Source organism: Cryptomeria japonica, chromosome 10 (assembly GCF_030272615.1).
Source record: "Cryptomeria japonica chromosome 10, Sugi_1.0, whole genome shotgun sequence".
Taxonomy (NCBI): domain Eukaryota; kingdom Viridiplantae; phylum Streptophyta; class Pinopsida; order Cupressales; family Cupressaceae; genus Cryptomeria; species Cryptomeria japonica.
The window spans coordinates 75,652,705-75,724,793 of record NC_081414.1 but is presented as its reverse complement, the minus strand read 5'-3'; the positions used below and the strand labels follow the sequence as shown (position 1 = coordinate 75,724,793).

General features: G+C 36.9%; 1 protein-coding gene across 1 annotated transcript; it reads right to left on the bottom strand.

Moving 5' to 3' along the window:
* Window positions 1-39,893: 39,893 nt before the first annotated feature.
* Window positions 39,894-43,496, bottom strand: LOC131033302 (protein NUCLEAR FUSION DEFECTIVE 4). The gene is made up of 2 exons (XM_057964488.2): window positions 42,086-43,496; window positions 39,894-40,897 (listed from the first exon to the last, which is right to left on the bottom strand). The coding sequence occupies exons 1-2, from the start codon at window positions 42,999-43,001 to the stop codon at window positions 40,101-40,103; spliced, it is 1,713 nt and encodes a 570-aa protein (XP_057820471.1). The 5' UTR covers window positions 43,002-43,496; the 3' UTR covers window positions 39,894-40,100.
* Window positions 43,497-72,089: the final 28,593 nt, after the last annotated feature.

Below are 72,089 nucleotides of genomic sequence, written 5' to 3'. Positions count from 1 at the left end.
TAAGAACTAAGACTGAAGGTAATATTTTTCATTTGAATGCTGGTGAGAAAATTTGTTTGATTGATTAGATTGGTGAGAGTTGGTTGTGGCATAGGAGGATGTGTCATGTTAATTTTGATTCAATGATTAAGGTCAGTTCTATACAAGTTGTTAGAGATTTTCTTAAAACTATTAAGCATGTTAATCCAATATGTAAGGAATGTCAAATAGGTAAGAAAACAAGAATTTATTTCAAGAGAAAGTTGTATACCTCTGATGGATTGCTAGATCTTGTGCTTAATGACCTATGTGGGCCTGCAAATGTTAAAAGTGTGTAGGGTGATAGATACTTTATGTTAGTTATTAATGATTATTTCAAAATGATGTGGGTTGTGTTTTTGAAGGAGAAATAAAAAAGCATTAGATAAATTCAAGATATTCAAAGCAAAGGTTGAGACTGAGACGGGATTGAAGGTGAAATGTCTGAGATCTAATAGAAGAGGAGAATTTTTTTTCGGTGAGTTATATCCATTATGTGAAAAGCATGGGATTAGAAGACAATTATTTGCTCCTAGAACCCCAAAGTAGAATGGAGTTGTTGAAAGGAAGAACACGTCTGTCTTGGATGCTGCAAGGACTATGTTGACTGAAGGGAATGTTTTGAAGATCTATTGGAGATAAGTTGCTAGCACTATTGTTTACACATTCAACTGAGTGCATATAATGTTAGGTCCCAGAGACAACTGAGAGGGGGGGGGGGGTTGAATCAGTTGTCTAATAAATTCAAACCAAAAATAACTTAACCAAACTTAATGCTTAATAACGGTAAACCAAACTTTATGTCGGTAGATAGTTTATCAGTTGATTGCAGTATCAGTAAATATTAATGCATGAAACAGAAAGACAAGAATATCCACAACACATAACACCAATATTTGTACGTGGAAACCCTATAAGGGGAAAAACCACGGTGGGAAACCTTACCCACAATCAGATGATACTACTGCAGATAGTATGTGTATAAAAATGGGGTCTGCACATGCAGAAAGGCCAAGCGCCTAGAGCTCACTGCTCAATCACAAATAGGAGTCACATTGACTACAATTGGATGGTTAAATCCAATAATAATGTACTGCTCAAAATAGCATCTTCTGTTAGGGTTTCAAGCAGATCTGAAGCAAATATGAACTAACAATTATATGCAGATTTAAATATAAAAGATAAAGAAATAAAACAGGACACAGATAACACAGAGATTTAACGTGGTTCACCCAGAATGGGTTACGTCCACCATACACAGCCGTCCAATCTTTCTTATTATCCAGCAAAAAATAGTACATCAACCTTCCAATGCCTTAAGCATCCCAGCCGCTTATAACATGAGTTTTTAGGGCAACAAACAAAGTCGGCCTTTTTTAGGGTTTTATTACAATGTCGGTTTTCATCAACAAAAAATGGCAAATTTTTTTTTCTTGGGGGCTGCCGCCCCCGAACCCCTGCCCGGGGCCCGGCCCAGCCTCGGACCCCGACGAGGATACGTGCTGAGTGTACTGTACTTTGCTAATCAGTCGCCACATTTCAACAATCTCCCACTTGGAGACTGATCAAGCTCCACACCGAACAATCTCCCACTTGGAGACTGATACTACACGACACCACTGTACATGCAACATCCGCTAGATAAAACACTAGGACTTGACTGGTATAAATTCCACAATTATCAATCAAGAAGACCAACAGAAACTGATGAAGAAATCAGCTTCTCCTGTGGAACTGCCTTTGTGAACATATCGGCAGGATTCTCACTTGTGTGAATCTTCTCAAGCCGTAACTGACCCTCCTCCAAAATAGTCCGAATGAAGTGGTACCTGAGTTGAATGTGCTTTGTCCTTGAATGAAAAGTAGAGTTCTTCGCAAGATGAATGGCACTCTAGCTATCAGTATACAATGGGCTATCCTCTTGTGTCTGACCCAATTCCTTCAGAAAACATTGCAACCAAATCATCTCTTTGCTGGCTTCTGTAGCAGCAACATACTCAGCTTCAGTGGTTGAAAGCGCAACAACCTTTTGCAGCCTAGAAATCCAACTGACTGCAGTTCCCCCTATAGTAAAAACATACCCTGTAGTACTCCTCCGTGAATCAATATCACCCGCCAGATCAGAGTCAACAAATCCAATTAGAGCAGCATTAGATCCTTTGAAACATAATGCCTTCGTAGTAGTTCCTTTCAAATATCGAAGAATCCATTTCACAGCATTCCAATGTTCCATACCCGGATTACTCATAAACCTGCTCACAACTCCCACTGCATGTGCAATATCTGGCCTTGTGCATACCATTGCATACATCAGACTGCCAACAGCTGATGAATACGGGATGTTAGACATTTTATTAACCTCTTCCTGTGCCTTTGGGCACATCTCCTTAGTCAATTTGAAATGACTAGCCAAAGGTGTACTAACTGCTTTTGCATCCTGCATGTTAAATCTTTTCAACACCTTCTTTATATACTCACTTTGGGACAAATTCGAGGTTCTATTTTTCCTGTCTCGTGTAATCCTCATATCGAGAATTTGCTTAGCTGCACCCAAATCCTTCATAGCAAATGACCTGGCTAATTTCTGTTTAAGATCATTTATATGTTGCATGTTAGACCCAACAACAAGCATGTCATCAACATAAAGCAACAGGATAATATAACTGCCATTATCAAATCTCTTACAATATACACAATGATCAGAATAACATCTATGATAACCATGTTCAGCCATGAAACTATCAAATTTTAAATACCATTGTCAAGGTGCTTGCTTTAGGCCATACAGACTTTTCTTCAACCTGCACACCAAGTTCTCCTTACCTTTGACCTCATATCCCTGTGGTTGCAACATGTAAATTTCCTCCTCCAAATTTCCATGGAGAAAAGCTGTTTTGACATCTAATTGTTCAAGATGTAAATCATCTGTAGCCACAAGACTAAGTACAGTTCTAATTGAAGTCATTTTTACAACTGGAAAAAATATTTCATCATAATCTATACCCTTTTTCTGTGCAAAACCTTTTACCACAAGTCTGGCCTTATATCTTTTCTGACCTCCTTCCTCCTCCTTCAGTCGATAAACCCATTTGTTAGGCAAGGCTCTTTTTTCTGCAGGTAAAGGAACTAAGTCCCAAGTCTTATTTTTCATCAGGGAGTCCATCTCCTCTTTCACGCCTAGCTGCCACTGTTGTTTGGCATCCACCTGCATTGCTTCTTCATATTCTTCTGGTTCACCAGAATCTGTTAATAAAATAGAATACAAAGAAGGAGAAAATCTTTCAGGGGGTCTACTTGTCCTCGTAGAACGTCTAACACTTGCAGGAGTTTGTGGGACAATCTGTTGTTGCTGAGCATTAGGTACCTTTTTACCAGTCCATGCCTCCTCTGGAATACCACCATCCAAAGGGGTTGAAGGTCCTCTATTTATCAAATAGATAGCAGTATGTACAACATCTGCCCAAAAATGTAAGGGCAATCCAGCATGCAATCTCATGCTCCTCGCACGTTCCATGATGGTCCTATTCATTCTCTCTGACACACCATTTTCCTGTGGAGTTCCTGGAACTGTCTTCTACTTTCGAATCCCATTTAAGGAACAGTAATCTTCAAATGCTTTGCTGCAATACTCACCTCTATTATCCGATCTGAGACACTTCAACTTTTTTCCTGTCTCATTCTCAACCAAAGCTTTCCATTTCTTAAAAGTTTCAAAAACATCTGATTTTTGTTTTAGGAAATATACCCATGTTTTTCTGGTTGAGTCATCAATAAAAATAACATAATAACAAGAGCCACCAAGAGATGATACCTGAGCCGGTCCCCATACATCTGAATGTACAAGCTCTAACTTCTCAGTCTTCTTCTCTTTCCCAACCTTGAGAAATCTGACTCTTTTTTGTTTACCATAAACACAGTTTTCACAGAACTCTAAATCAATCTTCTTTAGTCCTAGCAATAGATTTTTGGAATGAAGGATTTTCATCCCTTTCTCACTCATGTGCCCAAGCCTATGGTGCCACATTATCGAATCTGTTCTTGCAACATTTATTGTTGTTGTCCCTGCAGTAACTTTATCTGTAGCAGCTAAGGTAGAGTAAGTGTTACCAGTACACAGATATAATGTGCCTACCTTTGCACCTTTAGCTACTACTAATGATCCTTTAGTGACCTTCCACATACTGTCTGAGAAGGTAACTATGCAACCTTCACTACCTAGTTGCTCTGTAGAAATTAAATTTCTTCTTAAATTAGGAACATGTCTTACCTCCTGCAGAAACCAGTCATTACCATTCTGCAACTTGATCTTTATCTTTCCTTTTCCAACAATTTGACAGGGCTCATCATCACCCAAATATACCTGTCCAAAATCACCTTGAACATAATCTAGAAAATATTTTCTATGGGGTGTAGCATGAAATGAAGCCCCAGAATCTATTACCCAGGAATCATTAACATTATCCAAACATAAGATTAAAACATCTTGTAAAGTATTACTTGCAATATTAGCTTCCTTACTGTCATTTTCATTTTTGTCTCCTTCTTTGTTTTTCCGAGACCAACAGTCTTTCTTTAGATGACCAGGCTTTCCGCAGTACCAACAATCTTTCTTTCCTCTAGATTGAGAGCATCCTTTCTTTGACTTCCCTCGTGACTTCTCATTCCCAGGGCCTTTTCCTCTTTCCTTTGATCTTCCTCTATTCTCCACATTCAAAACACTACCCGATGATGTTGGAGTCTCACCTGTGTTTTTCCTTCGCATTTCCTCGCCTAGGATAACACCAACAATATCATCGAATACCAAAGTATTTTTACTAGAGACAGAGTTACTTACAGCCATAACCAAGCTATTCCAACTTTCTGGCAAAGAACATAAAATCAAGAGAGCCCTAACCTCTTCTGCAAAGGTAATTTTTACCGAAGACAATTGACTGGTAATTGTATTAAATTCATTTAAGTGCTCCTCTACAGATCCTCCTTCACTCATTTTCAAATTAAACAAACGCTTCATAAGAAATACCTTATTCGAAACCGAAGGTTTCTCATATAGCTTAGCCAATGTTGCCATCAAATCTACAGTCGTTTTTGCTTCTGTTATATTGAATGCTACAGATGACGCAAGACACAATCAAATGGATCCCAGTGCCTTTCTATCTAAAATGTCCCACTCTTCATCTGATATTGTGGTCGGTTTCTTTGCCTTTCCTTCGAATGGCCGCCACAAATCCTTTTGATACAGGTAATCCTCCATCTGCATTTTCCATAACTGATAATTCTGGCCATTAAACTTTTCGACCTTGAATTTGGAATCCTCCATTACTCCCACTCAAAACTGAAAGTCCTGCCAATTTACAGAAAACCTCGCTCTGATACCAATTGTTAGGGTTTCAAGCAGATCCAAAGCAAATATGGACTAACAATTATATGCAGATTTAAATACAAAAGATAAAGAAATAAAACAGGACACAGATAACACAGAGATTTAACGTGGTTCACCCAGAATGGGTTACGTCCACCATACACAGCCGTCCAATCTTTCTTATTATCCAGCAAAAAATAGTACATCAACCTTCCAATGCCTTAAGCATCCCAGCTGCTTATAACATGCGTTTTTAGGGCAACAAACAAAGTCGGCCTTTTTTAGGGTTTTATTACAATGTCGGTTTTCATCAACAAAAAAGGGCAATTTTTTTTTTCTCGAGGGCTACCGCCCTCGAACCCCCACTTTCTCTGGGGCTGCCGCCCTCGAACCCCTGCTCGGGGCCCGGCCTGGCCCCGGACCCCGACGATGATACGTGCTGAGTGTACAGTACTTTGCTGATCAGTCGCCACATTTCAACATCTTCATATGCTAGATTCAGTACCGGTGTAGTTCTGATATGCCTTCACAAAAACCTTCCTTCAATCTGAATGATGTTTGCGTGTATAGCTCTGCTTATTTTCACATATACCTTCTTACAATCCTTTCCACATTTTTCTATATGATCTTACAAATAAGATCTTATATTTATACCATAACCTAAGACCAATTTTCGTAGGTCGGCTCTAAAAGATATTACAATAAAATATTTACAAATAAAATAATATCTGATGCATGATGTCAGCTCAATGCATTTACAATAATAATAAATCATCTCTAAAGCGTGTCGTGCTGATTTGGAATAGATAAGCCTACCGGTGCTTATTCTGGACCTATTTGCTGGTAATAACAAATATGCAAACACGAATATACCAATGAACAAATCTCCAAGACAAAGTGTTTGAATGATGTCTTCAACATAACCAAGTGTTTTCCATGTCATTCCAAGTGCCGGTGAACATTATATCCTATTGGTAAACCAGATACTAGTGACTGTGCACAAAGTCACTTGCTTGCCAGTGAACATTGCCAATTCTCCAAAGTGCCAGAGTTGATAAGTGTTAATAGGTGTTGAAATCAATGACAAAACCATATCAACATATCCAAAATACTAACAATCTCCCCCTTTGGCATTGATGGCAACACAAGATGGAAAAACCATCAAAGTGCCAAAACAGAAATGCCAAATACCAAAAACCAACAATCTCCCCAAAGAGATCATAACCAGAAATCAAAATTTAGATACAGAGAGTAATCAATCTCTCCCCAAAGTAACAGTCTCTCCCCAAGGTCTCTCCTTCTAGGGGTAACATGTGTTATCCTTGTGTTTTTCCATATCAATCTCTCCCCCTTTGACATCAAATGTCAAAGCTAATACAAAACCAAGTTTAAATACAAAATACCAATCAATTCAGTATACCAACTACTCCCCCTGAGAAGTAGCTCTTTGCATCAAAGCTGGAATAAAAGATTTCTCTATTAATTCTGTCGGTTGATGACAAACATCAATTGTCTAAGTCTCTACCGATGAGGGTATGACCCCAATTTGATCTTTGAGATATTCAAAGGTCTCCTTAAGCAAGGGTTTAGTGAAAATATCTGCAATATGCTCTTTAGTATTCACATAAACTAGTTTTACTTCTTTTGCTTCAACATTCTCCTTCAGAAAATTTAGTTTGATAGAAACATGTTTGGTTTTAGAACGTAGTACTGGATTCTTAGATATATCAATTGCTGCAGTGTTATCACAACAGATAGTTATAGGTTCCTTGTATTTTACCTTTATGTCTTTCAACATTTGTTTAAGCCATAATACCTGTGTACAATTAGTTGCTACTGCAACATATTCTGATTCTGTTGTTGATAAAGATGTGTAGCTTTGTTTCTTACTCAACCAAGAAATTAATCTGTTTCCAAGGAAAAATGCTCCACCGACGGTGCTTTTTCTGTCATCCACATCTCCTACCTAATTTGCATATGTGTATGCACATAATTCAAAGTTTTCATCTCTAGGATACCATCTAGGATACCATAAGTCAAGATTTGTTGTGCCTTGTAAGTACCGAAAAATCCTTTTTACTATTGATTCATGATTTTCTCTAGGATTACTTTGAAATCTTGAAACAATACATACTGCATTCATAATATCAAGTCTTGTTTGTGTCAAATACAGTAAACCTCCTATCATAGATTTGTACCTAGTTGGATTAACAGGTGTACTTTCATCCCTTAGTGATAATTTGTCATTTGTAGTCATAGGTATGCTTATAGGTTTAGAGTTCTCCATCCCAAATTTCTTTAGTAACTCCTTCAAGTATTTGGATTGACTCAAGAATATACCTTTATCAGTCTGTGAAATCTACAATCCTAAAAATAATTTTATCTCTCCAATCATAGACATTTCAAATTCTTGCTGCATTTCAATAGAAAAGTCTTTACATAAGCCATCTTCTCCTCCAAAGATTATATCATCAACAAAAACTTCTATAACCAAGATGTCATCATTAGTCACTTTATAGTATAAATTGCTGTCAGCATTACCTTTAGAAAAACCAATCTTCAAAAGATATTTATCCAATCTAGCATACCAAGCTCTTGGAGCTTGCTTCAACCCATACAAAGCTTTCCTTAACCTGCAAACCATATCTTTGTTATATGTCAAAGAAAATCCATCAGGTTGCTCAATGTAAACTTCTTCTTCAAGATCTCCATTCAGAAATGCACATTTAATATCCATTTGATATACTTTGTAGTTATTGTGTGCTGCAAAAGCCAAGAATAATCTGACTGCCTCAATTCTAGCTACCGGTGCAAAGGTTTCATTGTAATCAATTTTTTCTTTCTGTGAATATCTCTTACACACTAGTCTTTATTTATTTCTGATTACCTTACCATCTTCATTGAGTTTGTTTCTGAATACCCATTTTGTTCTAATCACATTTTTGTCTTTAGGCTGGGGAACTAATGTCCATGTGTTATTCTTTTCAATTTGTTCTAGTTCCTCTTCCATAGCTTTAATCTGATGCTTATCTTCACATGCCTCATTAATTAATGATGGTTCAATTTGAGAAATAAGACATACCTCTTCATTTTCCAGTCTTCTTCTTGTCATAACTCCTTGATACTTGTTCCCAATTATCTGATCTTCAGAGTGGTTCAATCTTACATACCGGGGTGTCTTAGTTTGTTATAGTTCATAAGTTACAGTGGAGTTTTCAGATGATACCGGTGTAACTTGACCTTCATTCTGTACCGGTGTGGGTTCATTTTTCAGTATGTCTGTTGTCGGTTCAGAGTCTATATATCTTAAAGTTCCTCTAAACTGTTCATCAATCTTCACATTTGTACTCTCAACAATTTTCTGCAATCTCTTGTTGAAACATCTATATGCCTTGCTCTTAGATGAATAACCAAGAAATATTCCTTCATCAGTTCTAGGATCAAACTTGCCAATATACTCATCTCTTCTAATATAGCATTTGCTTCCTGATGCTCTGCTAAATGGACAAGGTTAGTCTGAGATAAATAACACACACACAAGAAACCATTAGTGTTAGTCAATCAAAAACTAATTTAAACAGGCATATCAAAAGAGACACTAAAATCATGCTAACATATCTAACAAATGAAACAAAGATAATAAGGCATCTCCAAATGCCTCTTAGCATGCTTTTAGCTCCTTCTCCCTTGTTCCTCTCCTCTCCAAGTTCCAAAATAGTGTAGCTTTCAGTAGCTTTTTGCACTATGGATGCTTATGGAGGATTGCGATTTGAGTATTTTGCTCTAAATGTAAAATGAAAAGCTACAAGACTAGATTCTATTAAAATGATTGATTTTAACCCAAAATAACAAGATTTTAGTTTGCTATGCTAAATGCTCTTTAAAATGCCTATAGGTTAAATGCATACAAGTTTTTAGGATCTGGATTATGAAGAAATGGGCTCTATTTATAAGGAAAATGGAGCAATGGTTGGTTGAGATTGAGCAATCTCAACAAGGGTCAGGATTGAATGATTTCAAATCCATGTGAGGGCTTTCAACCCAATCCCAGGATGACAAGTGTCAATGTGAGATAGGTTGAGAGGAGAGGGAATAAGCAATAAATGCTTGATATGACCTTGGGAGTTAAAGTCAAGGTTAGTTGAATGAATAAACTCTTTATTCAAAGAATAAAGCTTTTATCCAATGGATAAACTCTTGTGCGAATGTAAAAAGGATAAATATGGTCAAAACAATAAATATTTGGGGAGACAAGTTTGAAATAACCATAAATGGTTATGTAAGAGCCATAAATGGTCATGTAAGAGCCATTAGTGGACTTGGAAGACTTTGGGGGTTAATTTGTTGAACACACAAAGCATTAAATGTTTTTCAAAGACTTTTGAAGTCTTTGAGAAATGACTCCATTTTGCTTAGGAATGTGACAATAATTAGGGGATGGATTAGGCTCATTAGGAAGGGGTTAGAAGAATCTATAAGGGGATTTAGGAATGCAAATGGATTTGGTGGGTGAGGGAAAATAGGATTTTATTAAAATAAAAATTCATTTATTTCAATAAATGTGTGCAAGTTGTATTTGTAGGAAAATGCAAGTGGGGGGGATAATGATTTAAATAAATGTTTTTATTTAATTTATTTAAAAGAGGAAAAGGGGATTTTAATTAAATAAATAGATTTTATTTATTTAATTGATTTGAATTTGATTTAATGAATGAATTAAAATAAATTGAATAATTTATTTAATTAATAAAAGAATGTTTGAGAATAAATTAATTAAATATTAATTTAATTAACTGATGGCTAGTGGATTTTTAATCAAATAAATAGCGAATATTTATTTAATTAAGCTAGACAGATTTGTGTGACTACATTTGCCCCTCTTTGAGACGGTGCGGTTTATCGCGTCATTTCAAAGAAAGAAAAACTGGTGTGAAGAAATGCCCCATAAAATGTAAATTTAATGGGTGCTATGCCCCCTCGAGAGATGGGCCGAATTTTTTTTGAAAAATCGGGCAATCTCTTGAAAAAGAATGAAAATTGGCAGGGTGTTAGAAGACAAGAAGTGAGCAACACGGGTGAAAAATAGAAGAAATCGGGGGAAAAATGGAGAAATGGGGGGCTCGGGAAGTTTACGAGGACCACGACGGTGAGCGGGGGGAAGTTATGGTGACGGTGAAGGGTATAAATGGGGTGAAAGGGATGAAAACAAGATCATTTGTGACCGCGACCAGAGCTTTAAAAGTGGCCTTTTGGAGGAGCGAGCAGCAGTTAGGATGTCGATAACGATTATAGAGCACAGATTTGAGCGAGTCCGATGGTTCCAGTGGCCAGACGACTATGGACCGGCGGTACGTAAATTGGAATTTTGAATTTTTATGCATTTTTTATAGGCTTTTTGCTGAGTCTAAGTCGAGTCAGAGCAAGAGCACTGAAACTATGGTTTTGGTGCTTTTGCTCAATGAACTAGCGCTATGGTGCCGCAATGGCACTATTGTCCTATTTTTTGAGTGCTTTTGAAATGTTTTAGCGCTATTGTATGCATGTTTAGGTGCTATTGATTAATAAGCACTATTGAGTGCTTAATTGAGCGCTATTGATATGAATGAGCACTACTGTGTAGGTGTTTTAGCACATTTGTAGATTGAGTGCTATTGGATAGCTTATTAAGTACTTTTGTTAGGGTTGTAGCGCTATTGTTGAGAAACTAGCGCTTTTGTTGAGAAAATAGCGCTTTTGTGTTAGGATAAAGAGATGCTTCAGTTTGGATGAAGAAAATCTCCCGATGCCAATGATGGATGGATGACGATGTGAAGTGGGAGTTGTTTTGAACCATAGCAGCCTGATGAGACTTAGGTCATTTTTAGGATAAATGCCTGTTGAAGTCTAGGAGGCCATGATTGCTTACCTGTTGAGACCCGAAGATACTTGATCAAAGTATCTGTTGATAGTCTAGGTTTAAACTTAAGAAAGTTTGAAAACAAAACAATTGATGATGATTGATGAATGGCCATGTGCAGGAGGAGCTAGGCGTGTTGCAGTTACGCAAGAGACATCCTGCGACACAGGGGTTGCGAGATCGATTAACAAAGGCAGAGATAGATTGTATTGCTGCTATTGGATTGTATGAGGTGATGCACATGCCCGTGATTTGGATGAATCATGGTTTGATCATAGCGTTAGCCGAGCGGTGGCACAGCGAGACGTGCACTTTCCATCTAACACAGGGGGAGATGACAGTGACCCTAGAGGATGTGTGGCGCATCCTACGGATTCCGATTCAGGGGGAGCTGGTCACATATGACAGATCCTAGGGGACCCTTGCAGTTCAGAGGTTTTTTGATGAGGACGTTTTTATTGATGATGGTTCTATTGCTTGGGAGGAGATAGCTGCATTATATGAGCCTCTACTAGCAGTTCTATTAGGTATCGTGGGAGGACTTATGTGTCTAGACAGGCGATCACATAGTTTGGTCGTGGGGTGGGGGCAGGTGATCGAGATGATGATTACCGAGGGGATTCGATTTGCGTGGGGGTCGTGCGTGCTGACGCACCTTTACCAAGAGCTTCATGAGGTGGTTTACCAGGGGAGGGGTTCCTTAGCAGTGGGTGTGACGCTTCTACATATTTGGGCCTGGGAGCACCTACCAGTGACTAGACCAGTAAGTCTGAGGTTCCATGCAGTAGATCAGATGTATATGTTCATGTATAGCGGCATGATGAGTCAGCCCCACCTGGGGAAGTTAGAGTGGTGGCGGCGGGCATTGGATGATCTAGATACAGTCATATGGCAACCATACCTAGAGTGTGAGCCATGGGATGATGATGCAGAGGCACTGCCCTATGTTTTTATGACTCGATCCCTCATTGGGAGGACCTCGTACCATGTGGAGAGATAGGTGCCCAAGAGAGTGCTGAGATAGTTTGGATGGCAGCAGGGACTGCCTAGTGGATCAGGGGAGTATGCTCGGGTGATTCGGGAGAGGTATGCATGGGGGCCAGTGCTAGCGTATGATCAGGCAATGGCAGAGTTTCAGACGCTACAGGCGAGACCATGGGATATACGACCGAGGGTCGTGGATGTAGGAGTATCAGATGAGTATACGCAGTACTGGGTGGTGCACCCGATCTTATGGATATCCGATCCAGCAGAGCCGATCCTGGATTTTGAGGAAGAGAGGGGATAGAGACAAAGGAGGGCAGGAGGTCAAGGACCGAGGGCAGGTGGAGGAGGTGGAGGAGATGGTGGAGGTGGTGGGTTGGAGGTGCGGATTCAGCAGAGAGGGAGAGGTGGACTGCCTCTATGGATAGCATAGGGACCATTGATACAGGGAGGAGTTCGGCTGGGTGGGAGGGGGATGGAGAGGGAGATCCTGATGGATAGAGGGGAGGGAGCTACGGGAGAGGGTGGTACAGGTGAGGCGGCTATGGATACCGGGGAGGGAGCCACTGGAGATTTGCGAGATCATATGATAGCACATTTGCAGACCCGGATAGAGGATTTGGAGGCGGAGGTGGCGAGTAGGGATGTGCAGCTATTTGCATGGGAGTCAGAGCTGGTAGTGGTGCTACAGGAGAGGGATAGTGTAGTGGAGAGATTAGCAGAGCTGCAGGAGAGAGTCCAGATTGGAGTAGGAGCACAGGGGCCTACGGGGGAGGTGATGAGGGAGATGCGGCGAGCACAGGCGGAGATAGACTACTAGCTGGGTTTATATGAGCAGGTGGTGCCAGTTAGTCAGCGAGTTCTTAGCTATTCTCAGATGCGGTAGGCCAGATCAGAGCGATCACAGAGGGTGCAGAGTAGTGGGGGTGTGATGGGTCCTCTGTGGAGGGAGAGATTAGGGGATGCAGGAGTGAGTGGGGGTTCGATGAGGCCTCCACGGAGAGATGGATCAGGTGGTGCAGGTACCAGTGGGGGAGCAGGTGGCGATGGTGGTACAACATCTGGCCAAAGTGGCATTTGAGAGAGCATTTTTGCATATATGTATTGTATCATTGTTTATTTTTTGGACTGTATCTTGGATGGCTCTTGGTAGCCGATTGTGTAGACTTCATTGTACTCTGATATATGAGATGATATATATGAGGAGATCCCATATTTTGATGATATGCAGTTGATTATGTATGGATGTTTATGCAGGATGATGAGTTATTGCTTAGATGGATATGTGTACATGTATGCATTTGATGAGATGTTTCTTATATGCATGTGTTTTTATGATGATTTATGATGTGGGATACTGACATATGAATGCAGGTTTATATATGTATGATTTGTTTGATTTTTGATGTAATGCTTTATGTATGTAATGCCATGATGATGATGTATGCTTGTGATTATTTATGAACAAGATTTTGGTGTTTCCTATTGCAATATAATGATGAGATAATTTATGTGATGATGTTAATGCAATGGTTGAATGAATGATGTTTATGTATGGATATGCATCTAGATGTTTTTAGATGAATGTAATATGGATAAAAAAAATGTAAAGTACAAATGTTTATATGATAATGCCTAAACGAATGCATATGTAAAATGGATATATATAAAATGGTATGAACCAATGTTTGGAAACAAATGGTTTTATGATTCTAAATGCGTAAATATGATTTAAGTAAAAAATGATAATGTGATGATACTATAACTTATGGTTTTAATAACTGCACCTTAATGCAATTAAAAAGAGGATAATGAATGCAATGTGAATGAATCCTAAAAATGAGCATAATAAGATACTTTAATAATGGGTGAATGAATGCACCTTTTAACTATAAATGAATGTATTGCAATAATAAATGATAAAGAATGATGAAATGATGATGGATAATTGGCACTAAATGAATGTCTAGCAAATGATTTAAAACAATCAAAGACAATTTTATTCCATGAATGAATCTAATTATTTATGATTGATGTAATGATACAAATGATTAATGAAAACTAATGTCGAAAATGAACTATATGCAGTGTGAAGTTAAAAATGACATGAATGCACTTAATGCAAGATGCAACTAAATGCGATTATGATATGACCATGAGGAATGCAAGGTTTTTGAGACTTTGCATGATGTATTGATGATGTATCAGAGTACTCGGTTGTGATTGTATCCAAGACCAGATTTAATGGTTATTTTTGCATATAAAGCCTACATATGAATGAATGAATGGATGGGTGATATGCAACGGAATGCAATATATACACAGATGAAATGAAATGATGTTCCATAGTGCTCTATTTTCATCATTGAACTTTAAAATGTTGGAAGAGAATACAAGCATCTTGGCATAATGATTCAAGATGACCTGAGTATTCCTTACATGGATTTTATATAGCAAGTTAATACAAACGAATTGATATAAGGGTCAAGTCGACTAGAGTATTGCTTACGGAACAAACAAGGATTATCTTCGTTCATGCGTGGCTTGGATCGTCCTCCTTGATCTTATGTTGATCATATCCTGAGACAAGTGCATACCGTACTAAGAGATAAAAACCTTTATCCAAATTGGATGAGGGGGAAGGAACCAAAGGAAGAGCATTGTTCCTGCAAACAAACAGTATATACATAAAGAATAAAGAATAAGGATCCTTGGTAATGGTTCATGCCCATATGGTCGAGGTATATGCTGTAGTCAGCAAGCCATAATGATCTATGACTATATTTGGCATAAGATCACGTAGCTTGGTGAACTTCCCACGTAGACACCATTAGTACATGCCCCAGAACTTCATCGGAAGTAATGCGCAAACGATACAAAGTAATGCTGAAAGATCCCGATACAATTAAACAAATGATTGTACTCACAAATCAACCAAGTATTTGATAGCTTAACATAATTTTCTTGTCAAAGAAAATGTCACTTTTGTCTTTGTTTTGATAAGGAAGGATGCATCCTTGTTAAAGACAATTTCCAATTTTGTTGATGTTGATTGTGTGGTTTGATTGGTAAATGGTCATCGTGTGAGTATTATGTCAATGTTTGTTTTGTATCTATGTGGATGAGTATGTACAAAGTGTTGCCATGTTTTTGTTTGATTTTCGATGGTTTTTTTTGTTTTTGGATTTTGTGGAACAGTTTTGAATGTTTGTTTGGATTTTGTGAGACATTTTTGAATGTTTTTGGATTTTGTGAGACATTTTTGAATGTTTTTGCCAATGAATCACCAGTAATGTAGAATCCACTTCCATCATCTAGATTTTAAGGGTATTGCCCCCAAGTGTAGACATGACTATGATAGAGTGGGATGCAAGACACATGAAGTACTATCTCTTTATTGCAGATCAAATAACAAGCCATGGTTTGGATGGATGGATGTGTGTATGTATGAATGTGATCGCAACGAGCCTGAAAGATACTAGAGCCATTGTTTTTATGAGTGGCGCCTGTTTGCCAGGTTTTCACCATCGCACTTACCCAAGGTGCCACCAGAGTGGTTGTTCACCGTTTGGATGCATGATTTTTCTTTACTTTTTTGAATGTTTTTGTATTTCTTCAGGACATTTTTCTAAATGATTTGGTATTTTCTGGTATGCAGGGGATCCTGATGCTCTGTACAGCTTAGGTATAAAACCGTTTGAGGTGCATGCTGTTGATTGGATCTACGAGCGGTTCTCCTGATGTAGCCAACTGATATGCCCCAGACCTGAATACAACAATGACAACATATGGGCCCAGCCAGTTTGATTCAAACTTGCCCTAATGTTCTCTGTTTGGTTGGTTGTGAGGATTCTCTCGTAGAACAAGATCACCTACCTCAAATGTACGAGATCTAACTCGGTGATTGTAGCTTCTACTCATGTGCTGCTGATAGGCTTTGAGGTGATTGTATGCAGCTTGTCACTTCTCATCAAGTAACTCTAAGTCCTGAAGACAGGATACTCTATATGCTTCATCATCGATGAGATTGTGCAAGGAAACCTGTAATGATGGTATCTCGACCTCAATAGGCAAGATAGCATCTGCACCATAGACCAATGAATAATGAGTTGCACCTATAGGGGTTCGAATGCTAGTTCGATATGCCCATAGTGCTGGATTCAGTTGAACATGCCAATCACAACCGGCATCATTGACTGTCTTCTTTAGAATTTTGAATATGTTTTTATTGGATGCTTCGGCCTGACCATTGCCTTGTGGGTAATAGGGAGTGGAAAAGCGGTGTTGGATATGAAATTTCTCACAAAGTTCATGGACATCCTGATTTTTTAAAGGAAGTCCATTATCTATGATGATGGGCATGGGCACACCATACCGACATATGATGTAGTTGAGGATGAATGAGGTGATCTGCTTGCCGATGACTTGGGTAAGTGGAACAACTTCGATCCACTTTGTGAAATATTCAGTGGCGGTAATAATGAATTTATGGCCATTGGATGAAGATGGATGAATCTTACCCACAAGGTCAAGGCCCCATTGAAAGAAAGGCCATGGTGTCGTGATTGGTTGCAGTTCTTGGGCTGGTGCATGTATCAAGATGCCATGAACTTGACATTTCTTGCATTTTCTGACAAAGTAGTAGGAATATTTTTCCATAGATGGCTAATAGTATCCATTGCACAGGAGTTTCTTGGCTAGTGATGGACCACTTGAGTGAGTCCCGCAAATTCTTTCATGGACTTCTTCCAAAGCCTTTGTTATCTCACCTTGTTCCAGACATCAAAGGAGAGTACCATCAAGACCGCGTCAGTATAGGGTTTCAACAATAATGGTATATCGAGCAGTTTGGCGAATGAAGGTTTTATGTTGGTTATTCGATTGGTTGGGAGGAAGGGTGTGATCACAGAGATAGGTGTAGAATTCACCATACCATGGGGATTCAGAACTGACAAGGTGACATATCATTTCAGATTCGGGGATATTATAAGCGGGAATCCAAAGCTGTTCTACCAAGAACTCGTAGCGTGTTGAATTCTGTGGAAGATCTAGGAGAGATGCGATGGTAGCCATAGCGTCAGCAGCTCGATTCTGTTCTCTTGGTATCTGCTCAAAAGTGATAGTAGTAAATGATGTCTTTAGATTGTCCACCATTTGCTTATATGGCATGAGTTTATCATCCTTGGTCTGATATTCATCTGTTGCCTGTCAAATGACCAGTTGGGAGTCACCATATACTTGTAGTTCTTGTAATTTCCATTGTATGGCTAGCCTGAGTCCTGTGATCAAGGCCTCATACTTTGTGATGTTGTTGGTGCATGGAAATGTGAGCCTATAAGACTTCGGGATGCTATCACCCTGAGGTGTGATAAACAGAATGCTTGCCCCTGAGCTGTGTCTAGTGTATGAACCATCAAAATATAATTTCCATGGTTGTGTTGTTGTGATCATGAATATCTCTTCATCTGGAAAATTGGAAATGAGAGGATGATCACCTATGAGAGGCGCATCGACCAACCGATCTGCAATAACTTGACATTTGATAGCTTTACGATCTACGTACTCGATGTCAAATTCACTTAGAATCATTACCCATTTGGCCAAGCGACTTGTCAATGCTGCTTTGCTGAGTAAATACTTGAGTGGAACAATCTTTGCAATGAGTTGTACTTTGTGTGTTAACAGATAGTGCCTTAGTTTAGTGGTTGCTAAGATTACTGCTAGGCAAGCTCGCTCAATAGGTGTATAATTGAGTTCATAGCCCACCAGTGTGTGAGAGATGTAGTAAACAGCACACTCTTTTCCTTTTGCATTATGTTGTGCCAATAGTACACCCAATGCTATACTTGTTGTTGAGATATAGAGTAATAATGGTCTACCTGGATTTGGTGGCATCAACAATGGTGGATTCATGAGATAGTCTTTAAGTGTCTGAAATGCTTGCTAGCATCGGGCATCCCATTGAAAGAGGATGTTCTTGTGTAGCAGGTGTGTGAATGGGTGACACTTATCAGCCAATTGTGCAATGAATCTTCGGATGGATTGAAGTCGCCCTTGTAATGTCCTTAGCTGACTGATATTCTTTGGTGGTGGCATGTCCATGATTGCTTTTACCTTTGCTGGGTCGACCTCAATACCTTTGCTTGAGACAATGTATCCTAGAAGCTTCCCGAAGGTCACTCCAAAGACACATTTCTTTGGGTTGAGATGAACATGGTATTGTTCCAGTCTATCAAAGATTTTATCTAAGATGTGTCGATGCCCTTCTCTGGTGAGTGATTTTGCTAGTAAGTCATCAACATAATCTTCCATCATAGTATGCATCATGTCATGGAAGATGGTGGTCATTGCTCGTTGATAGGTCGCTTCTACGTTCTTTAGACCAAAAGGCATTACATTCCAACAATATGTGCCCCATGGACAGGTGAAGGCTGTCTTATGTTGATCTTCTGGTGCGATCTTTATCTGATTGTATCCCGAAAAGCCATCCATGAGTGAAAGCATGGCATGTCCTGCTGTCAGATCCACTATGATGTCAATATTTGGAAGGGGGAAGTCATCCTTAGGACAGGATTTATTCAGATCTCTGAAGTTAGTACAAATGCAGATGCCCCCTTTTGGTATGCCGACAGGCACAATATTGGAGATCCATTCTGCATAATCAATTGGTCTAATAAAACCAACATCTAGGAGTTTCTTGAGTTCTGTTTTGACTAGTACTGCAATTTGAGGATGCATCTTACGAAGCTTCTGCTTGACGAGTTTAGCTCCTTCTGCTACGGTGAGGTGATGCATGACTAAATCAGGATCAAGCCCAGGCATGTCTGCATATGACCATGCAAAGTTGATCTGACGCTTCTGGAAGAACTCTATAAATTTAGGTTGTTCCTCTAGAGTGAGAAGAGATGCCAGATGTATGAGATGAGGATTTTCAAGAGTCCCCACATTGTACTCTTTGGTTTCCTCGATGAGAATCGTTGATCGTTCCTGTTGTGTAATAGCAGGGAGAATGTCAAACCCTTCATCCTCAGGTGCCTCAGAGAGGTTTTCACCGTTGGATACACTCTTTCTTTTTACTTTTGTTGAATCAAACAGTGCCACGGTGTGGTTTTCACTAGAAGATCCATGTTTTATTGTTATATTTTTGCAGCTAAAAGGTTTGGCATTCGCCCCAAAGTATGCTACGCTATTAAGTTCAATGGCGAATCCAACTTTGTGATCCCCGCTTGGTAGGTTATCCCTTAATTCCAAAAAGTCAATGATGGCCTCATCATTTTGGAAGAAGTCAAGACATGGGGGATTTGGTTGGTTCCATTCGATGAGTTCAGGGTGGATAATGGGCAGTACTTCATCAATTAGGTTAAGTGCATTAGATGTATCAGTGAGGGTTAAGACGTTATGGTGAAGGTCGTTAATGGTACACTCCCTATCAGAATCAGGCGTAAGATGAGATGTAGGGTCTGTGGAAGATGTTTCCAGTTCAGGAACCCAAGTGGTCTTTATCTGTGCTTCTCCATAAACAAGGATGTCTTTGCGTGGCAGAGGTAGTGATGCATCTTCCTCATCTGAAGTGTTAAGCTGTACAGAATCAAATTCCCACTCATGTGAGTCGGTCTCTGAGTCACTTTCCAGCATTCGATTACTATACCATACTGGGATGTCTTTTGAGTTAAATACTGCAGGTGTGATTGGTTGATGTACCTTTGTAGTGATTGGCACTGCAGGAAGGTTGATGGGGATTAAAGAATCTGGTACAGGGAGTATTGGTAGTATTGACTCAGTGGCTTCTGTTGAAACTGCTAGTGCCATAGATGCTGCTGCGGGTTCTGATACAGTTGTTGCTGCTAATGGTGTTGCTGATGGGATTACTAGTTTGTTTGGTGGGATGAATGGCATTGGTGATGGTTGTGTTGGGGTTTTGAGCCTCGATGGGGCAGTTGTGATGGTGCTTGAGGCTGCTTTGATAATGAAAGGTGTCCTTTTTGCAGTAGGCTGACAAAATGGTTTGCTGGGTTTTCCTTTGAATTTGAGTTTAGGAAAGATCTCTTTTTCAAAGCCTAGGTCTGTATTACCGTAGGGCTTTAATTCTGGCAGCAGAGGTTCATGTCGTCCTTGTTTGCAACATTCCAAAGTACTCTGACCATCATACCCCATTCTTTGCATAATGAGGAGACCTTTGCCATACTGAGCCATAGGAAGTTTAACTTTCGGTATATCAGTGGTAATGGGATCTTTATAGATCCAGTCTACTAAATCCTCATCTTGGGTTTCTTCTTCTTAACTCTTTCCAAGGATGAAAGGCATCAAAGCAGATGCAGGCGTGGTTAATGATTGCTGGAGTAACTACTATGGTTTACCATGTGTTCTAGGAGAAGTGGGCATTTGTCCCACACAAAAGAGTTGACTCAAGTTGTATTCCCCAGGACCTTCCTCTTCTATTTTCTTTTTAAGCTTTTCTTGCTTTGGTATAGTGGTGTTCGAACTAGCAAGAGAGGCGGGGCTTATATATGATGTAGAGGAAATGGCTTCTCTATTATTAGGAACGGTAATCTCTGGTTGATGGTTGATATTATGGCAATACGCAAAGGGATTTGCATCGCCCAGGATTGTGATCTCTACACCGTTATGTGGGAACTTGATACATTGATGGTAGGCAGATGGAACGGCTTGCATGGCATGTATCCAAGGTCTTCCTAACAATAGATTGTATGGCAGAGGAAGGTACAAAACTTGATAGATGATGTGCTTTACCACGGGGCCTACTCGGATTGGTAGTACCACAGCTCCTTTGGATGAATGCTCTGCATCGTCATAGGCTTTGATTGTGATCTTCTTACGAGGATCCACGGATTCTACTACATATCCCAATGCTGTGACCAACTGTAGTGTACAAATGTTCAATCCTGCTCCATTATCTATCAAGACTCACTTGATCCTATGCTGGTTAATAAATCCTTCGATGTGGAGTGAGGCGTTATGAGGTTGCTGGAAGGAAGAGTTGTCACTTTCAGAAAAAAGTGAGACAAGGTGATGACTTTAGACTTCCAACCATGGCTTGAAATTGGTCTGTATTCAGATTTGCAGGGACTGATGCCTCTTGGAGGGCTTGATCCAAGATAGTTTTATGAGATGGCAATAGGCGCAATAGCTCTAAAATGGATATAAGTGCAGCCGTTTTGTCTAATTGTTCCACAAGATTGTACTACTTTGGGATGGAGGTGGTGCCTTGTGGAGCTGCCTTTATGGTGACCTTGCCACGTCGTGTAACAACATTGCAATTTGAGTTGGGATTTTTGAAGGTTATTGTTGCAACTTGTTCATTGGCATCATACAGATGATTTACAGTGTAATTATACATAGCCTGTGTATAATCAGTGGTATCAGTGTCTCGCCTGGAAGTGGAAGGACCCCTTTGATCTTGTGATGGAAGTGGATTTTTGAACATCAGATGATCATTATTTGTTGTTTTTGGGTCATGTCCTTCAATTTCAATTTCTTCTTGGTCAATAAGATCCTGAATAAGATCTTTTAATCAGTGACAATTACTTGTCTGTGTCCTCTTCCTTGGTGGAAATCACAGTGTTCAGTATCCCTCCACCATGCTGGTTTGACCTGAGGTTCATAGTTTGATGTTTTAGGGAGAGTGACCAAATTTTTAGAAATGAGTTGTTGCAATACTGTTTCAATGGGATCCCCTAAGGGAGTGTATGTACATTTTTGTTTTTGCTGATGAGGTCTTGGTTCATCATGAGATGTGATGCGACCTTGATTGGAAGGAACATTTGTGTTATTGTGAGGTGGAGGATTCTGTCCTGCAAATTGAACCACAGGTTGTGCATTTTGGATAGTCCTGGCATCCACAACCCCATCATTGACGATATTCTTGTTTTTGTTCCAGAAGCTTGGTTTATCACTATTGAAGCGTGGGTGAGGACCATCCTTTGGTTCATTATAGATTTTGATGAGTCATTTCTTGATAAGTGCCCTTTCACATTTCAAACCCTTGGTGATCATATCATTAAAAGAGTCAGTGTCTTTGACATCCAGGTGAAATTCCATTTCTTCGTTTAAGTTGGAAATGAATATTTCCACTAGTTCTCATTCAGGTAACTGAAGAGAACGTCTGCTAGACATTTGGCACCATCGTTGCAAGAATACTAAGAATAGTTCACCTGGTTTTTGTTTAGTGTTGCACAGATTAACCATGGTGATGTCGCGTTCAATGTTACGAGAGTAATGAGCAAGGAATTTCTGGATAAGTTCCTCAAATGTTCTAATGCCACCTGATAGTCGGGAAAAACATGATGTGGTTGTTCCTCCCAAGCTTTGGGGAAAAAGTTGCATTAGGTAGGTGTCTTCATATGCCACTTTGAGGCAAGTAGAATGAAATTCTCTGACATAATCATGAGGATCTCCCTTTCCTCTATGTTTTTCAAATCTGGGTGTTTCGAATCCTCGTGGAAAGGGGGGCATATAAAGATTTCTATCAAAAGGATAGGGACAAATGTCATTGAGTGAGAATTGGTTAGTTTTGACACCACTATGAAGTTGTTGGGCGAGATTCTCGACTTGTTGCAGCAACATCTCCATTTCATTTGGAGGAGGAGGTGGTGGGTTACCTCAAGGAATGTTATATCTGATGGGATTTCTACCTCTTTCCTCTTCATGGCAAATTTGTCTTTCTGATGCTTGTCTTAATTGGGCAAGATCAAAGTCAGAGGGGAGTTTTGCTCCTTCTTGAGCGAGCTTTAAAAAGTGAGCATCCGCATTGCTCCTGAGTATTTCGTCAAACAATCTGTTAAAGAGAGGGTTATGCTGAGCCCTTTCTATTGTTGCAGGAGTAGGAGTACTTGGGTTTTTGTCATTCGCATTTCCTCCAAGTGCTTCTTGAAATTCATTGAGATTTTCCTCTTCTTCTTCTTCCATTTCTATTTCTCGTTGCCTTGACCGTGATTGGGTTTGAGCCATTTTGCTTACAAGCTTTTGTTGAAGTTGTGTGAAAATGATGATGAGTTTTAGATGAAATGAGAGATTGATGGTTGGTGAATTGTGTTGGATGTGGATCTCTAGTACTTTTAAGGTAGATGTAACCAAAATTTCCTTCTTTGAATTGCTTGCTTGTTTGATAAGTTTTGATGTGATAAGGTGTAGAGAAATCTGAGATGTGTTACAGATTGAACTACCTAGTAATGAGAGGATTCACTCATGAACTATTTTTATCCTGCATAGATGTGTCTCTTAGGATGAGCTTATCCTAGATGTAGAAACAATCTAAAAAGTGATGTGATGTGTTTGATTCAAGCAATATCTAAAAAGGGATCTTGGGACAAGAACCTCTTAATGTTTTGAGAGTTGGAACGAATTGATGATGAAGTGATGATGGATGAATAAGATGATGTATGAAAAATGTTTTCAACTTCAACAAAAAATTTGTGTTACAAATGGGACAAACTCTACCTCTTCCCTTTCGGCTGTTGGTGGTATTTCTTGAGTTGTGTTGTATGTGATATAGACGTTTGGGAAAAAGTTGGGATTAATCTTACCTCCTTGGTTTTTGTGATAACTCAGAGCTCTATATTGCATAAAAGCTCTGCGGTTCAATGATTCTGAATCAAATTCATTTATTTTGCCTTGAAGGTAGAGATGCATGTGATGCAGAAAAACTCTATGGGAGACAAAGATATGTCTATTTATATAGAAGAATTTCCTCCTTTGATCAAAGCCCTTGAGCTTAATGGTCTTCTTTTCAAGTTGATATTCTGATGACGCTTCTTCTTTCACAAGATGTGAATAATGGTCATAAAGTTTTGATACTTTTGTTGTTTGCACTTTGTTTTTGATGTGTTTGGTTGGATGAATACTTTGTTTTTGGAAGTGATCTTCTTTTGATGTTTCTTTGACAAGAAAACAAAGCAAGCACACAAACACAAGAATGTAGCCTCAAAGGCACAAATGAGTATGGGTCTAGATCAACCCAATCCTTGGACTTGTATATGACCCTTCCTTTAGATATATTTTAAGGTGTATTTCCAAAGCCTGAAGTCGGCTCAATTTGCACTTGGTCTTTAAAACGAACACACTTCAAACACTTTTTATCCCTAAGGTCAAATGGCCAGTTGTGATAAATTTAGCCCACATCTTGATATTTCTTCGACTTTGGTACTACATACCTTATGAATCCCGCCTTGGCAGGTAAGGATGTGATATACTAAGTCTTGCACGAGCATAACAAATAGATGATCCCTATGATGGGGGAGTCACCAGTTTTATCAAGCCACAAGTGATTTTTCAAAAAGCTATGTTTCTATTCAAGGAAATATGTATGGTGAGTATCTTGGGAGCAAAACCATCTATGCTCTTGCACTAAATTATATCACAAATATCCTCAATCAATAGAACGGGTGGGCTACTACTTAAAGGTGTTTAGTCATGTTCGATGTTTTTGGACATAAGTTCATTCTACAGTGACTCACTTAAGAGCCTTGTAACTAGTGGTGGGGCTCATTTGTCCTTTTGGCCAGTTACACTATAGGAACAACTATACCCAAGGCTACAGCTTTCGCTCTCACCTGATTTCTATAGCGACTCGAAGGATTTACCGCACGAGGTCGTTCCCAAGAGTGATGTGTCTCTTGGAAGTCCTCTCTTAAAAAGATAAAATTTTGAGTGTTACTAACACTTTTCTCTTGCACCTAGGACCACGAAAGCCAAGGGAGAGGATAGTGTGTGTTAGAAGTAGGACCACTCGACCGAATTTTTACACAAGTGTGCCAAGCACAAAAAACACTTGTTCTTTTTAATCTGCCATTGCAATGTGATCTAGCTATTTGGAGATGTTGCTCCAACAGTCATGGTGTTCTTTTTAACTTCAATGGAAAAATGTGTTGTAATCTAGAAATTGGAAATCCTGGTCAACTGAATTTGAAGCACGTATAAAGAAAGATTGCTTTGCCAAAAAAAGTTTTTAAACAAGTTGATTGTGTATTTTATGTGCACCAAAATAGAAGTGTGGATTGTAAATTCTTTTGATGCAAGAAAAATAGAAGTGTTGATTTTAAGCCCCAAATGAAGTGTGTTTCCTAACTTGCAAGAAAAAAAATGTTTGTTTTGTTCAGTTTTAATGCACCAAAGACAAGTGACCCTAACTAGAAAGCAAGGAAATTTTCTTTGTTCAAGTTTTTAAAGCACCAAAAAGAAAGTTTGTGATTTTTAATGGTGAGTTTTAAACCTGCACAAACAACAACTGGTTAGTAAAATCCATGTCTAAGGGGGGCTTCCACAAGCCTAAAAACTTTCACTTTTTTAGTTACAAGGCCCTTTGTACAATGTTCTGTTACAATAGCGCTAGTCTGTGTTTGAACAGAGGTGCTATTTAACACAAATGTGCTAAAAGAAAAGGAAAGACAAAGAAGGCAAAAGCACTGAAATAGGGTGAATAGCGCCAAAACAATGTCAAACACGCCAAAATAGTGTCAAAAGCACTGAACTTGATACAATAGCGCTATTGTAAGAACAATAGCGCTAAAACCATAAGTATCGATAGCGCTAGAATGAGTTCAATAGCGCCAAAGCGCAACCTGTGTGACATTTTCAACATTCAAACATGTTATTGGTTAAAAAAAAAATCTTTTTGGTGTTTGGATTTCATGTTGGGTTCACCTAATGATGCTCTGCTAAATGGACAAGGTTAGTCTGAGACAAATAACACACACACAAGAAACGGTTAGTGTTAGTCAATCAAAAACTAATTTAAACATGCATATCAAAAGAGACACTAAAATCATGCTAATATATCTAACAAATGAAACAAAGATAATAAGGCATCTCCAAATGTCTCTTAGCATGCTTTTAGCTCCTTCTCCCTTGTTCCTCTCCTCTCCAAGTTCCAAAATAGTGTAGCTCTCAGTAGCTTTTTGCACTATGGATGCTTATGGAGGATTGAGATTTGAGTATTTTGCTCTAAATGTAAAATGAAAAGCTACAAGACTAGATTCTATTAAAATGATTGATTTTAACCCAAAATAACAAGATTTTAGTTTGCTATGCTAAATGCTCTCTAAAATGCCTATAGGTTAAATGCATACAAGTTTTTAGGATCTGGATTATGAAGAAATGGGCTCTATTTATAGGAAAAATGGAGCAATGGATGGTTGAGATTGAGCAATCTCAACAAGGGTCAGGATTGAATAATTTCAAATCCATGTGAGGGCTTTCAACCCAATCCCAGGATGACAAGTGTCAATGTGAGATAGGTTGAGAGGAGAGGGAATAAGCAATAAATGCTTGATATGACCTTGGGAGTTAAAGTCAAGGTTAGTTGAATGAATAAACTCTTTATTCAAAGAATAAAACTTTTATCCAATGGATAAACTCTTGTGCGAATGTAAAAAGGATAAATATGGTCAAAACAATAAATATTTGGGGAGACAAGTTTGAAATAACCATAAATGGTTATGTAAGAGCCATAAATGGTCATGTAAGAGCCATTAGTGGACTTGGAAGACTTTGGGGGTTAATTTGTTGAACACACAAAACATTAAATGCTTTTCAAAGACTTTTGAAGTCTTTGAGAAGTGACTCCATTTTGCTTAGGAATGTGACAATAATTAGGGGATGGATTAGGCTAATTAGGAAGGGGTTAGAAGAATCTATAAGGGGATTTAGGAATGCACTTGGATTTGGTGGGTGAGGGAAAATAGGATTTTATTAAAATAAAAATTCATTTATTTCAATAAATGTGTGCAAGTTGCATTTGTAGGAAAATGCAAGTGGGGGGGATAATGATTTAAATAAATGTTTTTATTTAATTTATTTAAAAGAGGAAAAGGGGATTTTAATTAAATAAATAGATTTTATTTATTTAATTGATTTGAATTTGATTTAATGAATTAATTAAAATAAATTGAATAATTTATTTATTTAATAGAAGAATGTTTGGGAATAAATTAATTAAATATTAATTTAATTAACTGATAGCTAGTGGATTTTTAATCAAATAAATAGCGTATATTTATTTAATTAAGCTGGACAGATTTGTGTGACTACACTTCCAAATATTCTAAAATATTTAAGAGTAGGAGTAATACCAAACCATAGTTCACGAGGGGTCTTACCGATTTCACCTTTGATGTGAACTTTGTTGAATGTATAGACCGTTGTACTTACTGCTTCTCTCCAATATACATGTGGTATATTTTCTTCTAATAACATACTTCTAGCTGCATGTAAGATAGTTCTGTTTTTCCTTTCTACAACTCCATTTTGTTGTGGTGTTCGGGGTGCTGATAACTATCTGAATGTTTCCATTTACTTCACAGAATGCATTAAATTCCTTAGATGCAAATTCACCTCCTTGATCTGATCTCAGACATTTGATTTTCTTACCCGTTTCATTCTCTACCATTGCTTTGAATAGTTTGAATTTTCCAAGTGCTTCTGATTTTTCTCTGAGAAAAGTAACCCAACACATTCTAGAATAGTCATCAATGATGAGCATGAAATATCTATCACCTTGTAGGCTTTTAGTTCTAGCTGGACCACATAAGTCAGTATGAATTAAGTCAAGAGCATTATTGGATTTTTCTGGAATACTTTTAAACTATGCTCTAACTTGTTTTCCAAATTGACATTCCTTACATACCGGATTGTGAGGTTTAACAATCTTAGGTAAGTCTCTTACTGCTTTAGTAGTACTAATTTTCACAATGCAATCAAAATTTACATGACAGAGTCTCTTATGCCACAACCAACTTTCATCAATATGTGCAATCAAGCATGTCTTTACATTGTTATTCAAATGAAAGATGTTACCTCTAGTTTGATTACCGGTTGCAGTTTCCAAACCAGTTCTGTTCATAATTTTGCATTTACCATTCTTGAATCTTAACTGAAACCCTTTTTCAACTAATTGACCAACACTCAAAAGATTATGCTTTAAACCTTCTACATAGTAAACATTGTTGGTATTATGCTTACCATCAAGAGATATAGTACTTTTTCCTTTGATTATGCAAGCTTTATCATCTCCAAATCTTACTAGACCTCCATTATATTCCTGAAAAGTCAAGAATTTACCTTTATCACCAGTCATGTGATGTGAACATCCTGAATCAATGATCCATTCATCCTTTACTTCAACTTTAGTTGTCAGGGTCTGCTCTACTGGTTGAACAGTAGGTGCCAGTTGAACTTTAGTTATAGCAACAAAAACCCATCCATTGTCTACCAAATCCTCATCAGAATCATTAGTGACTCCTTTATTAGCAAGATAACAAGATTTGTCTTTGTTCTTCTTAAATCTGTATCTCTGATATTCAAGGTTAGGCTTGTATGTTCTTCTAGCTTCTTCTCTCAATCTTGCATGTCTATTAGGGCATCTTGAAGCCATATGACCAATCTTATTACAGTTAAAGCATTTAAAGGGTGTTTTACCTTCATACTTATTTCCAACTAGACATTTAGGCATTTTCCTTGCAAATAGTGCTTCAAGTTCTTCAAGTTCTTCATTTTCTCTCTTGCTTTCCTCAAGTTCTCTTGCATAAAAGGCTTTCCAATTAGATTTGTCAAAATGATGGTGCAGATGTTGATGCCTTAAAAGCTAAATCAGTCTTTATAGTAGCAACAAGACCAAATTCCTCAATTTTAAAGGCTGAAAGTTTTCCAATCAATGTCTCCCTAGTTACTAATGTATTAGGCATTGTTCTTAACTCATTTATAGCAGTAACTTTCATTTTGTATGCCAGTGGAAATCTTCTTAAAACTTTTGAAACAATTTCATCTTCACTTAAGGTTCCTCCACAACATTTAATACCAAAAACAATTTCATTAACTCTTTCCATAAAAGCAGAAATCCTCTCATCTTCTTTCATTTTCAGATTTTCATACTTGACCTGGAAGCTTTCAAGTTTTGCAATTTTGACCGTGGAATCTCCTTCATTCAATGTTTCCAAATGGTCCCAAATAGCTTTAGTAGTATATCTATCTGATAATCCCATGATTTGCTGATCTGTCAATGCGCTCAAAAGTGCTTCTCTTGCTTTACAATCATTTTCTTCATCTTTTCCAAGGTAGGTGGATTAGGCTGGCCGAGAGTAGGAGCAGTATAGCCATTATTTTTAACTTCCTAGATGTCTTTTCCAATGCAATTCAGATGTGTCTTCATCCTGATCTTCCATATGCCATAGTTGGTTCCATCAAGTTTAGGACTGTCCTTCCTGAAATAGTTAGTAGACATTGGATATCTTCAAGCTATTAAAATTCTGCAAAAGAGGACTAAGCTCTGATACCAATTGTTAGGTCCTGGAGACAACTGAGACCGGGGGGGGGGGGGGGGGGGGGGGTGTTGAATCAATTGTCTAATAAATTCAAACAAAAAATAACTTAACCAAACTTAATGCTTAATATTGGTAAACCAAACTTTATGCTGGTAGACAGTTTATCAGTTAATTGCAGTACCGGTAAAGATTAATGCATGAAATAGAAAGACAATAATAACCACAACACATAACACCAATATTTGTACATGGAAACCCTGCAAGGGGAAAACCCACAGTGGGAAACCTTACCCACAATCAGATGATACTACTGCAGATAGTATATGTATACAAATGCGGTTTGCACATGCAGAAAGGCCAAGCACCTAGAGCTCACTGCTCAATCACAAATAGGAGTCATACTAACTACAATTGGATGGTTAAATCCAATAAAAATGTACTGCTCAAAATAGCATCTTCATATACTGGATTTAGTACCGGTGTAGTTTTGATATGCCTTCACAAAAACCTTCCTTCAATCTGAATGATGTTTGCATCTATAGCTTTGCTTATTTTCGCATATACCTTCTTACAATCCTTTCCACATTTTTCTATATGATCTTACAAATAAGATCTTACATTTATACCATAACCTAAGACCAATTTTAGTAGGTCAGCTCTAAAAGATATTACAATAAAATATTTACAAATAAAACAATATCTGATGCATGGTGTCGGCTCAATGCATTTACAATAACAATAAATCATCTCCAAAGCGTGCTGTGCTGATCTGGAATAGATAAGCCTACCGGTGCTTATTCTGGACCTATTTGCCAGTAACAATAAATATGCAAACACGAATATACCAATGAACAAATCTCCAAGACAAAGTGTTCGAACGATGTCTTCAACATAACCAAGTATTTTCCATGTCATTCCAAGTTCTGGTGAACATTATATCCTGCCGGTGAACCAGATACCGGTGACTGTGCATAAAGTCACTTGCTTGCCGGTGAACATTGCCAATTCTCCAAAGTGCCAGAGTTGATAAGTATTAATAGGTGTTGACATCAATGACAACACCATAACAACATATCCAAAATACCAACATATAAAAGGTGATACCGATAAGAATCCGTATGAGATATTGTTTGGTCATATTCCTACTGTGAGATATTTCAGATTTTTTAGTAGCAAGTGTTACATCAAGAGATATGAGGACATCATAAAGTTTGATGCATGAAGTGATGAAGGAATTTTCTTGGGATATTCAACAAAGAGAAACTCCTACTGGTTCTACAATAAGAGACAAAGAAAGATAGTGGAAAGTGAAAATGTGAAGGTTGATGAGAACTATGGAAAAGAGATCAGAGCATGTGAATATGATGATGGTTAGCATATTGTTCTAACACCTATTCAGACTAAAGAATTGAAGCAGACTGATCTGGTAGATACTGTTAATCCATATATTGTTGCTGCTGGTGAAGAGGTACAGGAACCTGGAAATTAGAATAATCAGAAGACCTCGAGGTATGTAAGATTGAATCACTCTGAAAATTAGATCATTGGTGATAAAAATAAAGGTGTGATGACTAGAAGAAGGCTGGCTACTGAAGAGGCACATTGATTTCCAAAATTGAACCTAAAGATGTTGTTGAATCTTGCAAAGATGAAAATTGGATAAAGGCTATGGAAGAAGAATTAGATCAGATTGAAAAGAATGCACATGAGAGCTTGTGCCTAGACCTAAAGACAAGAATGTGATTGGTACTAAATGGGTACTCAGGAATAAATTGAATGAAGTCGGTGAAGTTGTCAAAAATAAAGCAAGACTAGTATTGAAAGGATATTCACAGAAAGAAGGAATTGATTATGAGGAGACTTCTTCTCCAGTAGCTAGACTTGAAGGTGCTAGACTATTGCTTGCCTATGTTGCCTGCAAATATTTCAAGGTATATTAGATGGATGTCAAGTTAACCTTTTTGAAAGGTGATCTTGAGGAAGAAGTTTACATTGAGCAACCTGATGGATTTTCAATATCAGATGATGGTGACATGGTATGGAAATTAAAGAAAGCTCTTTATGGATTGAAACAAGCCCTTAGAGCCCGATATGCTAGATTGGATAAGTATTTACTAAAATTGGGATTTAATAAAGGTATTGCTGATAGTAATCTATATTTCAAGATTGAAAATGACAACATCTTAATTGTTGAAGTTTTTGTTGATGATATTATCTTTGGAGGAGATGATAACTTGAGTATGAAGTTTGTTGGTGATATGCAGAAAGAATTTGAGATGTCTATGATAGGAGACATGAAATTTTTCTTAGGATTGCAGATTTCATAGACTGGAAAAGGTATTTTTATATCTCAAACTAAATATGTGCAGGAATTATTGAAGAAATTTGGGTTAGAAGACTCCAAACTGATTTTAACTCCTATGATGATTGGGTGCAAATTATCTAAAAATGATGAATCTTCAAAAGCTAATTAGTCTTTGTACAAATCTATGGTTGGTGGACTTCTATATCTTACTCAGATCAGACTAGGCATTATGCATGTCGTGTGCATAGCTGTTGGATATCAAGCTGATCCAAAAGAGAGTCATGTCACTGTTGTAAAAAGGATATTTAGATACTTGAAAGGAACAATGGATTATGGTTTGTTGTATCTGAGGAATGATGATTTCATGTTATGTGCTTACACTGATGTTGATTGGGATAATGATGTTGATGAGCAAAAGAGTACATCCAATGGTGCATTCTTTTTGGGTAAGAAATTGGTTTCATGGGCTAGTAAAAAACAAGATTTAGTGTCCCTATCTACTGTTGAAGTTGAGTACATTGATGCTGCTAGTAATTGCACTCTGGTAGTTTGGATGAAGCAAATGTTGAAGGATATCAGAGTTATCTATGATGAGCCTACTATCATATATTGTGATAATTTCAGTGCTATTAATATGTCAAAGAACTCGGTGAAACATTCAAAGACTAAACATGTGCCAATCAAGTATCATTTCTTGAGGGAAAAAGTCAGTGAAGAGGAAGTAAAGATAGAATTGTTGACATTGTGTTGTCATTGATGTCAACCAGTATGGGATGATTACCGGTAGAAGAGATGTATGTGCAACACTATTATGAAGGAGTACAAAATGTGATATATTGGATATCACCTTATGTTTTAGTACACCAGTAAGGTAAGGAAGATGATCACTAGAGTCACCAGTACACAAGTTTGTGCCTGACTTGTGTGGATGGAATGGTAAGGTTACCGGTATTGGCACAATGTATCACCGACAAGAAGAGTATGTCAACTAGAAAGTGAAGTATTGACAATGAGCAAAATGCTTAGGTGTTGTTTGTGATGAAGAGGTAGAATGTTATCTAAATCACATCAACTCTAGAGGAGAAGAATAAACATGTCACATGTATGCTGTGAGGTTGCAGAACAACATGACTCCCACCGGATGAAGATGCAGTCATCATGAGAAGCAATGCCTGATAGTGAATGTACCCACAACAGATCACATGTGTCTATTTGAAGATGTGTTGCACAAACAGGGAAGTCACATGAGTGCATTGCAAGATGCAGAAGACAAGGTGTTACTCCACCAGTAAGTGGAACTTATCTCCTACTATGCATAATGTGCATTATAGTTCTATGAGATAAGGAAGAAGAGGTAAAGGCAAGTGGTTGAACGCTCACACTGGATCTATCGGTGAATGAAAGAAATGCCTCAAGTGCATGAAATAAGGGTTATGCAATGGACTGATTGAGAAGGTATGTTGAGATGCTAGTACAGATGAAGAGTGATGAGTTTGTCACTTTGACAAACCGGTTGTGATATGGTCCGAGCTAATCAAGGAGAATGCAAGGCTGAGCAGATGTAGATAGAGGAAAATGCCCTGACTGAAGATAGAGTCTGTTGAGGGTTGATGACATGGTGTCATCATGAGGTTTTACCGGTATGAATGTTCACCGGTAATATGGACAAGGTGCAGATGAAGAAGACTCCCCATCTGATGAAGATGTACATAAGGTAGGTTAGCAAGATTGCTGACCGATTGAGTAGTCCACCGGAAGAGAAGCAAAGTACAAGGTTGATGACAGACCTATTTGAGGGTTTAACCGGAAGGGTCAGTAAACTGACTGAAAAGAGGAACCAGTAGAGTGTTTGGTTGGTGATCCTATCTGGATCGACATGAAGTGCCAAGCTAACAGTTGGTCGACATGGACACCACATGAAGTCAAGGTGGCAATCTCGCAGAGGTTGGTGAAGTGTTGTGTAGAGATAGGTATATCTATAGGTGATCTTTGAAAATGGATCCTGTGATTTGTGGATCGGATCAGAGAAGTGTGGCTCGAGGAAGAATGAACGACAAAGAAGAATCAAGGAGTTGTTGGGGCTTGGATCGAAGCAAGAAGATCAAATTGTGAGAAGACCTCGAGGAGGAAACACTAGAAACATTAATGGTGTTTTGACAGAGGCAGGTCAAGATACATGACCGTGTTTGCTATATTTGGAAAATGTGTATTGGAAGGCACGTTATTGGTGGAGTTGTATAGTTGGCTATCTGGGAGATCAGATTGGGGAAGATCTAATTGGATTTGGTTTGCCTTGAGGGTGATGAGGAAACCCTAACTGCCTAGATTTTGAATTGTCTTTTGGTGGGAAAAATAGTCTGTAAATTTGCAGGCCAAAGACATAGTTAAGGTGCTGCTGAATGGAAGAAGAGTGTGTTGCTACAAAGTAATTAAGTGCTACTTTTGCATGTGAGAGCAAATCAGCCAAGTGCTCAACAAGTATCTGAGAAGAGAGTAAGAGTGAGGGAGAACCTGGTTGAAGTGTTCAACTGGTAGAAGAGAAGAACCGGTAGTGTCCATACCAATAGAGCAGAGGTGAAGGAAGCTGCAGAGTAGGCAAACATAGAACCGACAAAGTGTAGTATCAGTGAAGTGCAGAGCAGTGGGGAGGAGATTCAATAAGAGTAGAATAGAAGAGAGGTGAACTGGTAGAGTTTACCAGCAAGCAAAGCAGCGAATGAGAGAAGCAGAAGAGTGAGTCGGTGTCGCAAAGAAGGTATCTCACCGACAGAGTAAGGTATAAGAAACGGTTGCAAGATTCACTTGTAACAAGATAACTACTTTTGTAAGTGATGTTTACTGTGATCACTGAGTTATAGCTCGGTGCAGGGGTTGTAGCTCCTTTAGGTTGTAGCCCATAAACAAGTTAGGGGTTGTTTCTCCTTGGATTGGTACCCTAAATCAGGGGTTGGTGCTCCTTGGGTTGGTTCCCTAAAAATTGTAACAAAGTTTTCATTGTGAGGTTGGATTGGAGCAGTAGTCTCCAACATCATTTCTCACCGAGGTTTTTCCCATCTTGGGTTTTCCTCATACATTCCAGTGTTATGTGATGCCCCTTGTGTGTGTTTGTATTTGAGTTGGTCTCCTCTCTAACCGGTAAGTCTGTTCCTAGTTAGATCTAATAACCGATATGCACACATAGGATAGTAAAAAGGAAAAGATTAAGAACCAATGATTCACCCCCCCTCTTAGTGGTGCATTGTGTCTAACAAGAATATGTGTCTACAAAGGAACAAATTGCTGATATTTTTACTAAGCCTTTGCCTACAGTTAAATTTGTCTATTTGAGAGACAAGTTAGGGGTATGTAACCCTCCTGATGATAACTAGATGCATTGAGTTGCATCAATCTGGTAGACCTCACAGTCTTATCTCTTTGTCTGGATTGATGAGTTGGTGCTGCTACTCTGCTGGACTAGTCAATGTGTTTACAGGGGAGATAATCATGATTTGTTTATCTAAGGGGGAGAGTAAGTTTGGTTTTCTTTTTTGAGCATCTTTGGCATTACTATCAAAGGGAGAGAGAAGCATGTGAAAAATTGTTTTATCTGCTTGATCTTAGGGAGAGTTTGTTGGAGATGTTTCTTTGCATTGATTGTTTTTCACATTCATATGCTGCCATCACTGCCGAAGGGGGAGATTATTGGGCATTGCTGCTGCTAGGATATGTTGTTGTCATTGATGTCAACACATTTCTGTGAGTTATTGTTTTGTTCTGGTGATTGCAGATTGGTTTATTGGGATCATGGTTTGGTATATGGAGTATTTCTAGTATCATTATATATTTTTGTATTAGTTTTGGTGATCCAAAAAGATTAATTGATCATATCATATGATCTGGTTTGCAGTTTGTTTTTCTGATCAGTGCTTTGCAGAGTTTAGCATTTCCTCCGATATATTCTGATATGATCAGATCTTGAGTTGAGTTCTTGGGAGATTTTTTGGGATGGTATTGTGTATCTTCATTTTAGATGGTTCATGATTTGGTGCTCTGCAAGTTATCTTTCCTCGTGACAATTGTTGTTGTTTGAGTGTTCTTGAGGTTCAAATGTTGATCGATGAAGATTTGAGAAGTGGTGTTGGTGTAGTTGTTACTGATGATTATAACGTGCTTGCTGGTGTTTCCTAATTGTGTCCTATTTGTCTTGATGATCCGTATTGATCGTTGTGCGAGTTTTTGGTGATTTTATTGAATCGGTGATGTTCTTCATGTTATGCGGTATTCCTGGTGGTGTAGCGTGTTGCAGTTGATTTTGGCGTGATTTCTGGTGGTTTTGTGTATTTGGAGATTTTATTTAGGTCCATGTTATATCATGTATATCATTATATTGGTCCGGTGGTCAATCTTTGTATCGTGTGATGTAACTTTGTAATTAGGTGTTGAGGGTTTAGCCGACCTTGTTGTCAAGGTTGACGAATTGTATAAATAGGTGTCATATTCATGTAATCTTGGTATGGATGTTGAGTTTGCATTATCCGAGAGTGGTGTTTGTGTGAACAAGGATTCATCTTTTGGTATGGTATATTGAGAAGAGTTTTGGAGTGATGCAAAAAAACATATGTGCTTAACCGAAACTGTCATTAGGCATTAATAGTGTTATTGTAGTTCATTTGATTCCGGATTGTTGTCCAATCATTTTGTAAGTCAGTGAGACTTTCTGGTAAGGTAGTGAACCTTTCTTGAGGGTTGTAGCCTTCCGGATTATTGTATCTTAAGTTGTAAGCTCTAGGTAGTGTGCCTGAATGCTGGTGCATTCCCCATTGTAATATTTACATATACTATACTGTAGAGTATCATCTTACTATGGGTAGGTTCCCACCGTGGTTTTTCCCTTAACCGGGTTTTCCACGTCAAAATCTTGGTGTTGTGTGTTGTGCTATCTATCTACTTATCTTTGTTGTTGTTGCAGTTTATTAGATTTGTGACAATCCGGTGAAAACTGTTTCACTCCCCCTTCTCAGTTTTCCTTCATTGTTGTTGCCAACAGGTTGGCCCTAGTCAAATATTCAAATTGGGTGCATAATTTGTAAGATTTCTTGTTAAATATTTAGAGTTATCTATTTTGGAAAAGTAAATTCATGGGGGTTTCAAAATAAAAAAATAATTCAGATTTTTTGGTCCCTTTCTACAAATCAAGTAAAAATATATACTTTATCTAACCTAGGACATTACGTGCTATATTTCAATCTAAGGTGGGTTTGGCATGTGATTTTGAAAGAATTAATGGTCTTGCATGGCATGATGCTTCAGTTGAATGATATATTGAAATAACTCTAGAGATGTCACCTAGGTGATTTGTTGATGGACTTTAGGTTCTAGGTGTGTTGGAGGCTGTTGATGTGAGAATGTTTTGAGGAATATGGATATCAATTGAAGAATATCTTCCTACAGAGAGCTTGCGAAGTGTAATGATAACTCGAAACTACATTTCTAGTTTATGAATTTATTTGATTTGATGGTGTCACTACTACAAAAATTGTTGATTTTACCATCCCATTGTTTTTCTTCAATAGATTTAATATATCTTTTTATTGTTGCTTACTTTGTGACTATATTGTACAATTCATATCCCTTTTTCTACTCACTATATCCAACAAAATTGTATCTTTCTCCTTTACTACCGAATTTCTTCTTTCTTTTCTTTGACACACGATCATATTCCACACAACCAAAGATTCCTAAATAAGAGACACTATGTTTATTTTTGTTCCATTTTTCTTGAGGTACTCCATCTTTTACTCTTTCACAAGTTATTGATTCAAATATAAATTGTACAAGTTACAATTTTTTTCCAGTATTCATTTGACAAATACTTGGCCTTTAACATACTTCTAGATATTTTCATCATTGTCATGTTCTCCCTTTTTTGTGTCTCCATTGTATGGTGGTGTATATCTAGTAGTACATTATATATTGATTCTATAGGTTTTGGAAAAAAGTTAAAAAGAAATATTTGACACATATTTTCCTCCTTTATCTTTTTTAAATACTTATAAGTGACCACATTTATTCTTCAACAATGACTTTAAACTTTTTGAATATACCAAAAAAGAAAAAAATATAAATTTTAAAAAATACTTTCTATTGAAATCATCAATGATGGTTAAGAAATATAGGTTGCCACTAATAGAAGGTGTTTGCATACTTCCATACAGATCTAAATGGACAATTTGGAGAGGAGCCTTAGCTTGACAAGACTAGACTACGAGGAGAAATTCTATATGTTGCTTCACTAGAATACAACCTTCACAAATTATATTTGGTTATTTTATTGACCACAAAACATATACCATATATTCTTCTTGTGCAACAAATTTAATCCATTAAAACTTGTCTTTTATATCAAATTTAAATGCAAATGAAAGTATCAATATAGTAACAACTTGTTCATATGAAATTGGCAATTTATGTAGAGTTTTTAAGATTAGAATTCTATAATTTATCATTTCAATTTTTGCAATGAATTTATTGATTAAATATTTCATAATCAAACTTGCTCCATGTTTAAAATAAACTCTATATCCCTTCTATAAAATTTGGCCAATATTCATTAGGTTTTGTTTAAATATACAAGAGGGTTTCCCCCGTGAGCAGGCCAAGGCCAGTAATGAGTAGGTGCTTTCGCCCAATGCCCCGAGGGGAATTGGTGAGTTCTCGGGCCAACCATTGAATGACCATATATAAAGAGAGTAGGGCATTTTTAGGAGTTTTAGATCCCCCATTCCCCAGGGGAGGATCATGAATATATGTTTGGAACGTGTCTATTATCGAAGAAGGAAATTTGAGGTTGATTAGGATTACTACTTCACAACCTTGCTTTGATGCCAATTTGATTGAAATTTTGTTTGAGTGCTTTGCTTATAGACTACTCTATTTTTCAAACTGCCTTGTTTTTCTAAATACTATATTGTTTTTTTTTTTTTTTTTTAACAAAATTAAGTTGCTACTTGAGACATTCACATAATGATACACCAAAAAGTTAAAAAAATGTTATTTCTATTCATTCATCTTCTTCTCTTTATTTTGCTTTTGTTGCATACACATACCTTTCTTCATGATTTACATACACCCACACTTCTAAAGTAGTTACTTTCTAGACCTCAATTACAATATACTGTTGTTTTATACTTTTTTGTACGGAGTGAAAATATCTACTTATATTAAAAAAATATCTAGAGACTTCTTGTTTTAAAGAAATCTACAATTAATTAAATATATTACTTATATTCAAGGTCTATGATTAGGACACATAAATTTGTAGATATATATATTACAATTAATATGGACTATGACTTTGAATATATGCAAGTTGTTTTTTATATAAATATTTTGTATTGGGATGTGACAAAAGAGTTGAAAGGACTATCATGGAAAGCAAACTTATAGCCAACAAATTATGCATTTGAATTAGGTTGGTTTTTATATTAATATTTTGTATTAGGATGCGACAAAAGAATTGAAAGGACTGTCATGGAAAGCAAACTTATAGCCAACAAATTATGCATCTGAATTAGGTCATTTGCACAAATCACATATCTAAGTAGGGTCATTCACATAAATTACATATCTGATCTAGGTGAGGTATGGATGAATCTACAAATCATGATTGATGGTCTCTTGGAATAATCTTGGATACAGAAAAACAAATCATGATTGATGTTCTCTTGGAATAATTGCAGATAGAGAGAAATGATCATGATTGATGGTCACTTGGAATAGTTACATAGAGAGAAAAAATATGGCTTAATTATATGTCAATAATAAAAAAAAAATCACATCATTTGTACATTTGCTAGAGACAAATTATATGTTAGTTACAAACATCATCCTATTTATATGCTTGCCATCACATAAAGAATAACTGAATCAAAGTAAGTCTAAATTGAAAGAGAAATGTGCAAAACACACAATTTTAACCTTTAATGAAACATAAAACACATTGCAATGATATTTGAGACTACCCTTACAATCGCATATATAATAACTAAATGGAAACAAAACCAAATTGAAAAAGAAAAATACAAAACGTACCATTTTAATTTTAACCATTACTGAAATATAAAGCACATTTCAATGGCATTTTAAGCCACTCATACCGAGGAGTTTGTTATTTTCACAAGTGAAAAGAAGAGCTATTTTAGTTCTAATTGTTGAGTGGGGTACATATTATTAGGTGCTCTTGCTTGTTGTAGTGGAAGTTTCAGTGTGGAATGGTGCCTGCGAATCTCAACCTTTATTATCTTCTTTACTTTCAGAATTGAACTTGCGATAGATATCCTGCTTATAGAATTGCCTTGTTCTGTAGACAAGAACACCTGCAACTGCACACCCAACCATGCTAAGTGCTGCCATTATCAAAAAGGTTGTGCAAAAACACCTTCTCCCAACACACATTAGGTCATCTAGGGTATTATTCTTCCCCACATTTTCTGCTTTTGCACGTCTGTCATAGAGGTACCCAGCAACCCTAACAGAAAACAGGTATGATCCCAGAGGACTGGAACTCTGGCCTATATTGTACAGAATAGCAAAGTGGCGAAGCCCAAATAGTTCAGAAATGATGGAGAACATGAGAGGCCACTGTGCACCAAAGCACATTCCAATGAGAATGGAGGCCACATAGATGGAGCCTGGAAGTCCAAAAGCAATTAGGAGATGACCCACACAGGCAATTGCCAGAACCAGGCTTAGCAGGAAAGGCCTGGGAATGGAGTACTTTTGTACAAGAATTTCTGAGATAGAGCCTGATCCCACTCGCCCTAAAAAGTTCCAGATGCTAAGCAGGGAAACAAAAGTGCTGATACTGTTTTTTGGGTATTGCAGGGATTTCCCAATTTGTCCCATGTTGTCTATTGCAGTGATTGTAGAGCCCAAACCGCAGGTTGTTGCCACGAACAGTACCCAGAAATCTAAGCTCATCAGTGCTTGAAGAACAGTGTGATCTTGCCCCCTCACAGGCCATTTGCTTTCAGATTTTGTCTCCTCCTCATTTGGTACTTCCTTTTTCTCAGCATCAGAAACAGCTGTATAATTGTTAGGTAGAGTTAGTATCATTGATGATTTGACAGTAAGAATTTTGTACATAACCTTTATCATCCGGCTTTGATCATGAATGGTAGAATACAGTAGTTTCATTGATGATTTGACAGTAAGAATATTGTACATAACCTTTATCATCCAGCTTTGACCATGTAAGATGCACAACCATTGGATAATCCACTTGAAGTCTTAAATTATGATTATTGTACTGTTTAAAAAATGCATACTATTTCATCAGTCTGTATTACAAGAAAAAAAAGAGATTATACTATTTTATCAGTCTATGTTACAAGGAAAAAAAAGAGAATGATAGATGCTGATGGGTGGGATGTTTTAGGGACACCCAGGACCCACTAATGAATGATGATCAGGCAATCAGATCTTATTTTCCCCCTCTACTATTGGTTTAGCCACCTAACAATGTATCTAGATTATGTTTATAAAATAATATTATCTATATTCAAAACAAATGAATGGAAAATGTCATATTCTTAGATTTCATATGGAATTAAATAAATATGATTGTTATTATTTTATTTTCTACACTATAGTTTCATATGAAATGTAAGAGTATGACTTTTTTCAACTATAGTGAAGAAAATAGAAATAAATATGATTGTTATTATTTCTATTTTTTCCTAGGAATAAATATGATTGTTGTTATTTCTATTTTTTCCATTATAGCTCCATATGAAATCTAAGAGTATGACTTTTTCCATCCACTTGTTTTGAATATAGATAATATAACTTTATAAATGGTAATCTAGATAATTATTCATATAAAAGAAAGATTATGCTAATTAAAAAGTTATCTGAAACTACCTGAACTTTTAAAAATTAAGCTGCAAATAATTATGTAACATTCTTAATAATATAAGATTTCCACAAATAATAATTTGTTTCATGCTGCTTCTAGATTAGACTGTGTGCAAGTTTTTGATCAACTTTTCAGATGACATTCTGTTACACAACCTTATTTTCTCTATTATCAAATTGCTTATAATTAATTGTGCTTCCATCTACAAAGTATTTCAATTGAATTCACATTTTGTTTTCAAAGGTACAAGTACCCTATACTATATACATCTATGCTCTCATTAGTATGGATTCTCCCAAAACTCAAAAATCTATTGCAAATTTTATATCAGATTTACCTGCTTGAGAAATTTTACCTGTTGAAGGATCTGCTGTCTGACTTTGTGCTCCGTTGGCTGTCATCTCCCTGCTGAATTGATCTGCCTTTGATCTTTCCATGTCAGAGAATGTTGCCACTTCATTCAACTGTGACTTTTGAAGCTCTGAGCGTATGACAACCAGCAATGGCACGAAGATTGTCAGAATTGTTATTACAGCAAACAATCGAACCACAGTTATTGGAAGTTTTAGTCTGTTTTCCAGTAAAATAAAGACCATAAGAAAGCCAGCAAGCACTAGGGCCATGACAAGAAAAACATAGAAATTCCTAATCTCATTTTCATCTTTTGGGTACTTCTTTATGGGCCTTATTAAGGCCATGAAGACAAGCACAACAGTAGTAGGGAGTGTAGCAGCCAGACATATGAGAAAACTGGAGTCATCTGTGTTGGTAGCCAAGTATATTTGGGTGATAATTGCCCCACTCAAACCCACAAACCCCTTGAGCAGCCCAATGACCAGACCCCTTCCCCTGGGAAAATTCTTTACACAAGTCACAATCACACCAGTGTTTATGAAGGTCATGGAGCTTCCCCCAATTAACTGATACATAAACATCTGCCACTTTAATGGTTTGGCTATTCTGCCTGTCACAGACAGCCAGATCATAATATAGCCACCCAAGTTCATGACCGAACCCATGCCCAGAACCACCCATGGACAAGAAATCTCATTAATAAGTCCTGCAAGGATGCCTACATTTAAGCCCAAGTCCTTGAAAAAGGCTAACATGTCAATGTCTTTTTGATCATACATAAGACTTACTTTGATGGCTTGTGAGTAGAGACCAAAAATGTAGGTTGACCCAGCAAATGAAAGGATAAAGAAGGATGACACAGCCATCATCCATCTGCTTCTTAATCCAGTTATCACAGCATTCAGTGCACCTGCCATATCTAATACCCAAGTTAAAGATATGAGAGGGGATAAGATTTTAATGGTGGTAGGACTAATCCCAAAATACCAACTTAGATATGTCAGGGATAAACACCTAGCTGTAATGCTTTCTATATGATCCTGAGACCAAATGGTATAACCCCACAACCCACTAAACTAATATTTTTACAGACAACACCTCTTTACCACTGAATACATCCTAAAACCAAGCAATCTTATGGCCTTAAGATTGGTGTGCCGTCTACTGACAATATTCTAGAGGAATAATCCTCACCTTGCTACCAACAAGGAGCTTAAGGATCTCATCTCTAAGTACTCAACAAGAGGGATTAAATAGCCTGCTCCTCAAGATTGGGCTAGCTTATGTTCCATGTAAACAATGAATCTCATCAACATAAGAAAGACAAGTCTATGGATGAGAAATTAAGATTAAGCAAAAGTATAAACAAACTATAAACACCTTTAGATATCGAAAGAAATCAGAAACTGCAATGACCATTAGATAAGGTTGAAAGTGATTAGGGGTACTATGTTTTTTTTAGGACAGGAAAGTAATTCTATGGGCCCAGTGTATTAGAAATGGGTTAGGGAAATTCCTGAGAAAAAAACCCAAGTCAGGGTTCATCTGGTGAAGTGAGTCAATCTTTTTCTCCAAGCTTTTTGACATTGGATTCACCTCCATCCAAATTATATTAATTTTTTATTACATTCTGATTCAACTATTTAATTATTAGCACATCTCTTCTGACGGTACCCAATAAGGATTTCCTCCACTCACAAATGCAATTGAGTAATTTAGACCACAGAAATGGCATTAGGGTCTCATCAAGTGAGGAGAACGCTGTGATTGCACAGGGGCCTTGAATTTGATCACGCATGCATTTACTATGTTTCAGTTTGTCAAAAAGGTCTTTGCAAACTTTCCTCATGCTATTAGAATTATTCATATTCAATTACATTTTTATATTATTTAATTCTTACTTTCTAATCATCCAGTTGAAAACTTACAACCTGCTTTCCTAGTTTCTTCTGGGGTAGTTTTTTCAAAATTTTATTCACATTTATTCAGATATTTTCCCAATCCATTTGCATACTTAACCAGTGCTCTTATAGTTTCATTTTTGAAAATAAATTTCAAATTTTATCATCCACAGTTTTCTTTTGTTATTTAAAGGTGTTTTAGTTTGATTTGGCTTTTATCAAATATGGAAGGCTTTTCTTCATGACCTGTCACGTATGATATATGTCATTGTCAAATCGAATAATTTTAGGATATTGTTCTGTCTTTTTATGATTGTTTTGTAATGGTGAAATGGTTTGATACAATTGTATATTGATAAAATGGAGCACTTTTATGTAAAAGTTGGAATCTTTTTTCTTATATAAAGTAGAGTTCATTGTTTGATTCATCACCTTTTTTCATTCATACTTACTTTTATATATTCTATTTTATCTTGTTCATATCTACACAAATTCTAATATATTAGTCATTTATTATCACATGTATTCACTTACATGTATTTGCTCATCATCTTAATATTAGTATTTTTTTGTGTGTTTTGGATCAATCTATAGTGCATAGAAGCGATTGTAGAAGTGATTGTGTGTCTTGTGTTATATTGACATCCAGAGTTCAAAAAATCCATTCACATTTTGCCAACTTTGACCCATTTCATTCTTGCCTTATGTTGACTAGGTAAATGTTTGCATGCTTACTTGTTATTAATATTTAATAGCATTATATATGCATTCATTATCATTGGTTGTCAAGGGGAATTCCTATGCATTTTAAAGAAGGATCCTTATAGGAATATTTAAAATTGGAGCACTAAAAGGAACCTAATTTGCATTAAGGTTATTTAGAACTTCTATATAATTATCTAATATTGCCCTCTTTAATAATTTTCTTGATGATAAAGCTATTCTAATCAAGGGTTTGACTTGGGAGAACTCGCCCCTTGTAATTTGACGACTTCCGCCACAATATTTCTTAATACCACTACAACTCCTTAATAGTTAGTGAATACCTTCATTCAAAGTGAGATCAACTCATGGACAAGCATATTTAGCATGATCATATTTACAAGTTATATATCAAATCTATGCCATGTAGAACTAACCGAGACTTGCAAGATTGACCTATAATAAGATACTTTTCTGCTAGAATATCAAGCAATTTATGTATCAAAGGAACTTATTTTTCTATACTTAAGAACTTAGATTTGCGCTACATCAAAATTATTATTTGCCATTGGTTCTTGAGACTTGCATTTCATTTCTTAAAATATAATTAATTTTGTTGGCTAATAGATTTGTCTCCTCAAATAATAAACTTAGTATGACTCTATTATGCCTAGATATGAAGACAAATAAGAAACAAATAGTTGGGTAAGTTATTAACTTCCCTTCGAATTTTTATTAAAATACAACTCCCTTTTATGATCAATTTTTTAATCATTTAGATTTGAAGAGTGGGGTATGTCGACTAGGAAATCAGTTAGAACAAAGCATGATATCATAAGCTACCATAAAAGGTAAACAACATTGCATATTAATCCTAATCAAACCAATAAAGACATCAAAACGAAATGCAAAATGAACATAAACTCAAAATGATTTCACCAAAACACATTCTTTTGATGTGGCTTCATTGTTCTTTCTTTCTCCTCTGATGGTGTGTAGGTCTCAATTAGGTGAATGCAAATGTGACAAAAAGCAAGGTGATTTATGCGGTGTGATCGCGAGGATATTCGAAAAGGGTGGTAATAAGAATGAGCAATGAGAGCTCAATTTATAGCATTCGAGGACTAAATGGATGAACGAGATCAAATTTGATCAATGGACAAGATTGAAGGAGAGGATGAGTTAAATGGAATGGAATGAGAAAGGTGTCATTTGCAAGCAAAGAGAAATGGGAAAGATGTCACTTGCAAGTGGAGAGAGAAATAGAAGGTAAGTAGAGTTAAGTGAAGTGAATTAGGAAAGTGGAAGAGAGAAGGGGAGTTAGAAGTGAAGCTAGAAATGGAGTGGGAAATTAATAAATATTAATTTATTAATTCATTCAAACTCATAATTAGCCAATTAAATATTTTATTTTATTGTGAAAAGGGAAAATTAGGGATAAATAAATAATAAACATATTTATCCAAAGGGATGTGTTAGCATAAAGAGGGCTTAATTAATTAAACGATTAATTAACCCTAGGGAATTAGGTCAAACTAACATCAAGGGACATAGATTAGGTCAAATTGATGTCATACGACAAAAATGGGGTTAAATTGATGCCACTAGGCATAAATCGGGACAAATAATGCCATAGGACAAAAATTGGGACAAATTGATATCAATGGACAAGAAATTGGGTAAAATTGATATCATCGGATATGAAATTGGGATGAATTGATAAAATTATTTATTCAGGTGGCCAAGAAGGATAATTTAGGTCAAAATGACAAGAAATTGATAGGAAATGATTAAATTAGAGGACAAAATAATGACACAAGATCAATGAATGGTGAAGACCAAATGTGCGATAGAAAGACATGTTAAAAAGGGAGACACAAGCAACAAATCCTTGTCCACTATGACTTGCATCACTCACGGGAGCTTCACTAGCTAGGCAATATTATATCACGTGTGTTCATATTGGGGGGTTTAGAATCCCAAAAATTGAAAATAATATATGGCCTATTTGGTGAAAATAGGGGGAGTTTTAATCAGGGCTATGAAAAAATACAATATCTAGTGAAAATAGAAGGGAGGGAGGGGCGGGGGGGGGGGGGGTTAATTTGGGTTGTGAAGGAGTTTAGGGCAATATTTTTTGAAAATAGGGGGAATCTCTAGTATGTTGTTAATACACATGATATAACCAAGGCTCACTAAGTGAAACCCATATGGCATCAATACTATGTTCTTTTACTTTTGACACATCAAAATCAATAGGTAATTTGGTACCTTGGTGGGAAAACATTACTAGGAAATAATGATTTCTATCCTAGTTTAGCACTGCATTGTGTTAGATAGTTCAAATAACCGGAAGACAACTGAGACAGGGGGGGGTGAATTAGTTGTCACCAGATTACTGGAACCTTAAGCAATTAAAAAATTGTTATCAGAACACATAAGATCAATACCGAAATACATAAACCAATTACTGAAATAATAGATATATCAATTAAGCACAACCAACAATTAGAGAATAAATACTATCCATATGACACCAAGATTTGTATGTGGAAAAACTGGTAAAGGGAAAAACCATGGTGAGAAGCCTACCCACAGTTAGATAATACTTCTGCAGTAAGTATGTGATTACAAATTGAGGGGCCTGCACTTGTAGGAAGGCCAACAGCCTAGAGCACACTGCTCATTACAAAAGGAGTCTCACTGACTACATAAAAATCTAGACTACAATCTGGAAGGGAGAATGAACTGCAATGATAGCATCTCCTATGCTGAGTACAATTCCGATTAAGCTCAATACCGGAGGACTTAATCCTCTTGCATAAACCCAACCCGATCACCAATAATCGACCAAATCCTCTGCATGAATGATTAATACATTACCCACTCGCATACATCCTCTCTATATGATCTACAATGAGACCTTACACATATATATACAAACCCCTCAACCATAAACAATAAGGTCGGCCACTAGACAATAAAGAAATTATATAATTACAAAACATGTTAGCCTGCAACCAAACAAATAATATCCAACCCATAAGACATCCTGAAAACACATCGATAAGATCAAACAACACGTTACATTAAGACGGTCCAAAACCTAGATAGAACAGAATAGGTCCAGATCTAAATGCAACACCACCAATCAACTGGAACACGAACATGATAACCATCAACATCCTGAAACTCTACTAGAAGCGACACTAACACCACTTATGCAGAACATCAAAAGATCTTCAATCAAGCTCTACTGGTGAAACCCTCATTGGATCAACAAACCAGAATTACCAACATATAAGAAAGCATCCGATCACCAAATCAAAACCAACTGACTGAACATAAATCTAAGTACCATGAGCAGTAGATCTAAGCCAAAGCATACTGGAGCATACCAAATCATCATGATCTTACCAACTAGAAACCAAACATCCTATCGAGACCAAAAATATATTGGTAAACAACCAAAACAACTAGTGTTGACATCAATGTAATACAATCAATTCCTCCAAATGGCCAACAATCTCCCCCTTTGGCATTGATGGCAACACTAGATGTGAAAAACATTCAAGTGCCAAGAAATGCCAAACAAATCTCCCACACAAGAATATAGCAATGAAGTTCTGATCCATACTCTCCCTGTAGATGATATCTCAGTTAAGTTTTTCAAATTTATCCCCCTATATAACCCTTAAATTTTTCACATGTATATCTCTCCCCCTTTGACATCAATGCTAGAGATCTGACATAAATATCAAAGCAAAATCATAAACCACTGAATCACAAGACTAACTACTCCCCCTGAGTAGCAGCATCACCACATCAATCCGGAATGAATAATATCTCTGATAATGCATATCGGACTGATGCCAGATAGCATCAATCAATTTTCTGCCGAAGGGGCAAAACCCCTAATCTGTCTCTGAGGTACTCAAATGAATCTTTAGGCAAAGGTTTAGTGAAGATATCCACAATCTCCTCTTTAGTGTTCACATAAACCAATCTAACTTCATTTTCTTCCACCTTCTCCTTGAAAAAGTTATACTTGATAGATATGTGCTTTGTCTTAGAGTGGAATAATGGATTCTTTGATATGTCTACAGCGGCAGAGTTATCACAGTGAATAACTACCAGTCCATTGCAATGCCCTTTTATGTCCTTTAACATTTTCTTCATCCATAGAACTTGTGTATAGTTAGTATCAACAACAACATACTCAGATTCAACAGTAGATAGAGAAGTACATGATTGTTTCTTGTTGATCCATGAAACAAGTTTCTTTCCAAGAAAGAAAGCTCCACTGGAAGTACTCTTCTAGTCATCAACATCACATTGCCCAATTTGCATCTGTATATGCACATAAATTAAAGTCATCATCTTTAGGGTACCACAAATCATATTCAGATGTACCTTGTAAGTATCTAAAAATTATTTTCACTGCATTGTTGGTATTATGGATGTGTTGCATTGGTTTTGTCATTGATGTCAACACTTGTCAACACTTATCAGCACTGGAGATCTTTGGTTATGTTCACCGGCATGTTCAGTGACTTATGCACAGTCACCAGTATATTGTTCACTGACACAAAGGATGACTTGTTATCATCTGGAGATTACTTGGTTATGTCGAAGACATGGTTTGGACACTTGGTTTTGGCGATTTGGTTATTGATCTAATCGAATTTGCATATTTGTTGTTACCGACAAATTGGTCTAGGTTATGGATCAACAAGTGTTATCTATTTCAGATCAGAATGACACGTTATGGAGATTATTTATTGATTGGTTATTATTGTGAATGCATTAAGCCGACATGATGCATCACATATTGATTCATTTGTAATTGATTTAATTGTAATATTCTTAGTGAGCCGACCTACACATTTGGACTTAGGTTTTGGTATATATGTAAGATCTCATTTGTGAGATTATGAAATAGTGGAAGAGGAATGTAATAAGGTATATGCGAATATAAGTAGAGCTACTCACACAAACATCATTTGAAGATTAAAGGAAGGTATGAAGAAGACAATCAGAGCTTAATCGGTACTGAATCGAGCATATGAAGATGCTACTTTGAGCAGTACATTATCATTGAATTTAACCATCTAATTGTAGTCAGTGTGACTCATATTTTGTGATTGAGCAATGAGCTCTAGGCAGTTGGCCTTTCTGCATGTGCAGACCCCATTTGTACACACATAGTATCTGTAGTAGTATCATCTGATTGTGGGTAAGGTTTCCCAGTGTGGTTTTTCCCCTTACAGGGTTTCCACGTACAAATATTTGTGTTATGTGTTGTGGATGTTATTTGTCTTTCTGTTTCATGCATTAAATTTTACCGGTACTGTTATTAACTGTTAAACTATTAACCGACATTAAGTTTGGTTTACTAGTATTATGTATCAAGTTTGATTAAGTTATATTTGGGTTGAAATTAATAGACAACTGATTCACCCCCCCCTGTCAGTTGCCTCCGGGTCCTAACAATTGGTATTAGAGCTAAGTCCTCTTTTTGCAGAAGTTTAACAACTTGAGGAAATTCTATGACAACTAACTATTTCATGAAGGGCAATCGGAAGCTTGATGGAACTAACTATGGTATATGGAAGATCAGAATGGAGGCACATCTGAATTGCATTGGAAGAAACATATGAGATGTTACGAAGAATGACTATGTTGGTCCTACATAGAGTCAACCTAATCCACCAAACTTGGCTAAAGATCAGGAGAATGATTGCAAAGCAAGAGAAGCTCTTTTGAGCGCATTGTCAGATCAACAAATCATGGGATTATCTACTGCTAAAGATATTTGGGAAAAATTGGAGACATTGAATGAAGGTGATACCACTGTCAAAATTGCAAAAATGGAATGCTTCTGGGTCAGGTATGAAAATTTGAAAATGGAAGAAGATGAAAAGATTTCTGCTTTTATGGAAAGAGTCAATGAAATTGTTTTGGGTATACAATGTTGTGGAGGATCCTTAAGTGAAGATGAGATTGTTTCTAAATTTTTAAGAGCATTGCCACCGACATACAAAATGAAAGTAACTGCTATTAATGAATTGAGAACAATGCCTAATACATCAGTATCTAGAGATACCTTGGTTGGAAAATTTTTAGCTTTTGAACTTGAGGAATTTGGTCCTGTTGCTACAATTAAAATAGATTTAGCTTTCAAAGCATCATCATCTACAACATCATCATCATCATCTGAGAAATATGATTGGAAAGCACTTTATGCAAGAGAACTTGAAGACATCAGAAGAGAGAATGAAGAATTGGAAGAGCTTGAAGCACTATTTGCAAGGAAAATGCCTAAAGGTCCAGTTGGAAGTAAGTATGAAGGTAAAAAACCATTTAAATGTTTTAACTGCAATAAAATTGGCCATATGGCATCTAGGTGTCTTGATAGACATGCAAGTTTGAAAGAAGAAGCTAAAAGAACATATAAGCCTAACCCTGAATATCAGAGATACAGATTTAAGAAGAATAGAGACAAATCATGTTTTTGTGCTGATGAAGGAGTTACTTATGATTCTGATGAGGAACCAATAGACAATGGATGGGATTTTGTTGCAATAATAGAAGATCAACCGACACCTACTATGCAACCGGTAGAGCAAGTCTTGACAGCTAAAATTGAAGAAAAGGATGAATGGATCATTGATTCTGGATGTTCGCATCATATGACTGGTGATAAAAGTAAATTCTTAACCTTTCACGAATACAATGGAGGTCTAGTAAGATTTGGGGATGATAAAGCTTGTTTGATCAGAGGAAAAGGCACTATATCTTTTTATGGTAAACACAATACTAACAACGTTTATTATGTTGAAGGTTTGAAGCATAATATTTTGAGTGTTGGTCAATTAGTTGAAAAGGGATTTGAATTACAATTCAAGAATGGTAAATGCAAAATCATGAATAGAACTGGTTTGGAAATTGCAACTGGTAATCAGACTAGAGGTAATAATTTTCACTTGAATAACAATGAGAAGACATGCTTGATTGCACATATTGATGAAAGTTGGTTATGGCATAAGAGACTTTATCATGTGAATTTTGATTGCATTGTGAAGATCAATACAACTAAGGTAGTAAGGGATTTATCTAAGATTGTAAAACCTCACAATCCGGTATGTAAAGAATGTCAATTTGGGAAGCAAGTTAGAACAACTTTCAAGAGTATTCCAGAGAAATCCAATAATGTTCTTGATTTAATTCATACTGACTTATGTGGTCTGGCAAGAACTAGAAGTTTACAAGGAGATAGATATTTTATGCTAATCATTGATGATTATTTTAGAATGTGTTGGGTTACTTTTCTCAAGGAGAAATTAGAAGCTTTTGGGAAATTCAAACTATTCAAGGCAATGGTAGAGAATGAAACTGGTAAGAAAATCAAATGTTTAAGATCGGATCAAGGAGGTGAATTCACATCTAAGGAATTTAATACATTTTGTGAAGTAAATGAAATCAGAAGACAATTATCAGCACCTCGAACACCCCAGCAAAATGGAGTTGTGGAAAGGAAGATTAGAACTATTCTGGATGCGGCTAGAAGCATGATATCAGAAGAAAACCTGCCTCATGTGTATTGGAGAGAAGAAGTGAATACAACAGTTTACACATTCAACAGAGTTCACATCAAAGGTGAAACCGGTAAGACCCCTCATGAACTATGGTTTGGTAATACTCCTACTCTTAAATATTTCAGTATATTTGGAAGAAAATGTTATATTAGGAGAGATAATTATATTGGTAAATTTGATCCTAGAAGTGATGAAGGAATATTTCTTGGTTATTCATCTAAAAGCAAGGCATATAGATTTTTTAATAAGAGATTGCAGAAAATCATTGAGAGTGCAAATGTGAAGATTGATGAACAGTTTAGAGGTAATTAAAGGTCTATGGACTCTGAACCGACAGTTGAGATAATCACAAATGAACCTATACAGAATGCACCAGTACAAAATGTTGATCCAGTCACACCAGAATCATCAGTGAATTCCAAAGTGACTGAAGAACAACAACAAGTGAATACACCTAGGTATGTAAGATTGAATCATTGAAAGTCAGATAATTGGGAATAAGTATCAAGGTGTAATGACTAGAGGAAGATTGACAAATGAAGAGGTATGTCTAATTTTTCAAATTGAACCAGCTTCAGTTAATGAGGCATGTGAAGATAAACATTGGATTAAAGCTATGGAAGATGAATTGGAAGAAATTGAAAAGAATAACATATGGACATTGGTTCCTCGGCCTAAAAACAAAAATGTAATTGGAACTAAATGGGTATTTAGAAATAAACTTAATGAAGATGGTAAGGTAATCAAAAACAAAGCAAGATTAGTGTGTAAGGGATATTCATAGAAAGAGGGAATTGATTACAAAGAAACCTTTGCACCGGTAGCTAGAATTGAGGCAGACAGACTATTTCTAGCATTTGCAACACACAAGAACTATAAAGTATATCAAATGGATGTTAAATGTGCATTTCTGAATGGTGATCTTGAAGAGGAAGTTTAGATTGAACAACCTGATAGATTTTCTTTGACAAATGACAAAGATATGGTCTGTAGGTTAAAGAAAGCTTTATATGGATTAAAGCAAGCTCCTAGAGCTTGGTATGCTAGATTGGACAATTATCTTTTGAAGCTTGGTTACACTAAAGGTAATGCTAACAACAACTTATATTTCAAAGTGACTAATGATGAAATCTTGGTTATTGAAGTTTTTGTTGATGATATAATTTTTGGAGGAGAAGATGGATTGGGTAAAGACTTTTCTAATAAGATGCATGAAGAATTTGAAATGTCTATGATTGGGGAGATAAAATTCTTTTTAGGATTGCAAATTTCACAGACTGATAAAGGTATATTCATATGTCAATCTAAGTACTTGAAGGAACTACTAAAGAGATTTGGTTTGGAAAACTCTAAACTGGTAAGTACTCCGATGACTACAACTGATAAACTATCATTGAAGGATGAATCAACACCTGTTAATCCAACAAGATATAAATCTATGAGTGAAAGTTTACTGTATTTGACAAAAACAAGACCTGATATTATGAATGCAGTATGTATTATTTCAAGATTTTAGAGTAATCTTAAAGAAAATCAGGAATTAATAGTGAAAAGGATTTTCCGGTATCTACAAGGCACAACAAATCTTGGTTTATGGTATCCTAAAGAATTTTTTTTTTTTTTATGTGCATACACAGATGCTAATTGGGCAGGAGATGTAGATGACAGAAAGAGAACTACCGACGGAGCATTCTTTCTTGGTAGCAGATTAATTTCATGGTTGAGCAAGAAACTGAGTTGTACATCATTATCAATAGAAAAATCAGAATATGTTGCAGCAACAACCAATTGTACTCAGGTATTATGGATTAAGAAAATGTTGAGGACATAAAGGTAAAATGCAAAGAACGTATAATTATTTACTGTGATAATATGGCAGCAATTGATATATCCAAGAATCCTCTATTTCACTCTAAAACTAAACATGTTTCTATCAAAGTCAATTTTCTGAAAGAGAATGTTGAAGCAAAAGAAGTGAAATTGGTTTATGTGAATAGTAAAGAGTAGATTGTAGATATCTTTACTAAGCCTTTTCCTAAGGAAACTTTTGAATATCTCAGAAAGCAGCTTGGGGTTATACCCTCATCGGTAGAGACTTAGACAGTTGGAGAATGGCATCAAACTGACAGGAATTAACAGAGAAATCTTTTTCTAGCTTTGATGAAGGAGAGCTACTTCTCAGGGGGAGTAGTTGGTTATAACAAATGGTATTTGTAATTAGTTCTATGAACTGGTTGTATCTAGTTTTTGTATTGCTTTGGCATTTGATGTCAAAGGGGGAGAGATATCTATGGAAAAACACATTATCTTTTGGGGAGAGATTATTTATTGGGGAGAGATATCTATGGAAAAACACATTATCTTTTGAGGAGAGATATTATGTATTTTGATTTCTGGTAATTAATCTCTTTAGGAGATTGTTGGTTTTTGGTTTCTGGCATTTCTGCTTTGGCACTTAGATGGTTTTTCCATCTTGTTTTGCCATCAATGCCGAAGGGGGAGATTGTTGGTATTATGGATGTGTTGCATTGGTTTTGTCATTGATGTCAACACTTATCAGCACTGGAGATCTTTGGTTATGTTCACCGACATGTTCAGTGACATGCACAGTCACCGTTATTTGGTTCACCGACATGTTATATTGTTCACCGACACAGAGGATGACTTGTTATCATTTGGAGATTACTTGGTTATGTAAAAGACATGGTTTGGACTCTTGGTTTTGGTGATTTGGTTATTGATCTAATCAAGTTTGCATATTTGTTGTTACCGACAAATTGGTCTAGGTTATGGACCGACAAACGTTATCTATTCCAGATCAGCACGACACGTTATGGAGATTATTTATTGATTGGTTATTATTATAAATTCATTAAGTCGACATGATGCATTGCATATTGATTTATTTGTAATTGATTTAATTGTAATAGTCTTAGTGAACCAACCTACACATTTGGTCTTAGGTTTTGGTATATATGTAAGATCTCATTTGTGAGATTATGAAATAGTGGAAGAGGAATGTAATAAGGTATATGAGAATATAAGAAGAGCTACTCACACAGACATCATTTGAAGATTAAAGGAAGGTATGAAGAAGACAATCAGAGCTTAACCAGTACTGAATCTAACATATGAAGATTCTACTTTGAGCAGTACATTATCATTGGATTTAACCATCTAATTGTAATCAGTGTGACTCATTTTGTGATTGAGTAGTGAGCTCTAAGCAGTTTGCCTTTCTGCATGTGCAGACCCCATTTATACACACATACTATATGCAGTAGTATCATTTGATTGTGGGTAAGGTTTCCCACCATGGTTTTTCCCCTTATAGGATTTCCACGTACAAATATTTGTGTTATGTGTTGTGGATGTTATTTGTCTTTCTATTTCATGCATTAAACTTTACCAGTACTGTTATTAACTGTTAAACTATCAACCGACATTAAGTTTGGTTTACTGGTATTATGCATAAAGTTTGATTAAGTTCTATTTGGGTTGAAACTAATAGACCACTGATTCACCCCCCCCTCTCAGTTGCCTCTGGGTCCTAACATGCACTCTCATGATTTTCTCTAGGATCACTTTGATATCTTGATGCAATGCAAATTGCATTCGTTATGTCTGGTCTAGTCTGAGTCAAATATTGCAGACGTCCAATCATAGACTTGTATCTTGTAGGATTTACTGGAACTGATTCATCTTTCTTTGTCAATTTCTCACTTGTAAGCATAGGAGTACTATCTGGTTTAGAATTCTCCATACCAAATTTCTTCAACATCTCCCTAGCATACTTAGTTTAACATATGAAAATACCTTTATCATTCTGATTAATCTGCAAACCTAAGAAAAATTTCATTTCCCCAATCATAGACATTTCAAATTCATTCTTCATATTTTTAGAAAATTCCATGCACAACTTATCTTCACCTCCAAATTTGATGTCATCAACAAAGACCTCAATAATCAGTATATCATCATCAGTGACTTTATAATATAGGTTACTACCAGCATTACCTTTAGTGAAACCAAGCTTTAAAAGATATTTGTCCAACCTTTCATACCAAGCTCTAGGTGCCTGTTTCAATCCATATAAAGCTTTCTTTAACCTGTAAACCATGTTTTTATCATCTGAAAGTGAAAAGACATTAGGTTGCTCAATATAAACTTCCCCATTAAGATCCCCATTTAGAAAAGCACACTTGACATGCATCTGATAAACCTTGTAGTTTTCATGTGCAACATAGGCAAGAAATAATCTTACAGCTTCAATCCTAGCTACAGGTACAAAATTTTCACCATAATCAATTCCTTCTATCTGATAATATCCTTTACAAACCAATCTAGCTTTATTCCTCACAACTTGTCCATCTTCATTTAGTTTATTCCTAAAAACCCATTTAGTTCCAATAACATTCTTATTTTTAGGTCGGGGAACTAAAATCCATGTGTCATTCTTTTCTATCTGATCTAATTCTTCTTCCATAGCTTTCATCTAGCATTCATCTTTACATGCTTCAGTTACTGGTACTGGTTCAACTTGAGAAATTAAACATACCTTATTAGCTGCCAATCTTCTTCTTGTCACCACTTAATTGTTCTTATCCCCAATGATCCGATCTTCTGAATGATTCAACCTTACATACCTAAGAGTCTTCTGATTCTCTGTTCCTCTTTCCCGATCTTCAGCTACTGTTGAATTTTCTGATACTGCCGGAGTCATTGGTTCAACATTATGTTTTGGTAAAGGTGTTACCGGTTCAGTTATCATCGTTTCCACTACCGGTTCTTGCTCATAAATTCTGATTTGACTTCTATTATGCTCACCCACCTTGACATTAGCGCTTTCCACAATTCTTTGCAATCTTTTGTTATAACATCTATATGCTTTGCTTTCATTACAATAACCAAGAAATATTCCTTCATCATATCTAGGATCAAACCTACCAATGAAATCATCTGTCTTGATATAACATTTACTACCATATATTCTGAAGTACTTAACTGTAGGTGTATTGCGAAACCATAATTCATAAGGTGTCTTACCAGTTTCTCCTTTGATATGAACTCTGTTGAATGTATAAACTGTTGTTCTCACTGCTTCTCTCCGGTAGATATGAGGTAGATTAGCCTCCATCATCATGGTTCTAGTAGAATCCAAGGTAGTTATGTTCTTCCTTTCCACAAATCCATTCTGCTGAGGTGTCTAAGGAGCAGAGAATTGTCTCCTTATGCCATGCTTCTCACAAAGTTATTAAACTCACCGGATGTGAATTTTCCATGATGATCTGACCTTAAGCACTTAATATTCAATCCTATCTCAGTTTCAACTTTACCTTTAAAGATTTTAAACTTTTAAAAAGCCTCAGATTTCTCCCTTAGAAAAGTAACCCACATCATCTTAGAATAATCATCAATGATTAGCATAAAATATCTATCACCTTGAAAACTTTTGATTCTAGCAAGACCACACAAATTAGTATGAATAAGCTCAAGAACATCATTGGATTTGTTTTGTATACTCTTAAAAGAGGTTCTGACTTGTTTTCCCATTTGACATTCTTTACATACTGGATTATAGGGCTCCACAATCTTAGGTATATCTCTAATTGCCTTAGTTGAACTGATCTTTACCATGCAATCAAAATTCACGTGACATAGCCTTTTATGCCAAAGCCAACTCTCATGAATTTGTGCAATCAAACATATCTTCTCACCGGAGTTCAAATAAAATATATTACCTTTTGTCTGAGTACTAGTTGCAATCTTCAATCCAGATCTATTAATGATTTTGCATTTTCCATCCTTGAATTGTAATTGAAATCCCTTATCCACCAACTATCCTACACTTAAAATATTATGCCTTAAACCTTCAACATAATAAAAATTATCAGTATTGTGCTTACCATCTAATGATATAGTTCCTTTTCCTTTGATCATGCATGCTTTGTCATCTCCAAATCTAACCATACTGCCATCAAATTCTTGCAAAGATAGAAATTTCCTTTTATCTCCAGTCATATGTTGTGAACATCCACTGTCAATCCTTATCTTCAATTTTAGCAGCAAGGGCCTTTTCTTCAGGTACATTCTCTTTCAGTGCCAGATCATCTTCCTTTATAGCCAAAAATACCCATTCCTTTCCATTGCTGGAACCACTAGTAGAGTCTTGTGTCGGTTCATCATCAGAATCAGTCACACCTTCATCATCTGCAAAGTAACACGATTTATCTCTATTTTTCTTGTACTTATACTTGTTCTGATATCCAGGGTGTAGCGTCGTAAATTGTACGCACTTGCTAGGGTGGTACAATTTCACACCTAGTTTAGCACCCGCCTTGGCGCATTTTGCATTTTGCATTGCATTTCCCCTTAGTGCTTAATTAATTAAATTAATTAGGTCTAAGGTCCTATTTCATCATCTCCCACATCATAAAGTTGGGCCCTTTCATTAAAGTGTGCCCCTTTCATTTTATTCTTCCAATACATCATTTAATCAAAAACCCTAATTAGGTCCTATTTTGAAATTGGGGGCTTGATTCGGGGGTCAAAACATCTCGAAATCACCTGTAACTTCAGGATTCTCTCTAAAATCATCATATCCGACGGCCCTGAAAATTTGGTGAAAAGTTGTCGGGACCATGGCGCCCGACGTGCACATGGTCCCGGACATTTTTCCCAAAATTTTAGGAGCACGACCCAATCATAAAATAAAGCTTAACCCCAAGAAATTGGCAGGAGATTCAATCTCTAGGTCGGCCAAAGTTGGAATTAAGACCTAGGGTTTCATATATAAGAGCTCTCTTTCTTCATTTGAAAGGATCCAATTTTCGTTTTCAGGAACCTCATATGCAGCAAAAGAGAAGATCTTTGAGGACTTCAACAACATTCAACATCCTTCTATCAAGCATTTATCAATTTCATTCATCCATTTAGGGCTTGGAAGACATTGAAGAACAATAGGAGATTACCGACTGAAGATTGGCTTGTACTCCTCCCTTGAGGGTTGGGTATGATTTCATGTTGTTTTCATGTCTTTGCATAAGCTTCAACATATCCTTTATTCATGCTTTAGATCACTTTGCATCTTGATTTAGAGCATTTACATTATCATTTATGAGCAATTAGGGTTTACTTTCTAGGTTGCTCTAGTTTGCTTACTTGCATCTTAGGACCTTGCACACACACTAGGTCTGCACACACAAAACATTTTACAATACAACTTGGCTATTCGTGGAGGTGGAAATCACCGAAGCGGGGGTTTGACTAAGGCAAAACCCTATATAGCCGCCCAAACATCTTTTCAGATATAAGTGCAGGTTTCGGGACTCGGATGACGCCGCAGGTTGCAGATCCGGGAATAGCAGGTTGAGACAGCACTCCGCACCAAATTTCAGAGCAAAAGACCAGGACAGGGGCATGGGGCGCCTTGGTCCTGCCAGGACAGGGGCGCTGGGCACCTTGGTCCTCCTGACAGACAACATTTTTGACAGCTTTTCCAAAGTGTAAAAACAGCAGTTTTCGGAGCAGTTTCAGGGGCAGAATCAGGACAGTGGAGCCCGCGCCCCTGTCCCGAACATTTTCAGTCAGATTTTAACTCCAGGTACGCATTTACATTCTTGTCTTGTCCTTGTGTTTATAGCTTTCCATTGTTTAAGTTCAATTCTGCAATCTTGTTATTAGTTCATACTTGCACTTTGGGGTTAGGGATTGAACTTGCATCATTTCATCTTTCAATTGCAACAAAGGAATAGAAATCCTAATAGGTAGCCAGTGGCTCTCTCTTCCACAAGAAGAAGTAGCCAATTGTGTGATACCTCTAGGCTCTTTCGTATTCCACAAGTGTGTGGTTGAAAGTGAGATTAGGGCATGTTTGCTTAGTGTCACTTTTTCTCCCACACATTTTGGTGAACCCGACGTGAATCTATCATTGCTTCCTCTTGCATTGCATTTGTTAGATCTAGATCTAGATTTAGTGTGTTTTCATTTCATTTTCATTAAAAAGAAAAAAAAAGAAAAAAAAAAAAGTGTGTTTCTTTGCATTGTGTGTTTAAAATTTTATGCAATTTCAAAATGTCAGATTTTTATTTGCAAGATGTTCATATTTGTGATGATTATGAGTTAGATGAAGCTTTAGATGAATTTTTGAAACCTAAATATACTAAACTTTCATTTTACCAAAAACTCATAAACATTGTTACTATGCCATTTCGTTGTGATGAGAAAGATAAGTCGAATGATTCCTCTCAAGGGTACATTCCTATCAGCTCTTCCACTAAATCTAGTAACATGGTTGTTTTCAATGATCCCTCTATGAAGAGATATCTCCTTTTGAATCAAAAGATAAACCTTTTACTAGATATGATCATGCTTTGTTGAATGATGCCCTTGATGCCTTTGTGTCCCCTAAAAAACACTCCCTTCATGAGGATCCTTTTGTGCAAGAAGATGACATTATCCCTACATTTCCTAGTGATGGCCTTTCCTTTTCCAACAAAATTCCCACTAGAGATGATGAATTAATGGTAAATGCTTACCCTTCTCCTAAAGTTGGTCTTACCCATAAGCATCCCTTAGAGAAGGAAGATGAAATAATAAGAAATTTCCTTAATTCTCTCTCCCATAAAGATCATATTGAAAATATTTTGAGGAAAGAGGATGAGTTTAACACATCTATTGATGCTCTCCCTCCTAAGGATGAGGAATTAATAAACAATGTTATCTCCTCTCCCGAAATTGACAATACTTCAAACATTCCTTTCAACAACTTCACTATTTGGGATGAACCATTAGAAGAAGGTGTGAATTATTCTCTATCCCATGAGAGAACCCTAGCCAAAGGGGATGAAATCAAGATTGAAAACTCCCTTGATAGTTTCTCACCTTCCTTGAATCTCAATTATTCTCCCTCTCCTCAACTTGGTTCTACTCATAAGGATACCCTAGTTCAAAACAAGATGGTTAACATCTCTTTCAAAGATCTCCCTCTCAAAAGTGAGACTTTAGAGAGTAATGTTGATCCTTCTCCTAGAGAGTTTATTCCCCATGTAGATCCTTTGATGATAGAGGATGATATGACCTTTCCTAGTATTACTCTTCCTACTAGAACATCAATGCCTATCCCTTGTCTCTCTCCTAAAATTGATCTAATCTGTGATAAGATTTTAGTGCAAGAGAAGACTGTCAATAATTCTTCCAACACTTTTGTTCATTCCTCTAAACCATCCTCAATCAATTTGATACATGTGAATGAAACACCTAACAAACCTCTCTTCACTGTCCAGGGTGCTTGTCCTTCTCAAAATTCTCAACCTTTAAATAAGCCTATCTTAGTGGTTCAAGGTGGTCATGCTAATGATTCTTTTTGCACTCCTAAGAAACCTGTTATTACTGTGCAAGGAGGTTATTCCTCTAAGAGCCCTTATGAGTATGCTAAGCAATTGACTAGAGAGAGTTATCATGCGGTTGCCCATACTTATAATACTAGAAACAATAGGCAACGTAATCCTCCTCCAGTTATCCCAACTTCACTTCCTCCTTCCCAACCTATTCTTCCCCAAGCTCCACGTATTTCACAAGTTCTTGGTAAGGAATATGATCTCATAGAACAACTTAAAGCTACGCCTGCTAAGATATCCCTTTGGGATTTGATTCAAACTTCTTCCACTCATCATGGAATGTTACAAGATGCCTTGAAAGATTTGAATGTTCCTCCACCGAATACATCTAGTAATATAGCATCTTTAGTTAACTCTGTGATGAATCCTAAAGCTCAAATTGTGTTTACCCAAGATGAGTTGCCTACTAGTGAAATTCAACATCAATATGATCCCTTGATGATTGTGGTTATCATAAATGACACTGCTATAAGACGAACACTGGTAGATAATGGCTCTGGCCTTAATGTGTGTAGCATTAATCTATTGCATAAGATGAATGTGGATACATCCCTTATTGAGCCTGACTCTCATCCCATTCGAGGCTTTGATAATGTGGCTAAGTCTTCATTAGGTATTATCACCTTACCCATCACAGTGGGACCTGTTACTTTGCCTACTCCTATCCATGTTATGTCGGGAAATCTAACATACAACTTGTTATTAGGGAGACCTTGGATTCACGGTATGCAAGCTGTCCCCTCTACATTGCATAGACAAGTTAAATTCATTTATAACAATAAGACATATACCTTGATAGGTGATACTAATTTTCAAGCTTGTTTGCAAACATCTACTTCCAAAGGGAGTTCTTCTAAATCTTCCTCTTCTAGTGATGACTCTTTACCTATGGACAAATCATCATCCTCTGATAATCAAAATTCTTTGGATGAAGATTCTTCTCAACTTGAATCTACACATGAAGAGGCTTTTGATCCTGAGAAGGTTCTCACAAAAGATGATTGGGGATCTCTTGATTTCACTCCCACCTTTGTAGGTGAGTATAGGGTTCCTCCTAGAGAGTTTAAAGTTAAAAAGAAGGAAGAAACTAAAAATCAATCAATCTTACCTGAACCTATGAGCAATAATTTTGTGGACGCTTCTCAAACTTCTTCTCCTCACACCTCTAATTATGAAGAGTTTGATTCTTTGTCTTATGAAAAACCACCTTCTCTTCTTGAAATGGCTGAACGTTATGGTCGTGGTTTTCGCATTTTTGCTAAGCATGGGTATCATGGAAATGGTTGTGGCGCTCATGAACAAGGGATAAAAGTTCCTCTAGAGACTAATTTTCACAATTATGCCTTTGGACTCGGCTATAATCCCTGCAAACGTACCAAAGCATCTAAAAGACCATCTCTCAATGTAAATGCTATATTTAGTAGTGATGATGATCTCACTTCAACTAAATCATCTTCTACTTCTATCAACTCTCATTCCCCTCATAAGGAAATTTTGGCAATGAACAAATCTCTTTATGAATCCCCTCAAATTTCTAAATCCACTTATGAATCTTTATCTCCTATTCATCATAAAGTCCTTTCCTCTAGGGATAAGGCTCTAATAAATTACACTCATCCCTCTTCTAAGATTTCATGTGACTTTTCTTCTTCAATTTTTATCATTTTGTACATGTTTTTGATCTCACTTATAGTTGAGCATTTAGCATGTCATATTCAAATACCTCATTCAATCTATCATGTCTTTAAATAACATTAATGGCTATTATGTTGCTCATCATTATGTGACATTAGTAGCTCATTTACTAGGGGCTCATTGTCATTCATGATGGTACAATTTTAAGTGCAATCATATTTTTTGAAGCAACATAATAGCCTAATTTTCTTGTTCCTATGGGGACAAGAATGATTTCATACATCTCTTCTTTTGCTTATGTCCAAATCTCTCCCTAGAAGATTGTGTAAGTCCTTCTCATTGTCCTTATCTTTGGGAGGCAATGATCTTTCCTTATTTTTATCTAAGGATCCACTTTTTCCTATTTTGTGGATGATGTGGACTTTATTACTTGATGTTATGCCTTGTACGCATTTGTTGTTGTTTGTTCAAGGGTTCTCTCTTACAAGAGGTGTAAGTCCTTGACTACAACCTCTTTTGCACTTTGTAAAGGACATCCATAATGAATTCACTCTCCCAATTGGGTTAAAAAGAGCGTCATCCTTCATTAAGGATCACTTTCACCTCGCAAAAGAAGGAAGTATTGCATTCTTATTCTCTTCTTTGTCTTATTCTAGAAGATGTTATATTTGTCTAAGACAATTCCTCTCAGGGATAGGTGTCTTTTGTACAAAGATCTCTTCTCCTCTAAGGATCTCCTTTACACATACTACAAGGTATCCCTTTTCAACTATCTTATCCTTGCTTAAGGAATGCAAAACTCTTTTGCTTGGATCTATGACATTGTTGCATGTTTGGGGTATCTTCTTTTGTGATGAAGGTAGGTATCCTTGTTCTACTTTGCTTATGACATAAACACAACACTTTTTGAGCAATGGGTCATTCTTGGAACTAGAGCACAGACTCTTAGAGCGAGATGTCACGCTTTTGTACTATACATATACAGGTTGTAGCATACTCGGGCATAGACTCCTATGAGGTGCTTCTAACCTCCCTTACACACACATGCACAAGGTTGAGTGGAACTAGCGGCATAAGGCTAGACTTTCTCACTCTCCTCCCTTACATGGATCACCTAGATAGACTCTAGGGGCTAGTTTTCCATGTCCTTTTTCCCATGGATCACCTAGACAAGATCTAGGGGTGAGAAGTCCATGTTTACATCCTTCATCTTGTGTTAGAGAGCTCTCAAATCCTCACACTCTTTGTTGTGTTGGAATTGAGATTTAGTCCTCTTTCTTACCAAATGATTCTCCATTAGTTTTTGATCTCATATCAAATCTTCTTGTGAGCATTTGTCATCAATTTTCTTTAACAATTTAGAGTGGTAAACATGATACCCTGTTTCAACTCACTAAAATTAGCAAGCCGAAACAGGGGGGGGCATATAGCTACCCTCGAATTTTCATCACCTTCCTTAGTAAGCATTAGGTGATTTTGTGATCTAACGTGTGTTTTGTAGGGTGTGGTTCCTAACTGTGTATTGCAGATACCGCTGGGGGCTTCGTTCGACAAACTTATGGATATATCCTTTTTCAAATAATGTTTACTTTTTTGTACTTTAGCTTGCATATGCACGTAGTGTTCATATGACCACTAAAGTGGGGGCTAAATGTAGCGTCGTAAATTGTACGCACTTGCTAGGGTGGTACAATTTCACACCTAGTTTAGCACTCGCCTTGGCGCATTTTGCATTTTGCATTGCATTTCCCCTTAGCGCTTAATTAATTAAATTAATTAGGTCTAAGGTCCTATTTCATCATCTCCCACATCATAAAGTTGGGCCCTTTCATTAAAGTGTGCCCCTTTCATTTTATTCTTCCAATGCATCATTTAATCAAAAACCCTAATTAGGTCCTATTTTGAACTTGGGGGCTTGATTTCGGGGGTCAAAACATCTCGAAATCACTTGTAACTTCGGGATTCTCTCTAAAATCATCATATCCGATGGCCCTGAAAATTTGGTGAAAAGTTGTCGGGACCATGGCACTCGACGTGCACATGGTCCCAGACATTTTTCCCAAAATTTTAGGAGCACGACCCAATCATAAAATAAAGCTTAACCCCAAGAAATTGGTGGGAGATTCAATCTCTAGGTCGGCCAAAAGTTGGAATTAAGACCTAGGGTTTCATATATAAGAGCTCTCTTTCTTCATTTGAAAGGATCCGATTTTCATTTTCAGGAACCTCATATGCAGCAAAAGAGCAGATCTTTGAGGACTTCAATAACATTCAACATCCTTCTATCAAGCATTTATCAATTTCATTCATCCATTTAGGGCTTGGAAGACATTGAAGAACAATAGGAGATTACCGACTGAAGATTGGCTTGTACTCCTCCCTTGAGGGTTGGGTATGATTTCATGTTGTTTTCATGTCTTTGCATAAGCTTCAACATATCCTTTATTCATGCTTTAGATCACTTTGCATCTTGATTTAGAGCATTTACATTATCATTTATGAGCAATTAGGGTTTACTTTCTAGGTTGCTCTAGTTTGCTTACTTGCATCTTAGGACCTTGCACACACACTAGGTCTGCTCACACAATACATTTTACAATACAACTTGGCTATTCGTGGAGGTGGAAATCATTGAAGCAGGGGTTTGACTAAGGCAAAACCCTATATAGCCGCCCAAACATCTTTTCAGATATAAGTGCAGGTTTCGGGACTCGGACGACGCTGCAGGTTGCAGATCTGGGAATAGCAGGTCGAGACAGCACTCCGCACCAAATTTCAGAGCAAAAGACCAGGACAGGGGCGTGGGGCACCCTGGTCCTGCTAGGACAGGGGCGCTGGGTGCCCTGGTCCCTGGGACAGGGGCGCTGGGCGCCCTAGTCCTCCTGACGGACAACATTTTTGACAGCTTTTCCAAAGTGCAAAAACAACAGTTTTCGGAGCAGTTTCAGGGGCAGAATCAAGACAGTGGCACCCACGCCCCTCTCCCGAACATTTTCAGTCAGATTTTAACTCCGGGTATGCATTTACATTCTTGTCTTGTCCTTGTGTTTACAGCTTTCCATTGTTTAAGTTCAATTCTGCAATCTTGTTATTAGTTCATACTTGCACTTTGGGGTTAGGGATTGAACTTGCATCATTTCATCTTTCAATTGCAACAAAGGAATAGAAATTCTAATAGGTAGCCCGTGGCTCTCTCTTCCACAAGAAGAAGTAGCCAATTGTGTGATACCTCTAGGCTCTTTCGTATTCCACAAGTGTGTGGTTGAAAGTGAGATTAGGGCATGTTTGCTTAGTGTCACTTTTTCTCCCACACACAGGGTTAGGCTTAAAAGATCTTCTAGCTCTTTCTTCAAATCTTGAATTCCTTTTAGGACATCTAGATGCAAAATGACCTATCTTATTACATGCAAATAATTTTAAAGGTGATTTTCCTTCATACTTATTTCCTACTAGTCCTTTAGGTACTCTTCTAGCAAATAGGGCTTCAAGTTGCTCAAATTTTTTATCTTCTCTTTTCATATCATCCAATTCATTTGCATACAAAGGTTTCCAATCTTGCTTGCTAGTTGATGATGTAAATGCTTGAAAAGTAGGTTCAGACTTCACAGCTCTAGAAGGTCAAAATTCTTCAAGCTCAAAAGTAGATAATTTCCCAACTATTAGCCTCCTCCAAATTTTCATTAAAATTTCAAATTCAGAGGTCGCCTTTTGGTGTTTCTTTTCTCTTTCGGTCATTTATTTCCTTTCTTTGAACCCGAGTCATTGAACCTTTTAAAATTCAAGGTTCAAAGTTCAAAACGCGCTTTAAAGAATTTTCTTCATGATTTTGTTTTATGGTAAGGCAAGTGCTTTGTTGCAATTTGTATTGAACTTTAACCATTGAACGTTTTTGGTTCAAGGTTCAAGGTTCAAGGTTCAAGGTTCAAAGTCAGTCATGCGTCGGTCTCGTCTTTTCTCGTTAACTGCTATTTGTCTTGTCGCATAGTCGGTGTTTTGTGTTACTCTGTGTTATTTCTCAATATTGAACTTGAACCTTTGAACCTCTTGGTTCAAAGTTCAAAGTTCAAAGTTCGAATTCTTAAAGACCAAAGTTTTATGTAGAATTAATACATGCATCATAAAGTGAATGTGGTGGCGAGAAAAGAGAATATTCTTGGGAATTCAAAATATTAGTTTCTAAAATTATGATAAGAAATCATGATAATTCGAGAGTTGTGTGATGGAGTGATCCAAAATTAAATGTATATTGGCTATACATCAAATCAGGTGTTAGCTCACACAAGATTACTTAATTAGTACAACTAGCTAAGTCTTGAGTGTAATTTTGTCTATCTTTGTTGCGAAAACTAGCAATTGTTTCTAGAAATTTCTTAGTAGCAATGCAAGCGAGGAAAATTGGAGGTATTGTATCTGCACGCAGAAGTTTTCTGAGAATTTGCTGTTGAGATCAGGTTAGTTTCAGTCATTCTCTCTTATGTTGTATTTTCTTATTCTGGAAGCTAGCTATTGTTCATTCCCCTTTTCTATGTATAAAAATTCATTGCATTCCTATAATTGTTTGTTTAAAATGAGAGGGGCCATAATGAGGCCTACTCTACAAAAATTAGGCCACATTTCTTGCCTAGTTTGTTCACTCCCAGAGATGGGAGATACCTCATTAGCCCTGGTGGATCTCTCTAATTTTCTTGAGAGAGCCAAAAACCTAGTTCAGAATTCAATGATGGAGAGAATAGTGAAGAGTGGTTTGCTGCCACATTTCCCATTGTTGCACCATGCTCGGAGTTAGTATTGGAATTTATGAATAGGTATGATGCAGAGCACAGGTGTATCAGGAACATCAATGGCAAAGTGCTGTTAAAAATTGACAGGGATACCGTAATGGAAACCATGGGTATACCTCATAAGGAGCCATATGAGGATTTGACTATTGGTACATCATACTCATTCTTTTCTAAGACGAAGAGTACTTATAAAAGTGTGATTGCTAGGAATTGGTTACTGAAAATTCAAAAGGGGGGGTCGAGGTTGCCAAGGCCGCTTACTAGAGAACACTTCATAATAGAGGTGCAAGACATTGTCATTCTGTTGAATAGGTTAAAAGGAAATGTCCATGCCTTCTACTAGGAAGACTAGATGTACTTCTACATCCAAGTCATGCTGAATGGAAGCACCTACTTGGATTGGGGGCAGGTAATTGCAGAAAGATTGCACGAGACTCTGAATAGGTTTGCAGGAATGACTGGTTTCTTTATGTCTTCATATTTGTTTTATATGCTTGCATGTACCCAGGATTGGAATGGACTATATCATGAACCCTGGATTGATGGAATTAAGGTATATGAATATTACCCTCACCTGCAGGAACATAGATATACAAAGAATTTAATGAGATGGAATGACATTTTTGCAGGGAGATTGGTTTACAAATTGTAGGGAAACACAAATAAGAGGTTGACAATGGAGGCCATGGAATTCATCAATATTTATGGTGGTTACTTTATCCAATTCCCTCAGTTCACTTATATTTGAGTTGGCAGTTTTCAGGATGAACCTTTTAGGTTACTCTAGTTTGTTTTGGATAGTTATGTTTTAATCGAAGTTTGTTGTCAACTAGCATACATTGACAAAAAGAGTGGAAGGAAGTCTGGGGTGGTATTTCCTATAGAACTTGGTCACTATAGCTATGCATCTATTTAAGACTCATTTAACCTTGAACTTGAATTCAAAAAGTTCAAGTTGCAATTATATGTTGCCAGATACAAATTTGATAGTCGGGCATTTTCTATAGAGAATTTAGAGGTTGATAGTGATTTTCAGCATGAACCTCAGTTGGAGGATTATTGGGAGAACTGTGCTAATGAGTTCGAAGTTAGAAGAAGGTTGTGGTCAAGTTTCATGGTTCAAGAAATTGTCAGAAAGGGCTTATTTATGAATGTTTTTGGGGTGCAAGAAGATGGAGGTGAGGAAGTAGTTGGCCCTGAGTTCAATGAAAGGATACAGGGACAACCTATCCTAGAAATTGATTGGAATAGGAAAGGGGATGATAGCATTAAGGCTAGAACCTTTAATGTGATCAGAAGAATAGAAAAATGGTTGAAAGATTGTTGTTTCAGACAAAAGTCTATACCTACACCTAAGAATAAGAAAGTTAGTCGAACTCGTGCATCTTCCCAAGCATCTCTTCCTTCTTCTAACATTGTTGTTGATATTGCAGGTGAAGGGAAACAAAGGATGGAGAAGGCCAAAATTGAAAGTCTAGGAGAGTCTTTTGTGGGTTCCACCTTTGCCCATGTTACCAGATCACGTAGTAGGAAAAGGAACCAGAAAACCCTGGCAAGTTGACTGGTAGTGGATTTAGATTCTGAGGAAGAAACTCAAGAAGCAATGGATACTCAGATGCAGGACCAACCCATAACAGATGTTGTAGATAAAAGAAAGGAAATCCTGTAGCCTGAGAATTCCGAGAATACCATGGTTGTTGTCACCATTAACCAACAATCACCATTACCAAGGGAAACATCCATCGCTCCTAAGTGGCTGAGTGCCTCACTTACTAAAAAGAGGAATGTAGTTCCTATTTCAATCCCAATGGAGGATATGGTTAGCAAATGGCTGGGAAGGACTTCAAAGTCCAAAAGACTCAAAATAGAAACCATGATCAACGTGGATGAGAAAAAGGGACACTGGGTTGCAAAAGTGGCTAGACCCCTGGTAGATAAGGAGGTCGAGAATATCACTAAGAAAGATTTTATCATTGAAAAGATTGATCTAGGGGCAACTTCTCAGGTTGTCGATGTTAAAAATTTGGAGTCTTCAACCAAAAGGACCCTCACTAGGACTTGGAAGGATGAAAAAGACAAGAATGAGATGAAGCAGATTATAATATAGATGGCTCAGTATATCAATGCTATCCAAAATCCAAATCCCCAACCTCTTTCCCAAGTTTCTTTATCATTCGATCCAAAATCGCCCATGAACCAGAAGTTACTTGATCAGGTTCAAAAGAGCCGAATGATTATAGATTTCTTTAGCGAATGGCTTCAATCAATCGCACAACAGGGAACTAGCTATTTTTTTGATTTGGTCAAAGTGTTCGAGAACGCAAAGTCTGTTGGGAAAGAGTTAGAAATAAAAATAGTTGCTTGGGAGAAAGAGAAAAGTAAATGGTTGGCTATGTTGAGGTAGATGAGAGATACTCAGAGATATGGAGTGATGAACTTCCTCGCTGAGAAGCCAATGCACAACCTTGATGATAATGTACTCTTCATTTGCAAAGAAAATATTGAGTGGAGAAACTCAATCATTTAGCAAGGACATGAGGAATTCCTCAAACTTCTAAAAGAATTGAAGGAATTGACTGACACTATGAAAAAAGACATGAAATGTATAGACCTTCAACTTCTAAAAGAGGATAAGAAAATGCTTGAGGATTCATCAGAGATGATTCAAGTTTTCAAAGAGCGAATACAATAGATTCAGGAAGCAAAGTCCTTGACAATTGAAGATTTCTCAAAGGTTGCAAAAATTGAATCTATGTTGGTTGTTTGCTTCAATCATCTAGAAATGCATAAGGGTAAGGTCCTACATGTAAGCAAAAAGAAAGAGGTATGGAAGTGACGAATCCTACATATAGGCCTCCCACATTACCAGCTCATTCTAAACTTCTCTTCAGCTCACCTGGAATGGCAAAACATTCAAATTACTCCCACATCACAAGACAAATAGGTTGAAGTCACATCATTTACTGGAGTCCGATCATGCCTTTGTTGCTCATGGCTCATGTTGCTTTTGTAGTTTAGTTATTGATTTTTTAGTTTTAAGAAATGAAACTTCTTTTAACTATAGGATAGAGTTAATCATTTAACTCTTGTTTTATTTGTAACAGACTATCATAGCCTGGCGACTATTTATATGGTTCTGTAAGTCTTTTTAAAGGTTCAGAATTTTTTGATTGAAAGGAGCAGACTGAATTTTCTTTGGATTTTCAGTATACATATTTCTGGTACTTGAATGAAATAATATTTTGATATGATCTTCAAATCTGTGTGTTTGAAAGATTAGCAATCTATGCTGGGATGTATGCTTATGTGCAAAATATGCTATTTCATTATCAGTTCTTTCTCAGTCTGTGAATTCATTGATTTTTTTTTTTTTTAATGGTACTTCAATGTTGTTTAAATGGCTTTGTTCCCCCTTGTCCTGTGAGGCATGAGTGGGAATCGATCAACATTTACACTACTTTGAGTATTTTGGGTGGAATATGTTTTATATTGAATGGATATGTGCAGGAGTAAAGTCTGTGAGCTTTACACTTATTAATAAATATTTTGTAGCATTCTTTTGTGTTGACAAATGAATGTGAAAACCTTTCTCTCTTTCTAGTGAAAAGTGTGTTTGTTTTTTGAGTAATTTGCATAAAAATTTATTGAACATCTTATGAGGAGATGCACTCTTATGTAGAGGGTAAATCTAAACTCGGTTCACCCAACTGTTAGTGTATTTGCTTTTTCATGAAGGGCATGCACGAGTCATTATTTTAAAAACATATAAAAATCAAAGAAAAGGCAAATTTCTTCGCCAACAGATTTTTGGAGACTTTGCTGGGGAGTCGAATAATAAGATTGGTCACTTGGTTACATGATATAAACAATTGGATTGTCAATATTTAAGAGTTTATTATGTGCCATTAAAATTTTGCATTGTAAATAGGCTGGAGCCAAGAAGATATACTAGGGCTATACTAGGGCTCAGAGGCATGAAGGAATAGTTGA

Coding starts and splice junctions, on each gene's coding strand:
- LOC131033302 (XM_057964488.2), bottom strand. CDS start 43,001: ATGGCAGGTGCACTGAATGCTGTGATAACTGGATTAAGAAGCAGATGG. Junction 40,898..42,085: donor GACAGCAGATCCTTCAACAG/GTAAAATTTCTC, acceptor ACAATTATACAG/CTGTTTCTGATGCTGAGAAA.